The sequence below is a fragment of the Oncorhynchus clarkii genome, chromosome 17 (genome assembly GCF_045791955.1).
Source record: "Oncorhynchus clarkii lewisi isolate Uvic-CL-2024 chromosome 17, UVic_Ocla_1.0, whole genome shotgun sequence".
Lineage (NCBI taxonomy): Eukaryota > Metazoa > Chordata > Actinopteri > Salmoniformes > Salmonidae > Oncorhynchus > Oncorhynchus clarkii.
In genome coordinates this window covers 40,361,960-40,421,234 of record NC_092163.1, presented here as the reverse complement: position 1 = coordinate 40,421,234, position 59,275 = coordinate 40,361,960, and the positions used below count along the sequence as shown (strand labels likewise).

The 59,275-nt window shown below is 42.8% G+C and overlaps 3 protein-coding genes across 9 annotated transcripts; 2 read left to right on the top strand and 1 right to left on the bottom strand.

Annotated features, from left to right (window-relative positions):
• Positions 1-18,607: 18,607 nt before the first annotated feature.
• Positions 18,608-23,598, bottom strand: LOC139370845 (SUZ RNA-binding domain-containing-like). Its single transcript, XM_071110661.1, has 4 exons — positions 23,447-23,598; positions 22,638-22,687; positions 22,272-22,541; positions 18,608-22,179 (listed from the first exon to the last, which is right to left on the bottom strand). The coding sequence occupies exons 1-4, from the start codon at positions 23,495-23,497 to the stop codon at positions 22,068-22,070; spliced, it is 483 nt and encodes a 160-aa protein (XP_070966762.1). The 5' UTR covers positions 23,498-23,598; the 3' UTR covers positions 18,608-22,067.
• A 1,804-nt stretch (positions 23,599-25,402) lies between these two features.
• LOC139370824 (F-box protein 42) lies at positions 25,403-35,532 on the top strand. The gene is made up of 10 exons (XM_071110614.1): positions 25,403-25,546; positions 26,292-26,571; positions 26,857-26,973; positions 27,121-27,255; positions 29,364-29,517; positions 29,786-29,896; positions 30,204-30,300; positions 30,481-30,537; positions 30,691-30,807; positions 33,771-35,532. Exons 2-10 carry the CDS (start codon positions 26,301-26,303, stop codon positions 34,821-34,823), a joined length of 2,112 nt encoding a protein of 703 aa, XP_070966715.1. The 5' UTR covers positions 25,403-25,546; positions 26,292-26,300; the 3' UTR covers positions 34,824-35,532.
• Positions 35,533-35,669: 137 nt separating this feature from the next.
• Positions 35,670-56,540, top strand: LOC139370834 (solute carrier family 25 member 34). Of its 7 annotated transcripts, none has more exons than XM_071110639.1 (8): positions 35,676-35,789; positions 37,667-37,889; positions 41,355-41,540; positions 42,220-43,363; positions 47,137-47,202; positions 52,085-52,237; positions 52,909-53,043; positions 53,201-56,540. In XM_071110639.1, exons 4-8 carry the CDS (start codon positions 42,839-42,841, stop codon positions 53,381-53,383), a joined length of 1,062 nt encoding a protein of 353 aa, XP_070966740.1. In that variant the 5' UTR covers positions 35,676-35,789; positions 37,667-37,889; positions 41,355-41,540; positions 42,220-42,838; the 3' UTR covers positions 53,384-56,540. The 7 variants fall into 7 exon arrangements, with proteins under 7 accessions (XP_070966744.1, XP_070966742.1, XP_070966740.1 ...); XM_071110640.1 differs by having other exon boundaries at positions 35,701-35,789; positions 41,355-41,491; XM_071110643.1 differs by lacking the exon at positions 37,667-37,889 and having other exon boundaries at positions 35,670-35,789; positions 41,355-41,491.
• The last annotated feature ends 2,735 nt before the right edge of the window (positions 56,541-59,275 follow it).

Below are 59,275 nucleotides of genomic sequence, written 5' to 3'. Positions count from 1 at the left end.
CGTATTCCCCAAGGTGTCTACAGCATTGTGACGTAGTTTTACGCATTTATGTTGAAGAATACCCTTATGTGGCTACATTGCGCAACTAGTCACCTGATGGCTCCCAGAGTGATTCGAGTAAAATACAGAGGTAGCCATTATTCCAATCGGTCCTACTGAAAAACCAATTGTCCCGGTGGATATATTATTGACTAGATATTTGAAAAACACCTTGAGGATTGATTATAAACAATGTTTGCCATGTTTCTGTTGATATTATGGTGCTAATTTGGAATATTTTTCTGCGTTTTCGTGACTGCAATTTCCGGGTGATTTCTCAGCCAAACGTGAAGAACAAACGGAGCTATTTCGCCTACAAAAATAATATTTTTGGAAAAAAGGAACATTGGCTATCTAACTGGGAGTCTCGTGAGTGAAAACATCCGAAGCTCATCAAAGGTAAATTATTTAATTTGATTGCTTTTCTGATTTCCGTGACCAAGTTACCTGCTGCTAGCTGGACAAAATGCTATGCTAGGCTATCGATAAACTTACACAAATGCTTGTCTAGCTTTGGCTGTAAAGCATATTTAAAAAATCTGAGATGACAGGGTGATTAACAAAAGGCTAAGCTGTGCCTCAATATATTTCACTTGTGATTTTCATGAATAGGAATATTTTATAGGAATATTTATGTCCGTTGCGTTATGCTAATTCGTGTCAGTCGATGATTACGCTCCCTCATGCGGGATGGGGAGTCAGAGGTTTTTAAAATGTGGGTCTCTGCCCCACCTGCCCTGAATGACGGGTCGCCACAGAGCGTGATCATAATTATTTTAGTGATCCATGGTAGACGTCCTTCCAAACAACAATGCCCCCAACCAGCTGAACCGTATTTGCACTTGACTGTTTATGGATGAGAAAGTGAAATTGACATTTCCAAAAAAGTTTAGCGGGAATGCTGCTTTGCGATCTATTGCCTAGGACAGGGCTCTTCAACCCAGTTCTTGTCGTAGAGCTACCATGCTGTAGGTTTTCACTCCAACCCTGATCTAGCACATTTAATTCAATAATTAGGTGGTTGATAAACAATCGGATTAGTTACAACTGGGGTTGGAGCGAAAAACCACAGGAAGGCAAGTCAACAGGAACAAGGTTGGAGAGCCCCGACATCAACAGCCAGCCAGGGTTTCATTAAATAAACTATAGGCACAATACTTTTATTGCACACTGAGGGCTAATTAAACTGATGCATTTTGGCGATGTTAAACTTAAATTTACTGGCACTATGAAGAATAGAGTAGCCATACTAACTTATGAGGCTTTGCTAAACAAGACATTGCTAGATACACCAATATAAAGCCTATGCGCACGGTTCTGTCTGTCTGCCCCGATCCTCTATCTTAGCTATTAAAAATGTAAAAACCCTAGTGTGTGTTTGGTCTAAGGTCTGTTGCATGAAGAATAGCTCAGCCTAGTCATCAAAAACCCCTACTTTAGTGAACTTGCGCAAGACACTGCATACAACACCCATTCTGCCAACGCACACATCCCTGGGTCGCTCCCCTTTTCAGTTCGCTACAGCTAGCAACTGGAATGAGCTGCAACAAACACTCAAACTGGACAGTTTTAGCTCAATCTCTTCATTCAAAGACTCAATCATGGACACTCTTACAGACATTTTTTGCTGCTTTGTGTGGTGTATTGTTATCTTTACCTTCTTGACCTTTGTGCTGTTGACTGTGCCCAATCATGTTTGTACCATGTTTTGTGCTGCTACCATGTTGTTACCATGTTGTCATGTGTTGCATCTCTCTTTATGTAGTGTTGTCTCTCTTGTTGTTTTGTCCTATATTTATATTGTATTTTATTTATTTTTATCCCAGGTCCCGTCCCCTGCTTAATACTGCATTGGGATAGCCTACATCTTTTGATTAGCGATGCACGATTGTGACTTTCTACCTGGTGGCCGACACACCTATGCCTGGCTGTGCCCCCCTCCCATCGTTCTCTCTTCCTCGCTAGCTCGCTCTTGAAGTAGACTATAGCAAATTGTTTCTTCCGTTGGAAAAATAATGAATCTTAAGAGTCAATTAACCTTGACACCCAGAAATTTAATTTTAATTTTTTTAATTTAACCTTTATTTAACTAGGCAAGTCCGTTAAGAACAAATTCTTATTTTCAATGACAGCCTAGGAACAGTGGGTTAACTGCCTGTTCAGGGGCAGAACGACAGATATGTACAGTTGGGTGGTTTGAACTTGCAACCTTCCGGTTACTAGTCCAACACTCTAACCACTAGGCTACCCTGCCGCCCCAGAAATGGGAGTCGATGGGCAAGGAGAGGTGCCCGAAACTCGTGATAGAGGCTAACAAAAGTTTCGTCGAAGTTACACTATAGTGGCATGGACATATGATGACACTGCCATCATTATCATGTTGTCGCTAACCATAGCTAGCTACCATAGTGATCCCTCGAGAGTAGCTCATTTCTGAGCATCATTCAAGTTTGCTAGCGGCTATGCAAGAAATTATATAATTATGCTAGCTAATTGTGTCAACGCACCATCCCAGTGTGAAATTACAAGACAAAATGTGTTTGTAGATCGACTGTGGTGAATGAAACTACAGCAACCAATGTGATAACGGCTGAGGTCATTTTTGCTGTTCTCCAAATAGCATTTGAGTTTAAAAATTGGTGTCAGGGAAAATGACACCCATTCATATAACCTTTATTTAACTAGACAAGTTAGTTAAGAACAAATTCTTATTTACAATGACAGCCTACCCCGGCCAAACCCAAATTTTGCGCCGCCCTATGGGACTCCCAATCACGGCCAGTTGTGATACAGCCCGGGATTGAACCAGGGTTTGTAGTGACACCTCAAGCACCGAAATGCAGTGCCTTAGACCGCTGCGCCACTCGGGAGCCCAGAGTGGTGTTGTTGTCCCAAACAAAAAATGTGAGCCATTCCACGAATGGCGTGCCTTCTGGTTAGTGTAATTTTGTAAAAAAAATATATTAAAAAAACAACACTTCAGCTAATTGTAGCATTGCCATAAAGAGCACATGTTCAACTTCGTAACAAACATGTTTTCCCCATCTCAAGCTGTTAAATTAAGAAAAATTATTACAAAAGTGACTAAAAGTGCCTGTAACAGGGTTAATGATTTATTCTTAAAATCAACAATAACTCACCCTTGTGACAGTTGAACTGTAACTGATCGATAAACACATATTTCCATATCGTTTGTAGCTAACTCATGTACAGTACTTGTGATAGCCACACATTCAGGGTCTGTTCTACAGCATACTTGAAATGTAGATCAGTAAAGTAATGTCTGTAGTGAAGATCACTTGGGGGCAGGCTCTCTACTGGCCCATTCTCTTCAGCCATCATGCTTGCAGGATGGGAAATCTCCTCTTCATTTGGCTGATGGCCCTCATTACATCTCGCGTTTTCTTAAGTGCCCTGAAAATAACCACCACAACATCTGTATCACTAAGATAGGCCAAATTGATCATAGATACAAGACAGAGAAGGGGATACTGACAATTGGAAAATCGCACTGTTTTATTTCTCCTCGGGTGGTTATGTCCTAAGTATTCCTATTCACAAATTTGCTATGACAACCAACTTACTTCATTTAAAGTTACCCTCAATGAAGAGGTTGATTTTAAACATGTATAATACAACATCTTACCTTTTGTAGTTGAACTGAGGGCCAGGCAGTGGATGGAGGTAAGATGTGAGCAGCCATTGTCTGCAGGGGTATCCACTGTCCCCCAGCAAGTGATATCCAGCAAGCGCAAGAAGCCCCTCAATCTGTTTGAGGCCACCCTCACTCAGTATCTCCTGATCCACGCTCTTCGGCACAACATAGAGAACCTTGCAGTGTGCATCGAACACCACGTGGGTGTCGATTAAAATAATTGGGTCTCCAGGGAAATTCTTGAACTCCTTGTTGTATGTTGTACTTAATACTGAGCTGCTTCTAAAAGTTGTGCCAATGACTCCAGCAACACTGGGGAAGCCAGCTATTGCTTTAAACCTAGCTTGGTTGTGTTGGAGCTGGCTGGCATCTTGCGGGAAGGCAACGAACTGGCCTACTAGTTGAGGATCTGAGAGGGCATTGATAGTTTGTGTTATCACCATTCTGACATGAGCTATAGAACAGCTTGACAGTCCCAAATCGTCACTACTGCACGGTAGCATCTTGCCTGTGGCCAAGTAACCCAGGGTTATTAGTAATTTAACTTCAGGAGAAATGGCTTGACATTTATGTTTTGACGGCATGAGAGTCTCTGACTAATTCCAATACAAACTTAATTCCTGCCTGATCAAGCCTGTATCTTCCCAGCAACTCCTTGTCATCACACATTAATAAAGCACCTTTGTTTGTCACAGTATGATGGGTTTCCTGATTAAAATGTCCTCCTAGAACATGCCCTGGCCAATAATGACGATTCCTCATATGCCTTACCAGGTCTGCCTTTGCACTGTAGCATTTGTCACAGTCTTTGCACTTATATGGCTTTTCCCCCTGTGTGAACAGTCAAATGGATTCTCAGATTAGTATTGTGTGCGAAGCATTTGCCACAGACATGGCAACAATATTTTTTGTCTTCACAACTCCGCTTTAACCCTGACGATGTTTCTCCCTTCTCAACCCAAGCATTTTCTCTTGTTCTAGTCTCATCAGCAGAGCACTCTGAATTTACTGCAGAGAAGGGCTGAGAGCCACTGTAGTTCTCTTCATTCACTTCTGTTTCCATCTGCTCAGTTGTGTTGGTAGGTAGAGAGTCACTCAGTCTGTTCTTTACATTTTGACTTTGGTAAAGGTGTGAGGGTTGAGATGGGTCCTGATCAGTCACTTTTAATATAGGGAGGGTTGAATATGAACTCTTTTATATCAGACTCCAGTCCTTGAAGTTGGTCTCCGCCCTGACTGACCCAGAACTCCTCCTCCTCTTTAATCTGTGTGTGATCTTTCGGACTGGTCCTGAGGTCTTCTTCCTCTTTAATATGTGTTGGCTCAGGGTCCTGTTCATTTTTAATCTGTGTGGGATCTGGGTCTTGGCCCAAACTGGAGCTCCCCTCTTGCTGACTCTGCACAGGAGAAACCACTTCTTGTAGAAAGAATAGAAGAAAACATTCAATGTGTTTTCAAATTCAATCATAGTTTTGTTCAGATAACTTTGCTAAGATTTCTATTCCTCAAAACAGCTAATAATTAACAGCCAACTAACAACATAACTGTTTGTTTAGCAGTGGCTTTGGCTGGCTAAATTTGCCATATTTACAACAAGCGTTGGGCAAACATTCTAGCCAATCTAGATGGCTAGGTAGAGATGTAGGTAAATTAGTTCCCTGCCTAGTTACAAACCTGTTCCATGTAACTTTATCTCGGGTTCCAAAACCAAATCTAGCATCCTTTGTAGACGTTCAATCTCCTCCTTTGAACGGAATAGTTCTTCCTGGTACTCTGCTAACGATTTTTTAAATGCCCCAGATATTTCCACAGCGGCCGCTAATAATCGGTCGGTAAGAAACGTGTTAAATAGTTGTAATTTTAACATTGTGAAGGGAATCCTAGTCCAGTCAATATTCCACCATCCTTTGCAAATTGGGAAGAGGGGAAGATAATGCCCAAGTTCTTCTTCTTCTTCAGTGGTTTTAAAATGGCGGTTGACAACCAACTTTAGTGTTGCATTACCGCCACCAGCTGGACTGGAGTGTGGACCAAAGACGTAAATTCCTCAAAACTGTCTCGCTTTTTTAAATTTATAAAAATAAAAAATAAATATTACCAATGTAGAAAGGTCTGTATACATACAATAAGTACACAAATAGACAATGATAAAATATGCTAGGGGGTACAACAAATTACAGATTATACAAAGACCTGAAAAGAAACACACATATTGCTGTTTTAACAGCTTTCTTATTCGAATATTTTTATTTTTTTATTTTACCTTTATTTAACTAGGCAAGTCAATTAAGAACAAATTCTTATTTTCAATAACAGTGAACTGCCTGTTCAGGGGCAGAACGACAGATGTGTACCTTGTCAGCTCGGGGATTTGAACTTGCAACCAACGCTCTAACCACTAGGCTACCCTGCCGCCCCGTATTAATGTACTGCTCGAATTCCTTATAGAAAACACAGAAGAGTGTTTGTTTATTCGTGAATTTACGAAATGAAATTTTGCCATTAGCACAATTAGATTTATGAGGTAAAATTGTTTTTCTTTATCTTTATTATGGTTAAGGAAACCGAGCAGCACATTCTCCCATAAGAAAAAAAAGTCATCAAGAAAATTAACAATTATAAAACTGTGAATATCTTTCCATAATTGTTTTACATGTTGACAATGCCAAAATAAATGTGAAACCGTTTCATAACCGTACTTATGGATCATTCTGAAAGAGACCTCTTTGACCTTGTCAACAACCAAGTATTTGTGTGGTAATAACCAAATGTATTTCCAACAGATATTAGTGACCAATGTATTCCAGTAACTTGTGACATAAGGAATGGATACAATATCCCTTTGAAATAAAGCACGTATAGATCTGTTGTTTTGAGGGAGCGAGGAGAAACATATTTACCCTATTGGAGAGTCAACTGGATTAATAAGTGAGGGTAGGTCAAGAAGGTGAGGTCTGGTTACACCTCTAAATAACATGAGAGAATACCATCATGGTTGCCATTTTTACGTCTCTGCTTTCACTACGAAGGAAGTTTGCGGTAGTTTCACGAGCCAATCCTAACTAGCATTAGTGCAATGACTGGAAGTCTACAGGAACAGTTAGTACGCTAGCTGTTCCTGTTCATCTGACTGGGGAAGTAGATAAATGGCTACATTGCCAAAATCTCAAACTATCCTTTGAAAATGGAGGAAATTACAGTCATTGGAGCTAATTGCAGGGTTTTTTCTATATAGAAAATTCATAGGCGGGCCATCTAAGTAGAGCTCAGCTACCCGACCCGAGCTCGACAAGCCCAGCATTTTACATTAGGTTAGAGCCGGGTAGGGCCTGTTCTTCCATCAATAACTAGGGTACAGGCAGGGCTCAGGTACCTCTAAATTGATCCCTAACATTTTGAAGGTGAGCCATTTGCTTGTGCTCTGCTGCGCAGTACAGTCATATCTGACTGAGATCATAACATTGTGTTTGAACATTGTGCTTCAACATAATCAAATATAAAACAGGAAGGATTATTTCACAGAATATAATACTGTACCTTAAATTTAGAGCGATGAAAAGTATCTAACAGCTATATGCTCGCTCATGTCCCTTCATTGAGCAGAGCAGCCCAACTGAGCCGTTGCTATTGATGCATGCAGAGGAGCTGCACGCAAGGAGCAAGTGACAGACAGAGAGCTAATAATTTCTGGTTTCAGGCCAGGCCTTAAATTTGGCAGAAGCAATTGGGCCTGTATAGGGTAGGGCCTGACCATAGGGCTTAGCCTTAAAAATTAATTCCCTTGCAGGGCTCTATGTCTAAGTGCTAATGTAATGTAGGGTAGGGCCTGACCATAGGGCTTAGCCTTAAAAATTAATTCCCTTGCAGGGCTCTACGTCTAAGTGCTAATGTAACGGATGTGAAATAGCTAGCTAGTTAGCGGTGGTGCACGCTAAATAGCGTTTCAATCGGTGACGTCACTTGCTCTGAGACCTTGAAGTAGTGGTTCCCCTTGCTCTGCAAGGGTATGGGCGAGGGGACGGTCTAAAGTTATACTGTTACACTAATTTTCAGGATGGAAAACCTGTTTCAGTTCAACCGGAAGCATGGAGAAAAAATATTGAACTACTGTATATACAGTGCCAGTCAAAAGTTTGGACACACCTACACATTCCAGGGTTTTTATTCAAAATATATATATATATTCTACATTGTAGAATAATAGTGAAGACATAAAAACTATGAAATAAAACATATATTTGAGATTTGAGATTCTTCAAAGTAGCCATCCTTTGCCTTGATGACAGCTTTGCACTCTCTTGGTATTCTCTCAATCAGCTTCAAGAAGTAGTCACCTGGAATGGATTTAAATTAACAGGTGTGCGTTGTTAAAAGTTAGTTTGTGGAATTTATTTCCTTCTTAATGCATTTGAGCCATTCAGTTGTGTTGTAACAAGGTAGGGGGGTATACAGACGATAGCCCTATTTGGTAAACGACCAAGTCCATATTATGGCAAGAACAGCTCAAATAAGCAAAGAGAAACAACAGTCCATCATTACTTTAAAACATGAAGGACAGTCAATCCGGAAAATTTCAAAAAGTTTCTTCAAATGCAGTCGCAAAAACCATCAAGCCTATGATGAAACTGGCTCTCATGAGGACCACCACAGGAAAGTTCCAACCGCCGTGTCTTTGTGAGAAACAGAGTAGGTGAACGGAAGATCTCTGCATGTGTGGTTCCCACCATGAAGCATGGAGGAGGAGGTGTGATGGTGGGGAGGTGCTTTGCTGGTGACACTGTCAGTGAATTATTTAGAATTCAAGGCACACTTAACCAGCATGGCTACCACAGCATTCTGCAGCGAAACCCCATCCCATGTGGTTTGTGCTTAGTGGGATTATCATTTGTTTTTCAACAGGACAATGACCCAAAACACACCTCCACATGTAACATGGCTGAAATAGACATTCTTAGTTGTATGAGTTTTGTCATAATTAAGCAGTCATGTTATGTACAGTGCCTTGCGAAAGTATTCGGCCCCCTTGAACTTTGCGACCTTTTGCCACATTTCAGGCTTCAAACATAAAGATATAAAACTGTATTTTTTTGTGAAGAATCAACAACAAGTGGGACACAATCATGAAGTGGAACGACATTTATTGGATATTTCAAACTTTTTTAACATCTCAAAAACTGAAAAATTGGGCGTGCAAAATTATTCAGCCCCCTTAAGTTAATACTTTGTAGCTGTACTTTGCTGCGATTACAGCTGTAAGTCGCTTGGGGTATGTCTCTATCAGTTTTGCACATTGAGAGACTGACATTTTTTCCCATTCCTCCTTGCAAAACAGCTCGAGCTCAGTGAGGTTGGATGGAGAGCATTTGTGAACAGCAGTTTTCAGTTCTTTCCACAGATTCTGGATTGGATTCAGGTCTGGACTTTGACTTGGCCATTCTAACACCTGGATATGTTTATTTTTGAACCATTCCATTGTAGATTTTGCTTTATGTTTTGGATCATTGTCTTGTTGGAAGACAAATCTCCGTCCCAGTCTCAGGTCTTTTGCAGACTCCATCAGATTTTCTTCCAGAATGGTCCTGTATTTGGCTCCATCCATCTTCCCATCAATTTTAACCATCTTCCCTGTCCCTGCTGAAGAAAAGCAGGCCCAAACCATGATGCTGCCACCACCATGTTTGACAGTGGGTATGGTGTGTTCAGCTGTGTTGCTTTTACGCCAAACATAACGTTTTGCATTGTTGCCAAAAAGTTCAATTTTGGTTTCATCTGACCAGAGCACCTTCTTCCACATGTTTGGTGTGTCTCCCAGATGGCTTGTGGCAAACTTTAAATGACACTTTTTATGGATATCTTTAAGAAATGTCTTTCTTCTTGCCACTCTTCCATAAAGGCCAGATTTGTGCAATATACAACTGATTGTTGTCCTATGGACAGAGTCTCCCACCTTCAGCTGTAGATCTCTGCAGTTCATCCAGTGATCATGGGCCTCTTGGCTGCATCTCTGATCAGTCTTCTCCTTGTATGAGCTGAAAGTTTAGAGGGACGGCCAGGTCTTGGTAGATTTGCAGTGGTCTGATACTCCTTCCATTTCTATATTATCGCTTGCACAGTGCTCCTTGGGATGTTTAAAGCTTGGGAAATCTTGTTGTATCCAAATCCGGCTTTAAACTTCTTCACAACAGTATCTCGGACCTGCCTGGTGTGTTCCTTGTTCTTCATGATGCTCTCTGCGCTTTTAACGGACCTCTGAGACTATCACAGTGCAGGTGCATTTATACGGAGACTTGATTACACACAGGTGGATTGTATTTATCATCATTAGTCATTTAGGTCAACATTGGATCATTCAGAGATCCTCACTGAACTTCTGGAGAGAGTTTGCTGCACTGAAAGTAAAGGGGCTGAATAATTTTGCACGCCCAATTTTTCAGTTTTTGAGATGTTAAAAAAGTTTGAAATATCCAATAAATGTCGTTCCACTTCATGATTGTGTCCCACTTGTTGTTGATTCTTCACAAAAAAATACAGTTTTATATCTTTATGTTTGAAGCCTGAAATGTGGCAAAAGGTCGCAAAGTTCAAGGGGGCCGAATACTTTCGCAAGGCACTGTATGTATAGTTGTGAAGCCATCTGCTGTATTATTTGAGTAACTGCATCCCGTGTGTATCTATATATGTGCGCATGATCACGCCACATCCAGCTATAGAGTTGTTAACCTTTGATGGTTGTATGTATCGTGATCCATGCTGCACCCAGAGTTTTCACTTTTAAAGTTATATCTAATGTATGTTAGGCTGAAAACCATAATGTTTTATAATCATTATCGATTTTGACACATTATGTGATAGTGTTACAGAGTTGTGCCATGTATTTATAATTTCAATTCAATTCCTCAATCAATTCCTCATTTGGCCGCCTCTCCTTCCAGTTCTCTGCTGCCAATGACTGGAACGAACTACAAAAATCTCTGAAACTGGAAACACTTATCTCCCTCACTAGCTTTAAGCACCAGCTGTCAGAGCAGCTCACAGATTACTGCACCTGTACATAGCCCATCTATAATTTAGCCCAAACAACTACCTCTTCCCCTACTGTATTTATTTATTCATTTATTTTGCTCGTTTGCACCCCATTATTTCTATTTCTACTTTGCACATTCTTCCACTGCAAATGTACCATTCCAGTGTTTTACTTGCTATATTGTATTTACTTCGCCACCATGGTCTTTTTTTGCCTTTACCTCCCTTCCCACCTCATTTGCTCACATTGAATATATACTTATTTTTCTATTGTATTATTGACTGTATGTTTGTTTTACTCCATGTGTAACTCTGTGTTGTTGTATGTGTCGAACTGCTTTGCTTTATCTTGGCCAGGTTGCAATTGTAAATGAGAACTTGTTCTCAACTTTCCTACCTGTTTAAATAAAGGTGAAATAAAAATAAAATAAAAAAATGTATAATTTTATGGACATTTACTAAATTTGTACGTTGCGTTATGCTAAAGGATAGCTAACGTTCGCATTGTACTTTCTCTGCTAATGAGGCTAGTCACCTCCTGAAGTGTAAATGTGTTTTTTTTCTGTTTCACGTCACTCAGATTGCATGGTGGGTTTGCAGTTGTTCTGAAGTGTACGTGGTGTTGTGTATGTATTTGCAGAATAAACAGCATTGTGTCCTTTGTCGATGAGCCAAATAAAAGCATTTACACAGGCTGGGTAAGAGCTATTTGACCAAGAAGGAGAGTGCTGCATCAGATGATCTGGCCTCAACAATGACCCGATCTCAACCCCATTGAGAAAGTGTGGGATGAGTTAGACCGCAGAGGGACAGAAAAGCAGCCAACAAGTGCTCAGCATATGTGGGAACTCCTTCAAGACTGTTGGATTCCTCGTGAAGCTGGTTGAGAGAATGCCAAGAGTGTGCAAAGCTGTCATCAAGGCAAATGGTGGCTACTTTGAAGAATCTCAAATATAAAATATATTTTGATTTGTTTAACACTTTGTTGGTTACAAAATGATTCCATGTGTGTTATTGTCACGTTCTGACCTTTATTCCTTTGTTTTGTCTTTATTTAGTATGGTCAGGGCGTGAGTTGGGGTGGGCATTCTATGTTAGTTTTTCTATATTTATATAAAAGGACCAAGCAGCGTGGTAACAGGCAGCAGCAGCAGGAGCAGCGCTATAAGGGGGAATGGAACTGGGAGGACATTCTGGACGGCAAGGGTTGCTACACAGGGGAGGAGATCCTGGCTGGAAGGGATCGCCTCCCATGGGAACAGGTGGAGGCAGCCAGGAGTGCGGAGGCAGCAGCTAAAGGGAGCCAGGACTTTGAGGGAACATGTCTGGCAAGGAAGCCCGAGAGGCAGCCCCAAAAATGTATTGGGGGGGCCACATGGGGAGTGTGGCGAGTTCAGGTAGGAGAGCAAGAGGGACCGGGCAGGCACCGTGTTATGCGCCTGGTGCGGTACATTCCAGCTCCTCGTATCGGCCGGGCTAGAGTGGGCATCAAGCCAGGTGCCATGAAGCCTGGCTCTATGCATCTGGTCTCCAGTGCGTCTCCTCGTGCCGGCGTACATGGCACCAGCCTTACGCATGGTGTCCCCGGTTCGCCAGCACAGCCCAGTGCGGGCTATTCCACCTCGCCGCACTGGCCTGGCTACGGGGAGCATTCAACCAGGTAAGGTTGGGCAGGCTCGGTGCTCAAGAGCTCCAGTGCACATGCATGGTCCGGTCTATCCGGTGCCACCTCCACTCACCAGGCTGTCTCTCCATCTTCTCCCTACAGATGCTCCCGCCTGTCCAGTGCTGCCAGAGCCTTCCTCCTGCCCACTGCTGTCAGAGCCTCCCGTCTGTCGTGAGCCGCCAGAGCCTCCCGTCTGTCGTGAGCCGCCAGAGCCTCCCGTCTGTCGTGAGCCGCCTGGGACTCCCGTCTGTCGTGAGCCGCCAGAGCCGGCGGTCAGCCAGGAGCCGCCAGTCAGCCAGGAGCCGCCCTTCACTCCGGCGCTGCCGGAGTCTCCCGCCTGTCCGGTGCTGCCGGAATCTCCTGTCTATTCGGGACCCGTGGCGAGGGTCACCAGTCCGAGGTTGGCGTCGAGGGTCACCGCTCATAAGAGGCCACGGGGGCGGTTGAGGAGACGGACAAAAACTGTGGTGAAGTGGGGTCCACGTCCCGTGCCAGAGCCGCCTCCGCGGACAGACGCCCACCCAGACCCTCCCCTATAGGTTCAGGTTTTGCGGCCGGAGTCCGCACCTTTGAGGCGGGGGGGAGGGGGGTACTGTCATGTTCTGGCCTTTATTCCTTTGTTTTGTCTTTATTTAGTATGGTCAGGGCGTGAGTTGGGGTGGGCAGTCTATGTTAGTTTTTCTATATTTTCTGTGTTTGGCCTGATATGGTTCTCAATCAGAGGCAGCTGTCTATCGTTGTCCCTGATTGAGAACCATATTTAGGTAGCCTGTTTTCCTTTGTGTTTTGTGGGTTGTTATTTTCAGTCTTTGTGTGTCTGCACCAGATAGAACTGTTTCGGTTGTTACTTTGTTGTTTTGTATTTTTGAAGTGTTCAGTTTCTTATGAAAAAAATAAACACTAACCACGCTGCGCTTTGGTCCTCTCCTTCTTCCACCCAAGACAACCGTTACAGTTATTTCATAGTTTTAATGACTTCACTATTATTCTACAATGTATAAAATAGTGCAAATGAAAAATCCTTGAATGAGTAGGTGTGCACAAACTTTTGACTGGTACTGTATATTTTTTAATTATACCATCTTTGAGAACTAACAAAAGCTCGACAAATTCCCAAAACCAGGCATTCAGGGCACATTTACATATATTTTGTTATAACGTTTGAGCAGAGGGACACAATTATTGGTAATGAGATTAAAACAGCTAATTCTCAGCTCAATGGAAAAATGTGTAGAATTGCAGAAAATGTGATATTCAACAGCAACATTTTCTATACTCCGCCAAAATACCTTTCTAGCTAATAGACTATGTTAGAGTTTTACACTTCCTCTTCCAATGAACTGTGGGAAGGTCAAAATTATAAAACTGTCTACCAAATCGATTATTTTTCAAATGCTAATTACTTCTACTTGCCATTATCATTCACCTGACAAGACAATACGTGATTTCTTTTCTGCTAACATATGATGGGGGTCTCTGGGTCGCCGGCTTGCCTGGATGGGGGTCCCTGGGCAAGAGAAATTTAAAAAGCCCTTTTCTAGTCTGCTTAAAGGCTTTGCCTTTTCCTCTGTGGTGAAAGTAAGGAAATGTCTCTGCTGCCAATGAGAGAGTTAGCTAGCTACAACAGAGTTATATAATTACCAGTTTAACCTAAGATTTGTATTCCCCTTTCATCTGTACGGGTTAGCTAGCATATGAACTGAACTGCTCGACATTTACTCAATGAAAATGTCAAATATAGTTATTGAATGTGTTTATTACTGAGAAATGAACAGAGGCGTTGAAATACGCTATACCGTATTTGGGGCAGTGGAAAAAAATATAACGGAGGTAGAGGAAGACATTTTCTGAACAGAGAGTAAATGTCAACAAAGGCGACTGGACTTGTATTTCAAACCCGTGATAAAATTACATAAAACAGGTTTGTTGCAATCTCTCATGCGTTTGTGTGCGTGGTGTGTGTGTGTTTGTGAGAGAGAGAGACTTTATTGGGTATAGCTCTCTCCCTAATGGATATGATTGTTATTGAGCATAAGTCTTAGCCTCGGACCACAAGATCAACCCAGTATCTAAATATTGTATCATTTGAGTACATCGTATCGTATCGTACAGCCTATTTCCCTGATATTATTCTCTACATCACCCCAGACCCACATAAATTAACTCTCCACATCCCTGAAGCAGTTTCCCCCTGAGCAGACATACTGTGCACACCACATAATTTCAACATGGATAATTGGGTCATATTTAGTTGAGACGTTGATCAATGAGATTACAACCTATATTCACCCACTCAAAAAGAAAGCCAAAAGTTAGTTGAATTTCCAATGTGTTATCACTATGCTTTCAACCATCTAAAAGCACAACCAAATTCCAATGGAAAAACAATGACAGATTTTTGGGTTAAGTGTCACCCAAATGTCTATCACTGAGCTTTCAACCATTTAAAAGCATAACAAAGTTCAAATGGGAATACAATGTCAGAAATGTTGTTTATTTATACAACAGATTAATGTGTAATCATTGTGCTTCATCTAATAGCAGAACCAAATGACTTGGATTGCAGTTGAGATTACAGTAAAGTACATGGTGCAAGTGATCAACATCACTTCTGCGCAGATTATGGGGAAAGGGGAAGAAATTCTATGTGTAACGCATTTAACTTTAGACTATTTACTGTATTACAAAAGTAATATTGAATTGTGTTCGGTTGACAATGCAACCAAATATCAACATTAAAAGGAAATGTATCTACTGATTGGATAGCTCCATCTGAGCCACTGACTAATTCCAGTTTGTCTACAAATTAACAATTGATATTCACGTCTCCATCTCAACCAAAAATGCACTTTAAATAAAGTTTGATTTAGTCCTATACTTTAACTTTGATTTATGGTTGAAATGGACACATGAATCCAACATAATATGTTGACTTTATATGATGACTTTATATGAGGACTTTTCAAATGCATTCGGAAAGTATTCAGACCCCTTGACTTTTTCCACATTTTGTTACGTTACAGCTTTATTCTAAAATAGATGAAATATGTTTTTTTCCTCATCAATCTACACCAAAAAATATGTAACAAAAATATCTTATTTACATTTACAGTATTCAGACCCTTTGCTATGAGTCTCAAAATTGAGCTCGGGTGAATCTTGTTTGCATTTAACCTTTATTTAACTAGGTATGTCAGTTAAGAACAAATTCTTATTTTATAATGACAGCCTACCGCGGCCAAACCCTACCCTAATAACCTAAATGACCCCATAGTACTCCCGATCACAGCCGGTTGTGATACAGCCTAGGATCAAACCAGGGTCTGTAGTGACTCTAGTACTGAGATGCAGTGCCTTAGACCGGTGCGCCACTCGGGAGCCTAAAGATGCTTCTACAACTTGATTGGAGTCCAACTGAGGTAAATTCAATTGATTTGACATGATTTGGAAAGGCACACACCTGTCTATGTAAGGTCCCACAGTTGACAGCACATGTCAGAGCAAAAACCAAGCCATGAGGTTGAAGAAATTGTGCGTAGAGCTCAAAGACAGGATTGTGTTGAGGCACAGATCTGGGGAAGGGTACCGCACGGCAAGCGATACCAGAGCGCCAAGTCTAGGTCGAAGAGGCTTCTAAACAGCTTCTACCCCCAAGCCATAAGGCTCCTGAACATTTAATCACATGGCTACCCAGACTATGTGCTTTGCCCACCACCCCCCACTCCCTCTTTTTACACTGCAGCTACTCCTGTTATTATCTATGCATAGTCACTTTAATAACTCTACCAACATGTACATATTACCTCGACTAACTGGTGCCCCCGCACATTAACTCTGTACCGGAACCCCCTGTATATAGTCTCGCTATTGATATTTTACTGCTGCTCTTTAATTACCTGCTCCTTTTATTTCTTATTCTTATTTGTATTTTTTTAAACTTCACTTTTGGTTTGTAAGTAAGCATTTCACTGTAAGTTCTGTTGTATTTGGCCCATGTGACTAATAAAAGGCACATGACAGCCCGCCAGAATGCCAGAGAAACAAGATTCTCTAGTCTGATGAAATCAAGATTGAACTCTTTGGCCTGAATGCCAAGCGTCACGTCTGGAGGAAACCTGGCACCATCCCTACGGTGAAGCATGGTGGTGGCAGCATCATGCTGTGGGGATGTTTTTCAGTGGCACTGGGACTGGGACTGGGAGACTAGTCAGGATTGAGGCAAAGATGAACAGAGCAAAGTAGAGAGATCCTTGATGAAAACCTGCTCCAGAGCGCTCAAGACCTCAGACTGGGACGAAGGTTTACTTTTCCAACAGGACAACGACCCTAAGCGCACAGCCAAGACAACGCAGGAGTGGATTCGGGACAAGTCTCTGAAAGTCCTTGAGTGGCCCAGCCAGAGCCCGAACTTGAACCCGATCCAACATCTCTGGAGAGATCTGAAAATAGCTGTGCAGGGACGCCCCGGATGGACAGTGGAGGACTAATGTCAGCGTTACAGCCACTATCAAAATAAAGCCACACACTCCATGTATAATCTCCCAGCGATTTAATGGGTATTTACCAACGTTTCGGAATCACTGTGCCTTCCTCAGGGTAATGTCATGAATACTTGAACCAGGTTATGTAGACACACAGTGCAATTAGTGTAACCAATGACAGTAGTGAGGGGTGTGTCATAATGATTAACTTAATTTATAAGACTTGTTCATGAAGGAACATTTGTTCATAAGAAGGGCCTGAGATCAAAGTCAATATTCAGACCACTAGGGGTCAATGTTTTTAGATAGGATATCTAGTAAGCCTCCCTTTGTAGTAGTAGGATCTCGATGTTACCTCCTCTCCTTGGTAGAGCAACATGCTCAATGCCTGTGTATTTGAGGGAGGAGATGGGATGGTTAGCTTCAACAGAATGAGCTGCTACTGGATAGTCAATGTTTTTACACCTGATTGAGCTGCGGTGTTCAGCTATGTGTTGTTTTAATTGTCTTTTCGTTTGTCCTACGTAGGCTTTTCCACACGAACAGGTGATGAGATAGATTACTCCCTTGGTCTTGCATGAGATGATACCCCTAACAGGGATCTTTCGACCTGCATGTGGGTGTCTGAAGAAATATGTTTTTATAGTGCTATTGCACTGTGTGCGCATGAGCTACATTTGTAGTTCCAATTTGGGATAGGTGTCAAGAGTGTCTGAGTGGGCTCAGGGGGCATGTCAGATCTCACCAAACTATCTCCAATATTGCGGCCACGCTTATCAAAGAGAACACGGGCAAAGAAAGAACCGAAGCAGGGAAGTCAGTAAGCTGAAAGTTCCATTGAGTGATCAGGTAAGAACCCACACAGGGTCCTGATTGATGAGGGGGGAAACGATTTGATCAATTTTAGAATAAGGCTGAAACATAAAATGTGGAAAAGGTGAAGGTGTCTGAATACTTTCCGAATGCACTGTAAGTGCCTCGTGTGAAATGCTTCAGGACAGCAAGTCTTCTAAAGCAGCACCAGGGAAATCACAGAGGAGAACCACATTGTTGACTTTTTGGTGGAAAATGCTTCACTTGTAAGAACTACTGGTTGGGGCAAAATCTAACTCTCACTCAGTGGTGGAACGAGTACCCAATTGTCATAAAAAAAGTAAAGATACCTTAATAGAAAATACTATTTGAGTAAGTGTAAAAAATTTGGTTTTAAATATCCTTAAGTGTCAAAAGTAAAATAATAATTTAAAATTCTTTAAGCAAACCAGACGGCACGATTTTCTTCTTTTTATTTATGGATAGCCATGGGCACACTAAATAATCATAGCCAGATCAGAGGCAGTAGGGATGACCAGGGATGTTCTCTTGATAAGGGTGTGAATTGGACACTTTCAAAATGTAACAAGTACTTTTGAGTGTCAGGGAAAATGCACTGAGTAAAAAATACATTATTTTCTTAAGAAATGTAGTGGAGTAAAAGTTATCAAAAATATAAATAGTAAAGTACAGATACCCCCAAAAAACTACTTAAGTTGTACTTTAAAGTATTTTTACAAGTACTTTACCCCTTTGCGCTTACTTGTAGGAGGACATTTTTCCACAGTAAAACGCTAACCTTTCTGCACATAGCACACAAATGGATATGGCCTATAACTTAAATGTTGACATTTGCATCTCAAAATTTTACTTTTTTGCCAAAATAAAAATGTTTGTCCATGTCTAAACAGGCCAATGGCTTTTAGAATATGTTCTCTAATTACTGCAGTTTATTCATACAAAATAGACTGAACAACACATCCTGGACACACATTGTAGAGCAGTGGTATCCAAAGTCCCGGTCGTGACTCCTAGTTGGGTCGTAAAATGTATTAATAAAAGTACAGATTCTTGTATTGGACAATATACAAACGGTTTTAAGAAAGATAATTGAAAAACACTTTTGAGTTCATGTATTTTTTGGTTTTATTTTGAAAATGGTACGACGTGAAGGCTATTTGTTGATGTAAAAATAGAAATGTACCGATTTGAACGTTGTGTCATTTGATTTGGTGTGGGGTCGTGAGAAAAATCAGTGAAAAAAAATGGGGTCCCGAAAAATTTTGAATACCACTGTTGTAGTGTGTTGGGCTAGACAAACAAAGGACACAAGTGTTCAGTGATATGACAGTTCCAAGGAGATATACATTAGGACGACACTTCACACATTTTTAGATCAGGTTAGTAAGAACACAAGATGCATGTCAATGGTGCTTACTGCGGGGTTTAAGACATAGTTTTTTTTTTTAACAGGACAGACTATTAAATATCTCCACAACATCAAGGGGAAATCTGAAATGTCTGGCACCATACTCATTTTAAAGCTACAACAGCTCAATAAAATATATGAGAGAAAGTTAGCCATATATGGAGTTCTTACTGCTATGGTTTAGGTTAGAATAATAATTTCAAGCATTAGCCTAACTGAAAGTTAAATTTAAATAATTGTACATTAGGTATAACTTCAAAAGCACACAAAGAGCTCATTGGGCATTGACCAAAATTGACAATGGTTGCATTAAGCATTTCTGAAATGCAATTTATGTTGGTTGTGCAGAATATCATATTCACATGATTGCTCAAAAAATTCTGTCATATTAATGCATTTGAAATTCTTCCTGTAGTCATTGAGGGCCATTTAAGGTTATGGTTTCAGCTATGCTTGGTATCTGTAAAACCACTAATATTTGACTAAAAGTACATGCACATTTTCCATTTCACAAAATAGAAAAATAAAACTCTACACCAAACAAAAATATTTGCAATTGCGTTTAACTTTACTTTTCAATATTATTTTATTAAAGGGAATTTAAAAAAAACTTTACAGGCTGATTTGTTTGTTGTGTTCGCATGACAGAAGAGAAAAGCGTAATCTCTTCATTGTCGCCCCGCCCCATATCCGATGGCTGAGTTACTGGAATTGCGCAGGCTCATCAAGCGCATCGTTGGGGTCAATTCGGTTTCAATTTAAATTCATTTCACAAACGGAATAAATCCTCAGAAATAAAAAAGCTATTTTCTATTCAAGCATTACATTTCAATTCGCTTCCTGAATTAAACTGAATTGAGCCTAACCCTGTTCAGGAGGATCATACTAATCCAGGGTTAGACTCTAGTCTCCTCCTCCCTCCCTTCCCCAAGCTGATCTCTGATCCATGTAGACAAGACAGGTATGGAAACCGCACCCAGGGGTTTCTACAATCCACCTGGGTTTCTCCACCGTATTGCTTTCACCTGTCCAGCCCTCTCTGCTCAGTGATCCCTAGAAAGGATGAGGTTGAGTACTCTTCAATGGCCCAGACGTAACATACTCTAGGTATAGTCCAAATAAGAACCAAATCACACCCAAATAAGGTTACTGGGTGTGATTTTCTTTACATATTAGGCTGTGCAACAATTCCAGCCAGTCACTGCATCACTGGGATTACATGTGAGCAGACCAAAGACTTTGCTTGGCCACTCCAGCATTAAAACCTGCCTGAGGGGCCAACAAAACCACCTTTCCTGAGGTTCTAAGGCGGGCCAATTGACATAAATTAGAGAAAGGGAGGTTACAGGGAGGAGATTTTTTTTTTTTTAAGGAGGGGGGGTTTAAATCTCAGCATCCAAGAGCATTAACCTGAGGTGCCTCAGTTACTGTGGGGTCCAATATGAAACCAAAGATAATTTAAGGCGTTTGAGTCAACACATTTACTATGGTTTAAAACAGCCAAGATGTAGTTTCTTGTCATTTCATTTACAAAACTACATAGATTGGATAGACAGAGCTATGACATGTTCCTCCACTGGGGATAAAAGGGCTTCCTTTCAACTTTGGCACTCTCTTTAACAATAACATTGCCTTCTAACCAAGCAAAAATTGAAACTTTAAGTCAATCTCCATCTAACTCAGTTTGTTATTCTGTCATTCTCCTTGATCCAGCATGTCTTTAACGTAAAAGAACAAGTGCTCCTCTCTCCAAGTAAGGCAACCCTGGAGAGACAGAACGAAAGACAGAACAGAGGTGCTGCTTAAAACACTCCCAGCCAATGGCTTCCTCTTCAAACAACCCTGAATCAAAAGAAAGCGATGGCCTTCTTCATGCTCCTTGTCATCGGTGGCCCCTCTCTTCGCAAATGAAGCAACAAGGCCACGCAGTGTGGACATTTTTACAGGATTACTTTTTGGCCATCCATAAACTATTTTCTCCTAATCTCAACATATACTTACAGTATCGTTTCAAAAATGGCTACTACTTTCAATGACTACCTGTATAATATGCTATAAAACATTCAGCTTCACTAACATTTTCTGTCATTTTTTTTCTTTTCTTCTATATCATTCCCACTTTGAAAACAGACATGAATTTAAAAAAAACTAGATGCAATAACATAAGAGACACCATTAATCTAACAACCTTCCCAAATTCGCCATTCAGTTACTGCCCAGATGTTAAACAAAAAAACAAAGAAAAATAAAATTACAGTAAAATGTTTTTTGTTTGTTGTTGAAATAACTTAAAAACAAAACAGACGAATATTAACAGATAGAGCACAGGCAGTCTAACTAAAGAAGGCAGGGCTTACATGTTGATTTCGGAATTATTGCTTGAACATGCTAACACGAAGTGGCACCTTGTCACTCCCCTGCTCTATCCATGGCCCTACACTCACACCCGGAGCAAGGTTCCTTCCTCACTTCCCCCTGGCCACCTTTCAGTCCCACAGAACCAGTCTGTCATTTCCCTGGAGGGCAGGTATGCCCGGGACCTAGGAGGACCCTGGTCCTTAGCAGGAGAGGGACAGTGGAGAGGGGCATGGGGCAGCTCAGGGTGCATCATGGGAGATATCACAGTGTGTGGAATCCTGAGGGACTGCCCTTGTCACAGTGTGGGACAGAGAGGAGATCTGACTTGACACTCAGCTCCTCTCTGCCATCTCCCTGCAACCCTCTGCGCAGGCTGGAGACAGGGCAGAGGGCGAAAGGCAATGAGCGTACCAACAGTCAGCAGAAAGGGGTGGGAGGGATACTTCATCTCATTCTGTGGGCCAATATATTCTGTTTGTCCTAATCTAAATTTTTCAATTTCATCCCACCACTCTGCTCTTCATGCACTATGCTACCTCCCCCTTTATCCCCTGCACACCATGCCCCCATGGAGACGATGGATCCCCCTCTCCCTTCTGCACTCTATCTGCAGTGACGGAAGCCTGTGGTGCCGTCTGGGCCAGTGGGTTGGCGGATCAGGTGATTGTTTGGACGAACCGGTTCTGGCTGTGGCTGGGCACTCACTCGCACTGGTCTAATGGGGAAAGACAACGAAATGTAAATGGATGAGAAACAGCACAATAAGACTGTTTACATAACCCATACCATTGAGTGTAGGTGTCTAACCTGTCTTGGCTAGGTTTGTCCTGAGGTGTTTCTTCAGAACTAGCACTACCCAAAATCCTCCTGCGGGCCTCAGCATACTCTGCCTCCCGCTGGGCCAGTGACTTCGGCTGCTGGGTGGGGCGGTTAGATGAACTAGTTGACCCTAGGGAACCGTTACTTGAGGGGCGCTTCAGAATTCGGATTTGAGGTGGGGGGGCTGCAGGTTGAGATTCATCCTGGATAACCATGGCAGTTCGTATAGGGGAGCTACCTGGGCCGATGGAGGATTTCCTGAGGGAGGGGGCAGAGTTTGTATTAAACAAGAAATACGTTGTGCTGTATAATATCTTTACTTGGATATTTTCAGTTGGATTTTATTTCGCTCACTTTGTTTTCTGGCTTATCTTCAACTTTGCTTCGAGTCTTCTCTCAATTTCCTTGGAAACAGGCAAATAAACATAAAAACCTTTTCATTCTTAATTCAATTATTCAAAGTAGGAATACGTTACATCTATAGATAATCAGAATTAATACATTTTCGTTATAAGTCACTGGTGAGAAAATGTGTTAAAAGAAAGGAGACTCGGCATAACATGATTCGACTTAGCACACTAGCTAGCCGATCTACTAACGTTTGGTAGTTATCTACATTTAATTCCAGTGCTGAAATTTGAGTTGAGTGTTAAGCATTTTCACAACAGTTGCAAAATGGTGTAGTTATTAAGATAACTACCTAACTGGCTTAAACATAGCCAATCCAGTTTGTCGAAATGTTTCGTTAATAATTATTTCGTTGTCTAGCTAACGTTAGCTGCTAGCCGAATGACAACTGCTAGCTAACTAGTGACACTTTCCACAACCTGGCTAGCCAACTAACGTTAGTTACATAACAATAACTTGCCGCTAGTTAACGACGTTACCAGATCGTTGTTGACTCTCTTTTTACACTTCCGCCTGATACAAAAATAAACCATATCTTTATCTGTAGTCCTGGCCAGGCCTTTTCAACTTACGATACCCTGGAATGGGTCAACTTGGGCCTGTATCTAAGCTAGCGGAGGCTCCGACATGGCGACAGGCTGTTCGCTTCAGTTCCTTCATAAGGCATTGAATGTTTGACAGGCCAACCACACACACTGACTATTGAACACAGTTCATGTCCTAAAAACAAAAGTTCCATCGCATTTCTTCCTCACCCCGCTGTCTGCAGCTTCCTCCCAGCTTTCGCAAACCTCTTCATCTTCCATATTACAGCGTCCAAGACCCACACACGAGCTCAGTGTTCAAGATACAAACACACGCTGTAGCTAGCTGGATGTCTGCGCCGATGCGAAATCGAAAACCAAGCAGTCAAAAACAAAAAAAGACAGAATCAACAGCGACCTCTACTGTATCGACATTGCACATGTTCATCGGGAACGCGCATTGATTCCTGACCTGGAAGTGTGGTCTACTTCAATGTTGAATGATTTGAGTATTGGATGACCTATATGTTGTACAGGTTATTGTAGCTATACGTTTACAGGTCGTATCTCTCCATATGACTTAGTTTGTCCCAACTTTGTTATTGTAAGTGACCTTTAGTTTAGGTATGCCAACTTGGTCTAAACTTTATCCAGGTGCAGAAATAGACATAGCCCGTGTCCGTTCTCTTCTGTGTTCAGCTACATCAAATCAAATAAAAGTTGATTTTTCACTTGAACCGGATGGAACAAGTGTAAACAGTACAGCGAAATGCTTACTTACAAGCTATTCTTCCTCAACAATGCAGTGTTCCATATTAAAGGTAAAGAAATAGAAACATCCATAATATAATCTTCAAACGAGCACGTAATCAATACAAGGTCAGATAAAATAAAAACACAATAAGTAAAACAAGATTTTACACTATATACAAGGTCAGTACTTAAGTACCATAGCAATGTGCCAGGGATATGGTGGTAGTTGAGATAGCTATGTAAATATAGGCAGGGGTAAAAGTGACTGGGCAGCAGGATAAAAGTGACTGGGCAGCAGGATAAAAGTGACTGGGCAGCAGGATAAAAGTGACTGGGCAGCAGGATAAAAGTGACTGGGCAGCAGGATAAAAGTGACTGAGCAGCAGGATAAAAGTGACTAGGCAGCAGGATAAAAATGACTGGGCAGCAGGATAAAAGTGACTGGGCAGCAGGATAAAAGTGACTGGGCAGCAGGATAAAAGTGACTGGGCAGCAGGATAAAAGTGACTGGGCAGCAGGATAAAAGTGACTGGGCAGCAGGATAAAAGTGACTGGGCAGCAGGATAAAAGTGACTAGGCAGCAGGATAAAAGTGACTGGGCAGCAGGATAAAAGTGACTAGGCAGCAGGATAAAAGTGACTAGGCAGCAGGAAAGTAATAAATAGTAGCAGCAGTGTATATGGTGAATTTGTGTGTGCATGTGTGATAGTGTGTGTGTGGGGGGGGGGGGGGTGTCAATATCTGTGTATGCGTAGGAGAGTGTCAATGTAAGTGTGTGTGAGTATGTGGATAGAGAACTGTGAGTGTGCATAGAGTTAGTGTAGATAGTCCGTTGGTGAGGGTGGGCAGCCATGGAAATAGCTGTTCAGCAGTCTTACTGCTTGGAGATAGAAACTGTCTCGGAGCCTGTTGGTCTGAGACCTGATGTTCTGGTACCGCTTGCCAGACGGTAGTGGAGAGAACAGTCCATGTCTGGGGTGGCATGGTCTTTGGCAATTTTCCGGGCCTTCCTCAGACACCACTCTCAATGGTGCATCTGTAGAAGTTCTTGAGGATCTGAGGGGCTATGCCAAATCTCTTCAGCCTCCTGAGGGAGAAAGGGCGCTGTTGAGCCCTTTTTGCAAACTGTGCTGGTGTGTTGTTAAGTCCTTAGTGATGTGGACACAGAGGAACTTGAAGATCTCGACCCTCTCCACTGCAGCCCTGTCGATGGGATACCGGCTGCCCCCCGTTTCCTGTAGTCCACAATCAGATTGTTGTATAATAGCTTGGTGTAGATTAATAAATTGGTATCAATACAATAAAGGCATTTGAATTCATATGTTTTGTTTGGTTGTCATGGTATTTTAGTACAATGGGCCTATACCTATTTTTTAACTATTCTCTTCACCACCGCTTTTGTTTCTACTTCCTCCATTCACGATTTACGTGCGCGCTCCCGCGTTGCGAAGGACGCTGCCACTGAGGAAGATGGCGAATGCTTGGAGTATGGCGATTTACTGCAGAAGCTGATAAAGGGAATGAGAAGAGAGACGTCAAAAGATAGAAAACCAGCAAAATAATTCGTGCAGAATTACGGTGAATATAGCTGTTGGGGTTATGGTTGAAAGGGAAATATTGCCCCTGAAAACCTGACCGAAATAGGGCAGAAAACACTAGTTTCTGACTGCAAACATTAGCTAGCTATATAGCTAGCTAGTAACGTAACCCACTAGCTAGCCAACTATCTCGAGATTCAGGAAATGTGTAACTATCATAGTTTCCCACGGATTGGTAGCAAAATGTCCATGATTTGCCACATAGTTTTAACAGATGTGATGCCCTACCATAGACTGGAATTCTAATTATCAAGGGCGGGCCAGGATGGATGCGCACATCGGTGAACGCTAACATAATGCAGCTAACTGTATTGTGCCACCTACCTTACCACTTTGGTGAACTAGTTATCAGGCAAACAAGTTACATGAATTTAGCATAGCACTACCTGGCAATGAAATGTGTTTAATTTTCTACGACCAGCTAAACTCTTAGCTAGAAATTAGCTATCAATTATCCTAGAACGTTTGTTAGCCACCGTTAGCTATCTAGACAAGTTACCGTTACGTTCGCTGCTCAAAACATTATATAGTTAGTTAGATAGTTAACTTACTCTGTTTTGCCTTGTATAGTGGCTAGCTAAATTAGCCATGTGTATTTCCACCTTGTTGTCATTGATTAATGCTACCCTGAAAACACGTGACATGTTGGAATTGATGGAAGTTACAATTCTTGTTTGAGTCTTTGGGCTCACCTTTTTAGTGACTTCTCCCATCTTTGTCTACAGAAAGAAAGAATGTCCCGTACCTCAGACAGTGAGGATGGATACTTTGTTGCCATGGATACAGAGGAAGATGGAGCAGGTCCTGTTGGATTGGCACAGGAGGAAGAAGAGAAGATGGGGACCAACAGAAGAGAGAGGGACCTAGAGGGCTTAGTTGAGGGTGAGAGGACAATGGTGGAGCTACCAGAGGAAGTCCTAGAATACATCCTGTCCTTTCTTTCACCTTACCAGGAGCACAAGACCGCTGCACTGGTGTGTAAACAGTGGTACCGCCTCATCAAAGGTATGTCTCTCTTCTGACGACACCACAACCACACTAAACCAAAGTAGGCAATTACATGCCATGATGCTACATTTTGAGACACCCTAGTGGTTATTTCCTTACAAAAGGGCAAGTAACCTTTATCCCATTTTCAGTAACCTTTGACCCATTTTCAGTTGGGAGTCAACCCAAAACAACAAGTTACAAGATACTGACGTGTTACCTATTATGTTGCTTTTATTGTGGTTATGAGTTCACAGAAAACCGTAGAAGTCACTCACTTCATCTCCAATTCCCCCCCCCCAGGTGTTGCATATCAGTGTTACCATGGTTTTCTGCGGGCCGTCCAGGATGGCTACATCCAATGGGAGAGTCGTACATACCCATATCCTGGAACACCCATCACTCAACGCTTCTCACACAGTCAGTATACAATATGTATATATCACGGCTTTGTGGAATTTAGTTGAATGGCCATGGTATAAGCTGGATAATCAAAAATAAGTATCAGGGACATGGTGTTGAAGGTGTAACTAGTTCTTACTCAAACCATGTATGTGTGTGTTGCAGGTGCATGCTACTATGACTCCAACCAGTCCATGTATGTGTTTGGGGGCTGCACTCAGAGTAGCTGTAATGCTGCCTTCAATGACCTGTGGAGACTTGACCTCAACAGTAAGGAGTGGATCCGCCCTTTAGCCTCAGGTACACACTCAACGTCCTTTTCAGCTCACTGTGTCTGTTGCTGTATCTGTTGGTATTTATGCTTTATGCCTCTCCCTGACCCAGGGAATACCTACACGTTTTTTTTTTTTTTTTTTACCTTTATTTAACTAGGCAAGTCAGTTAAGAACAAATTCTTATTTTCAATGACGGCCTAGGAACAGTGGGTTAACTGCCTGTTCAGGGGCAGAACAACAGATATGTACAGTTGGGTGGTTTGAACTTGCAACCTTCCGGTTACTAGTCCAACACTCTAACCACTAGGCTACCCTGCCGCCCCAAGTGAAGTTTCAAGTGGAGAACCTTCCAGAAGGACAACCGTTTCTGCAGCACTCCACCAATCAGGCCTTTATGGTAGCATAGCCAGACGGAAGCCACTCCTCAGTAAAAGGCACATGACAGCCCGCTTGGAGTTTGCCAAAAGGCACCTAAAGGACTCTGACAATGAGAAACAAGATTCTCTGGTCTGATGAAAGCACGATTGAACTCTTTGGCCTGAATGCCAAGCGTCACGTCTGGGGGAAACCTGGCACCATCCCTACGGTGAAGCATGGTGGTGGCAGCATCATGCTGTGGGGATGTTTTTCAGCAACAGGGACTGGGAGAATTGAGGGAAAGATAAATGGAGAAAAGTACAGATATTCTTGATGAAAACCTGCTCAGGACCTCAGACAGGGACGAAGGTTCACCTTCCAATAGGACAACAACCCTCAGCACACAGCCAAGGCAATGCAGGAGTGGCTTCGGGACAAGTCTCGGAATGTCTTTAAGTGGCCCAGCCAGAGCCCGGACTTGAACCCGATCGAACATCTCTGGAGAGACCTGAAAATAGCTGTGCAGCAACGCTCCCCATCCAACCTGACAGAGCTTGAGAGGATCTGCAGAGAAGGTCCCCAAATACATCTGCCAAGCTTGTAGCATCATACCTAAGACTCAAAGCTGTAATCTCTGCCAAAGGTGCTTCAACAAAGTACTGAGTAAAGGGTCTGAATACTTAAGTAAATGTGATATTTGAGGGGGGGGGTGAAATGTTTTTGCTTTGTCATTATGGGGTATTGTGTTTAGATTGATTTAATCCATTTTAGAATAAGGCTGTAACATAACAAAATGTGGAAAAAGTCAAGGGGTCTGAATACTTACCAAATACACTATATATACAGTGGGGCAAAAAAGTATTTAGTCAGCCACCAATTGTGCAAGTTCTCCCACTTAAAACCCCATAGAAAATCTTTGGAGGGAGTTGAAAGTCTGTGTTGCCCAGCAACAGCCCCAAAACATCACTGCTCTAGAGGAGATCTGCATGGAGGAATGGGCCAAAATACCAGCAACAGTGTGTGAACCTTGTGAAGACTTACAGAAAACGTTTGACCTCTGTCATTGCCAACAAAGGATATATAACAAAGTATTGAGACAAACATTTGTTATTGACCAAATACTTATTGTCCACCATAATTTGCAAATAAATTCATTAAAAATCCTACAATGTGATTTTCTGGATTTTTCCCCCTCATTTTGTCTGTCATAGTTGAAGTGTACCTATGATGAAAATTACAGGCCTCTCGTCTTTTTAAGTGGGAGAACTTGCACAATTGGTGGCTGACTAAATACTTTTTTGCCCCACTGTACATATCAACCTCAATAACCTCGTTCCCCTGCACATCGACTCGGTACGGACAAACTGTATATAGCCAAGTTATCGTGAGTCATTGTGTATTTATTCCTCATGTTATTATTTGTCAGTATTTTCCTCTCTTAATTGTTGGGGTAAGGACCCGTAAGTAAGCATTTCACTGTTAGTCTAAACCTGTTGTTTACGAAGCATGTGTCAAATAAAATGTGGTTTGATTTGACCTCAGGTAAGCAATCCTAAGCCCCTGGGGTGGATGCTGCCTGCCGTATCTATTTATTACCAGGGAAGTGAAGGAGGGGAAAAAATGTTTTTTGATGTCAGTGTGCTTTCGAACAAACTAATCTAAAATGTTTTTTTTTTCTTTCTCCCCTCATTTTTAACTTGACTTCTAACCCATGTATGTATGACATAGAAAATGTATGAATGTATGGCTCTTTCATTTCTCCTTTTGCCCACACAGGCTCCTATCCGTCTCCTAAAGCGGGGGCTACCCTGGTGATGTACAAAGACCTGCTGGTGCTGTTTGGTGGATGGACTCGCCCCAGCCCCTACCCACTGCATCAGCCAGAGAGATTCTTTGACGAGATCCACACATACTCCCCTTCCAAAAACTGGTGAGAGGAAGAGGCGAACCTAGACTCGGTAGATGAATTAGCCCTTTTGAAGCCAATGAGTGGCTTTATCACGTTGTCTACAATTCACTCTCTCAATACAGGTGGATAGTCAGTGTGTTATTACGCATGAGAAGTCTCTGTGTAGAAGCTCTTAAGGCCCATTATCCCCATATCTATATCTGTAGCCTTACCTAGCCATCAGTGCTTGGTGTTTTACCACTTTCCCCCTCCTATCTAACTAACCCCGTACTCTTCTATGCCCTCTCAGGTGGAACTGCATCGTGACGACCCACGGTCCCCCGCCCATGGCCGGTCACTCTTCCTCTGTCATAGGGAGCACCATGGTGGTGTTTGGAGGGTCACTAGGGGCACGCCAAATGTATGTCACTACTTTGAGGAGCTTTTACCTTGAGTTTTCTGCTTATTTTTACCATACTGTGCCAAACCGGACGCTACAATTGCACAACCTGACACACATCAGTTCAAACACTTGGAATTAAAACCGTTGTGGTGTTAGGAAACAATGTAGGAAGGTTGTAGTGTGAATGTCTTGAAAGGAAATCATTTCAAAAACTGTCTGGTTTAGTTGTTTTGCAGTGTTGAAAGTTGTGTGTGTGTGTGTGAATCTGTCACTGTGTGTGTTTTGTCTCACCGTGTCCCCCTGCTCTCCACTGGTCCCTGATCAGGAGTAACGAGGTGTGGGTTCTGGATCTGGAGCAGTGGTCCTGGTCCAAGCCAACCATCTCTGGCCCATCCCCCCACCCACGAGGAGGCCAGTCTCAGGTCAGGATGACACTTTCACCGCCCACCTTCTCCCTTCTGTACCTCCATCATGCAGTATTTCGGATTCTTTTGTAAATGTCTGTATCTGTATATTTTTTTTTTGAGAGAATACCAGTCACATTTTTTTGTGGCTTGTGTCAGTGCTTGTCTGTTTTAAATGTATATTCTCCTCTCTCACAGATTGTGGTTGGCAACGAGACTCTACTTATTCTGGGAGGCTGTGGAGGCCCTAATGCGGTGAGTGCCTGTGTTCTCGAATGGGAGTCTGCACTGTTTTCCGTGGACGGGCAACTCTGCCTGCCAGTGTTATGCTAGTTGAACTGTTTCTGCGGATGTTTTGCTGGTTGTGACTCTGCTCCCCCCCCCCCCCCTCTCTCATGTCCCTGCTAGCTGCTGAAGGATGCCTGGCTCCTCCACATGGGTGCCCCACCCTGGACGTGGCAGCAGTTGAGGGTTGAGAACGATGACCATGGAGCCCCAGAGCTGTGGTGCCACCCCGCCTGCAGGGTATGTGTGGCTCTCAATACGTTCCCTACCCCTTTTTATACACACATTTATGGAGTGCTATATGCTTGTCGCTGTCAAGATTGATGAGGGTAAACCTTATCCCAGATCCTTGCCTGCACCTGTTGAATGATGACTCATCTTTGACACTTAAGGCAAATGCTTAGTTTTTTGCAGTTATGTTGGAATCAGGGCTGGCTCTTGAATTTTACTGGATGAATGTTTTCCAGAATATTGTTAATTTGGGATCCACAACAGTAAAATGTAATAGGGCGAGGCCATCCACAATGCAGGCTTTGGCAGGGAATCTTAAGCCGTAAGGGACCAACTGGTGGGGTGACCTTACTTCTCTCTTTCCTTCACCCTTTGGTGTTTCTTTTTGAGAAGTTGGCTACGGACTGTTGGTGAGAGATGGGTGGGAGGCTTGACCAAATCTTAACATTACCTGTATTTTTATTTGGGAATTTAGTTTTTATGGGCTGGAGCTGCATGTATAACATTGTATGGTGTTTTCTGTTTTGTTTGTTGATGTTCTTTAAAAAACAAAATGTTGGTCAGAAATGTACTGGCCCGAATAGAATTTATACTGTCCCAGATATGGGGTAGTTTATAAATATATTATGGTACTGCAGGGCCTGGGTTGACATGCTTTCTTTCTATATTTTCAGCTAATAAAATGCTACATTATGGTATATATTAAAAAGCTGTGTAATATAATTTAGCAATGTAGGACATTATTCTCTTTGAAATGCCAAAATGTTTTGCATGCTAGTAATCAAGTTTTCAAGATATAAAACATTCAAAATACAGTTCTTCAAAACTTGATTGCTGACATGCAAAACATTTTGGGATTATATCAACAGTGGACAAATGAAACAAATACCAAAAGATAGGTTTTGAGTTGTATTTTCCTTTTAAATCTGCAATTTGTAACTATGGGCTACCAACCAAATTCACATAGAAATGTGTGGTTATAGGTCTGTCGTTGAAAGCAAGTCTAAGTTTAATTTTGCGTCTTTTACTTTCGGGTTTTGTACACCAGCTTCTGACAGCTGAAAATACAATATTTTTGGTTATGGTAAATGTATTTTACAGCGGTTTTGATGGTACAATGATTTTCTACACCAGTGGTCACCAACCTTTAATTTTTGAGTCAAAAATGTAAGCCGAGATCAACCGTAAAAATATTTTGGGACATGACTTAAAAAACATAAGCTTATACAACAGTCACCTATTAAAAACAGTACTGTAGTAATGAGATCTGTGCGTAGGTTATAAGCCCAAATCATTATCACCCCTCCAATGCATTGTTGTTCTTCTCAGACCATTTAATTTTTATTTATTTTTATATTTCAACATTTGAGCTAGGCTATATGATCACACCGGTAATAGATCAGTTGTTGTATTACTTGTGAGGTACAGCTGAGTGAGCATACATTTAAATCATTTGCTTAGTTTTTTTTTTTACCAGGCTGAGGAAGCCTGCATCTGATGGTCAGTCTCAGCGGAGGGAGAGGGCAGCAGACTGGGTCCGCCTCTCAACGTCCCCCAGCTCTCCCTTTCCTCCACTGACACTGACCAAAAAGGGACACCGGTTGATGGTGAAACTCGCATTGCATTATTTCTGCCTCGTGCACAAATTCATGTTGTTACACCTATGACCAGAGAAAGTGAAATATTCCTCAATATTTAAAAAAAACATCCAAGCCGCTAATAATAACAATGCAAGCCTATCAATACACTTTCCTACTAATTCATTGCAGCTGCAGTGCTGGTTGTAGTGTGGGTGGAAGTCGGGAGAACATGCATTTTATGGCTTATAAAAGTGTTGAATAGAAAGTGTTGACAGTGCTGAGTTAAAAACTTAAACATGAACTCACTCATAAAAACAGCAGCTCTTTGCTGTATTCGTTGACACTCTAGTCATGGTTTTAAAAGATCTGAAATCTCACAGTATCAACTTTCTTTTACGCCTGCTACGTTACTACAGCACTAATCTGAGCCATCCGATTGGCCAGTGGTAGGCCTATAGTGCACTTGATTTGCTTCCCCCGTGCCCGTCTGGAAGGCAGAGGTTGTGACTACCCGGCGCGCAGGGCAGTTAAATCAGGTGCACCTACCGCCAACAGCGCGAGCCAAATAAAAAAAATGAGGAACCCAAGGCTTTATCGTTGTTTTTTTACAGAAATATTTGGCGACCGACTAGGAATGCCTAGGAGATCGACCAGTCGGTCACGATCAACTGGTTGGTGACCACTGCTTTCCACTGTACTTGCTTGTTTTGTCACATAAACTGAAATTAAGCAAACTATTAGAATTTTAACAACCAGGAAATGGCGGTGCGACTTCTGCATAGTGCATTTTCTTCCTAAAGTATTAAGAGTTTTGCATCTGAAAATGGAAGGTTACCCATTAGACAACTGCTTTTCAATAGAGGCATTGCTCTAGGCTAGCCAAGAGGAATGATACTTGTCTTTTTGTAGCAGACTGTCAACAGTAGCCACTAGCCAGCCTGTTGCTGGTTTGTAAATCACTTTCCCTGAAAGAAATAAGCTCAGCGAGTGGATTGACGAGTGCTTCTTTTCACTCTGGACTGCTCAACTCTGCAGTGTGAATGCATCAACTCTTGTACTGCACAGGAAGTTGTGGCTCTCGGAGTGTGGTTGAATGAACGGGCTATCATATTGCTCATACAAATAGATTTACTTTTTCACATGTGGTCTTCAATGGAAGACTGCGACGTAGCAGGTAAATGTCAAAATGGAACACCAAAATGCGCTGAGAAATTACTGACCCGGTCCAGCCAATGACTGATGAGATCCACTGGCCTGACACATACTGGCCCCGGGCCATCGTGAATGTCGGATCCTGCCTTGGTCTCACAGCAGTGAACACTGTTGGGATGTTGTGTATGGGATTTCTTCTTTCAACTCAACCTCCTTTCATTGTTTTCTATCTCTCTCCAGGTTGGGCAGTGTGTGGTGGTGTTCTCCCAGGCTCCGTCTGGCCGTGCGCCCCTCAGCCCCAGCCTGAACTCTCGGCCCTCACCCATCAGTGCCTCTCCCGCTCCCTTGGGCACGGAGCCCCCTTCCCTGCGCTCCTATTCCCCTGTGAGGAGCGGAGCCGCCGGGGTCGTACTGGGGGCCGCTGAGGAAGCCCCCTGTGTGAACGGCCGCTGGGGCACACTGAGACCCCGTCCCTCGGCCAGAGGGGGTGCCAGAGAGGGTAGCCCCGGCTCCTCCTCTCAGCAGCCATCCCCCTCCCAGGGTCCTGACAGCCCGCCTCTTCCATCCCTCCATCCACTACTCGACGGCTCGTCCCCCTCTCCCAGGACCAGCCCTGCCCAGGCTGCCTCCCCGCCCTCTCACCCCCCTGTCTCGTCGGACTACGGCTGGGAATCTACTCTTTCTGCCACCCACCCCCTTTCTGCTGAGGTACTCAGCACTAATGGAGTGCACACACCTCCCCCTGCTCCTGGCTCCCCACTCACTCCACCGGGGGCGGTGTCCCCTGCTGCCCTGAGACGGGGCCTGGAGGCTGTCAAAAACCCGTCCTCTTCATCCATGCCATCGTCCTCAAATCCATTGTCTCAAGGGGCTGCTACAGGAGTAAGTGGAAGCGGGGGAGGCGGGGCTTCAGCGGGAACCTCCCCCTCATCTTCCAGCCCACCACAGGTTGCCGCTGACGGACACACCATCCCGCCCATCGCACGGCGACTTGGCCATCACCCGCCCCAGAGCCTGAACGTGGGCAAGCCCCTGTACCAGTCGCTCAACTGCAAGCCCATGCAGATGTATGTACTGGATGTGTCCCGAGCCAAAGGGGACGGTCTTGTCTCCTGGAGGGTTTACGGTAACGGAACCCCCGCCGCCGTCACGGGTCCCCCCGAGACGAGCCTCCACACAGTGGTCCAAGGGAGGGGTGAGCTCATCATTTTCGGGGGCTTGATGGACAAGAAGCAGAACGTGAAGTACTACCCTAAAACCAACGCCTTGTACTTTGTACGCGCTAAGAGGTAATGTAACGACGGACAGGGTCGTGAATGATGCCAGAAAGTGTTGCTAAGTAACGGACGATCAATTTTCCATCCTGACCCATACAAGGGAAGTGAAACAAGGTCTTATTCCTCTACCGCAGAGGATCATGGGAAAATAACATGTCACACTAATTCTTGGCGTTTCTTTCTTCTCTCACACTAACTTCTCTCCCTCTACTTCTCTCTCTACCCCCTCTTCCTATCGCATAACTTCAAAGAATATAACATTTCAGACAGTACATTTTAAGGACGTTGAGGGTGTTGTTGCTATGACAGTGAGGATTGGATGAATGGGTATCCTGACCTCCCAACACCTGCAGTGTGTGTGAGATGGTTGGTCAAATGGCCCGACAGGACAGCAGTTTTTCCATTGATCCCTAAAGATTTACAGTTTCTGTTCCTCTTCGGTCTCCCCGCTGTGCACTGAGAGGGAGAGAAAAGAAAATGGTTGACCGAGCCCTGTGCTGAAGAGGGAGGAACAGTGGATGGCTGACTACTTTGCTTTTTTAATCACTCTCTCAGCCTGCATTGTTTACATTGAAGAGTGTAAGTGCGTGTGAAAGCGTGTATGTTGCTGTTGGGTGTGAGTGCGTGTGGGTGTAAATGCTATTGTATGTTGATTTGTTTTTTTTGGGGGGGGGGTTGCAGTGTACTGTAAGCATAGTAAAACAATAAAAGCCTAATTGTCAAAACTCATGTTTCATTAGGTGTTAATACATTCCCTTTAAGTTGTTGATTCATTGTGTCCTGGAAGTATTTTGTTATTGGGTCATCACCAGGCTATGCTGCATCTTACAAAATAACGGTTATAAATAAACACATCCAGTAAAGACCTGCTTGGCATAACCTTGTTGCAGTAGTAAACATCACACAACTGACGGGAACGTCGAGACTCCGGAGTAAATTTTCTGATATGCGGGCCCAAGACAACGGATGGAATGTTCTGATGGTAGGTTATTGACACGCTAAGCATGTGATTGTGAGCTGCTAGATAAGGCCACCGATGGAGTTCAGCTACTGCAAATATTGTGGGCCGTAAAATGTTTGGGGGAACCTAAAGTTGAGTTCCTAAACCCTTCACTACAGTACGTTCCCAAAGGGGATGCCAAGTATGGCCATGACTACATAGGACACCTAGGTTTAAAAAATGTGGAAAATATATTTTGCACACAATGAAAATAAATTACGAGTCAACATCGAAATATTGCTCCCAGCGTTGATCAAAGCTCAGAACGCGTGTATTCTTGATCTGCCTCTACGAACGTGTGGAATCTTGAAACTGGGGTGCTGCAGCTCAATATGGCGACCGGAGTACAGAATGTGGAAAAAGTCTAAGGGTGTGAATACTTTCTGAAGGCACTATCCGTCAAGTTACTATCTGCCGGCAGAGACTTCTATTGCAGTAACTTTGAAGGACTCTGGCTAGTATTAGCCAGTTAGAAGGATGAAGTAAGAAGCTAAGGTTAAACGGAGCCGACCTCAGCAGGTGCAAAATTACGCTCTAACTTTGCTTTACTGAGAGCGACAGTAGTGACGCAGAGGCAGGCTGCAATGCACGCAGAGGAGACAGAGAAGTTCGGACAGTGGTTCCCAAACTTGGGACAGGGGCCCATTTGAGGTCCCCTGACAAAATTTGTACTAATCATATCAAACAAGTTAGGAACTTAAAACTCAATATGAACATTTCCACATGGCCTGTTTTATCTATTGGCCTACATTAAAATGCATACAAATGCTACCAATACAGTTCTAAAAAATATAATACGTTTTCATTTCAACGCTGATGCTAAATGTCAGTGTGAATCATTTTTCATATTTTCGTTTTTGTTTGTAGATCTACTGAGGTGAATGAACCTGCAGCAGCCAAAGTGATAATAGCTAATTTTTTTTACGTAATCCAAATGGCATTTAAACATTTTTTTTATTGCATAGAAATGCATTAAATGAGCTTAAACTTTCAAAACAATGGTCCATTTGTTTACGTGCATTTTTTTTTTTACGTAAAAAAATAGAAAATTAAGTATCTTCTGATGAAGGGAAGCTGTGGCAGGATTATCTTTTTCTGATTTACAAATCATTTGTAATATAGAGATAAAGATTACATTCTGTCACACAGATCTTAACACACTTTTGATAAAATCCTATTTCATACGTGCCAATGGTATAAAGGACTCCAAGGTTAAATCATGAATAAGATTAGCAACTGAACATTTCATTATGTACCTCAAATTTAGAGATGGCAAAAATAGTGAAAAGAAATTCAAGAGATTTAGTAGTGAGTCAGTGCGGTAGTGGCAACTTTCTCAAATTGGACAATGTGGGCCTCGCATGGCCCCTGTGGTTATAGCAAGCATTAAATGAATGGGGGATTGGAAACAAGAAAAACTTCGCTCTTGGCGAAGGCAGTAATTTTGAAACAAAACGCTATGTTCTAAAAAAGACAGTTTGAGTACAGGAATTAACTTCCTCCATCACAATCGCTACTTAACCATCCATCGAAGAAAAACAAATGTAAAACATTTTCCACACCCACTGAAGCTGTCCCCACTTTTCAAGGCCAGTGTTGGGATTTGTTCATGAAGAAGTAATTGTCTTATCCGATTTTTACCTACCATAATAACCTACCACTGTGAATATGATGATAATACCAGCCTTTTTTAAAAAGGGACAGACAGAAAGTTTGTCACTTTCTTTGTTGTGGATCCCAGACTAACCTCTTTTTCCTTAGCACATGATTAGTCCTTCTATTTGAAAGCAGTGCTTTTCCCCTATGTTACACCCTTATACACTCCACCTCTGTTCTCAAAACTATAACCTTTTACCCAGAGACAATCCATAGGACCAAAGCAGGGGGCAGAACTTTCCGTTGGAACAGAGTAGGGGATGTGTTGAGGTGGCGGACAGGCCCCGGTCTTGATTGGCTCTGGCCTAAGGCAGTAGGAGGAGACTTCCACAATGGATGGGACTGCTGGGGACAAATGTTTACTAATGCTGTCTGGCTGTGCAGGGAGGGGAAGCAGAGAGGAAAAGACCACAACACACAACAAGAGTAAGTTTAGTTTAATTTGTTATCAGACATTCAGACCATTGTGGGAGTGTGCAGATTATGCTGAGTCACTCTGGGATTCAGACTTCAGTCTGATTACAGCGGTGCAAAGTTCTTGATTTGTAACAAGTGATCCCTGCTTATGCCTGTCATTGTAGAGTAAGTATGTGTATCTGTGTGCTCTTATTAGTAGTTGATGTGTATTTGTCTGCATAAATTGTAAAGTGATCAAACTGCATGGGTGGTTGTTTTATGAGTGTTATGGCTATTTCCATGTAAAAGGACCCATGAGCACCAACATGTGACATTCATAAAAGCATGTCAAATTGGGTGTCAATTGAAAGCTAAGTCTCTATATATATATATATATTTGTTTTTTTAAATTAAGGAGTATGTAAAGTGCATTCGGAAATTATTCAGACCCCTTGACTTTTTCCACATTTTTTTACTTAGTTTTTTTTCCCCCTCATCAATTTACACACAATTCCCCATAATGACAAAGCAAAAACGTTTTTTATACATATTTGCAAATTAATTTAAAAAAAATCTACAACTGAAATATCACATTTACATAAGTATTCAGACCCTTTACTCAGTACTCTGTTTAAGCACTTTTGGCAGTGATTACAGCCTTGAGTCTTCTTGGGTATGACGCTACAAGCTTGGCACACCTGTATTTGGTGAGTTTCACCCATTCTTCTCTGCAGATCCTCTCAAACTCTGTCAGGTTGGATGGGGAGCGTCAGTGCACAGCTATTTTAAGGTCTCTCCAGAGATGTTCAAGTCTGGGCTCTGGCTGGGCCACTCAACGACATTCAGGAACTTGTCCCGAAGCCACTCCTGTGTTGTCTTGGCGTCTTTCCCTCAATCCTGAGTAGTCTCCCAGTCCCTGTTGCTTAAAACATCCCCACATCATGATGCTACCACCACCATGCTTCACCGAAGGGCTTGTGCCAGGTTTCCTCCAGACGTGACGCTTGGCATTCAGGCCAAAGAGGTCAATCTTGGTTTCATCAAACCAGAGAATCATGTTTTGCATGGTCTGAGAGATCCTTTGGGTGCCTTTTGGCAAACTCCAAATGGGCTGTCATGTGCCTTTTACTGAGGAGTGGCTTCCGTTTGCCTACTCTATCAATCAATCAATCAATCAATCAAATGTATTTATAAAGCCCTTTTTACATCAGCCGATGTCACAAAGTGCAATACAGAAACCCAGCCTAAAACCCCAAACAGCAAGCAATGCAGATGTAGAAGCACGGTGGCTAGGAAAAACTCCCTAGAAAGGCAGGAACCTAAGAAAAAACCTATAGAGGAACCAGGCTCTGAGGTGTGGTCAGTCCTCTTCTGGCTGTGCCGGGTGGAGATTTATAACAATAACAGTACATGGCCAAGATGTTCAAAAGTTCATAGATGACCAGCAGGGTCAAATAATCTAAATAATCACAGTGGTTGTAGAGGGTGCAACAGGTCAGCACCTCAGGAGTAAATGTCAGTTGGTTTTTCTTAGCCGAGCATTCAGAGTTAGAGACAGCAGGTGCGGTAGAGAGAGTGTCGAAAACAGCAGGTCCGGGACAAGGTAGTATGTCCGGTGAACAGGTCAGGGTTCCATAGCCGCAGGCAGAACAGTTGAAACTGGAGCAGCAGCAATGCCAAGTAGACCGGGGACAGCAAGGAGTCATCAGGTCAGGTAGTCCTGAGGCATGGTCCTAGGGCTCAGGTTCTCTGAGAGAAAGAAAGAAAGAAAGAAAGAAAGAAAGAAAGAAAGAAAGAAAGAAAGAAAGAGAGAGAGAGAGAGAGAAAAAGAGAAAATTAGAGGGAGCATATTTAAATTCACACAGGACACTGGATAAGACAGGAGAAATACTCCAGACATAACAGACTGACCCTAGCCCCCCGACACATAAACTACTGCAGCACAAATACTGGAGGCTGAGACAGGAGGGGTCGGAAGACACTGTGGCCCCGTCCGACAATACCACCGGACAGGGCCAACCAGGCAGGATATAACCCCACCCACTTTGCCAAACACAGCCCCCACACCACTAGAGGTATATCTTCAAATCACCAACTTACTACCATAAGACAAGGCTACTCTACCATAAAGGCCCGATTGGTGTAGTGCTGCAGAGGTGGTTGTCCTTCTGGAAGGTTTTCCCATCTCCATAGAGGAAATCTGGAGCTCTGTCAGAGTGACCATTGTGTTCTTGGTCACCTCCATGACCAACGCCCTTCTCACCCGATTGCTCAGTTTGGTCGGGTGGCCATCTCTAGGAAGAGTCTCGTTGATTCCAAACTTATTCCATTTAGGTATGATGGAGGCCACTGTGTTCTTGAGGACCTTCAATGCTGCAGAAATGTTTTGGTACCCTTCCCCTGAGTCGACACAATTCTGTCTCGGGGCTCTACTGACAATTCCTTCAACCTCATGGCTTGGTTTTTGCATGCACTGTCAACTGTGGGACCTTATATAGACAGGTGTGTGCCTTTCCAAATTATGTCCAATCAATTGAATTTACCACAGGTGGACTCCAATCAAGTTGTAGAAACATCTAAAGGATGATCAATGGAAACAGGATGTACCTGTCCTGAAACAGGATGTACCTGAGCTCAATTTTGAGTCTCATAACAAAGGGTCTAAATACTTACTGTATGTAAATAAGGTATTTCTGTATTTATTTTTAACACATTTGGGAAAAAAAATATCTAAAAACTGTTTTTGCTTGGGTATTGTGTGTAGATTGATGAGGAGCATTTTTATTTAATCCATTTTAGAATAAGGCTGTAATGTAACAAAATGTGGAGAAGGGGTCTGAATACTTTCCAAATGCATGTTATATCCTAAATATTAGGAATAAGCAAAGGGTTGGATTTAAGGTCAAACAGATGGAAAAGGAGTCTTAAAAAAACATCTACCAGAAAGTCTTTAAAAGGTATTAGAAATACATCAAAACGCAATAATGTTGAAGTAAAGATCCCTGCCAACTAATATCAACACTTATATTTTGATAAATTATTTGCCTTGTGTGAGTTTTGGAAACATTGCCCTGTGCCTTCATATTCCGTTACCAAAAAACCACATATCCTTCAAATATTTTCACATTTCTCTCCCTCGTAAGGAGGGACGATAATGAAAGTTCAATTATTAATTGATTAAAACTCAAAATTCTGTTACCAAATAATCTGCCATAGAATTACTGCAATTGATGACACAGAATTACTGCAATTGATGACACAGAATTACTGCAATTGATGACACAGAATTACTGCAATTGATGACCCAGAGGGTTAACAATAGGAAATCATAGTAGTCACAAACCACAGTTGGGTCACCTGCTACTGTCATAACGGTTTTCTTTCTCTTCCTGTAGTCTGGTGGTCAATGCTAGTGTGAAAATAGTCTGGACAAACTCTCCCTATCTCTCTCCCTCTTTGTTTCACTTCCTCTCTCTCCTTCTCTTCTCTCTCCAGTTAATATCAACTCTCCAGGATCCTACTGACCTACCCATGAGCCCCCTCTTTTTCCTTTTACTCTAACCAACATCCTTACCCACTGAGCACCGACCGACACAGGACGTCCATGGATGTTGACAAGTTGTTGAAATTTGGTCAGTCCGCCCTGGCCTTGATTTCAACATCTACAAACTTAGATTTTTGGTACGGTCTTTGATTTGGCTTAAACATAGACGTCCATGATTGATTCAGATTTGGACCAGACCAAATTTGAACCAATCATAGATGTCTATGTTTCACAATTTTGGAGAGCACAGTACAGCACAGCACAGTATATTAAAGTTAAAACACATTTGAGTATAGTTCAGTACAGTCCTCTATTGTACTGTACAGTAGAGTTCAGTGCAGTACACAGTAGAGCACACTAGAATTGAGTTTTCTAATGTATTGTAAGGTACTCAACTGTACTGAACTATACTTTACTGTACTCTACTGAGCTCTACTGTACGGCGATTTTACCAAAGTTCTTCCAGTAAATGTGTTTTGTAAATTTTGCCGTGCAAATTGTTAAAATTAGTCATTGTGCATATAGTTGGATGGTTTGTTAAACTTTGAAATCAATGTTTTTTGTTTGGCATACATCTTTAAGTGAAAAACCTGAGTCAGCGCAATTCTGCTACTGTGGAATTGCCCTTATGTGACTGAGTTCTGTTGGGAAGAAATGTAGTGTCAGCTGTCCTCCTTAATCTCCTGTTACATATTCTCTAAAGAAATGGAACCAAAAGAAGCAACCAAAGCAGGACATGTAGTCCATCTTCTTAAAAAAATGTCATAGGAATTGCAACAGAAATCTAGAATCTAAGATTTCCTTATTCTTTTACAGAATCCTGCAGGTACTTGGCTCTCGGGTTGGGCTAGATCTCTTGGCTGGACTTCCTCAGTGATAATTTCACATTTCGACACATTAGCTCAGTGAACAAAATACAACTCTTTAACCCTACTCATGATTTGCTTTCAAGGACATTGAGGACCTCAACCTGTAGCTACTTATGAAGAGACTAGCATAAGACATCTCAGGACAACATCCCAGAAACACTGAGCACCAATGTCAGAGGAGCACTGTGACAGGAGCACAGGTCACGTGACATCATAGCAGCATAACAGCATAGCAGGAAGTAATCGCTGAATTCTTATCGTACCACTCTGTACAGTCAGCTGTACAGGTTTATATTTCAGTCATTTAGCAGACACTCTTAGGGTTAAGAGCCTTGCCCAGGGGCACATTGACCGATTTTTCAACTATTCGACAAACCCAACACTCTTAACCGCAAGGCTACCTGCCACACAGTTCTGACCTCACTGTTTCCTACCACGCTTTCGTGATCACATGCACCATACCCACACTCCGTCACACTTGATACCCTCTCACCCACCTGGGAGCCCTTCCTTAGCCTGGGTAGACTCATCACCAAGGGCACCATTGGACACTGCACCCTTCAGAAATGACCGGTACCCAGCTAATGAACTATCCCACCACAAACTCTCCATTCAGCTCTCCCAGCTCCAACTCCATTCTGCTCCAATCAGCTGCCATGACATCCCCAGTCCCCCCTTTTTCCCGGACCACCTCAGTCCCCTCGCCTCAACTGCCTCCGGCCCTGTGGCCCCCGCTGGACTTTGCCTTAGGAGCGTTGTCGTGCTGCGGGGCCTGTGTGTTCACTAACCCCCTGGAGGTGGTAAAGACACGGTTGCAGCTGCAGGGAGAGCTGCGGGCGCGGGGGTCCTACCGGCAGCACTACCGCGGGGTGCTGCAGGCCCTGTGGGTGGTGGGGAGGACGGATGGGCTCCGCGGGCTACAGAAGGGGCTCTCGGCTGGGCTGATGTACCAGGGTCTGATGAACGGCGTGAGGCTGGGCTTCTACTCCTACTGTGACACCGTGGGGTTCACTGCAGCCCCTGGAGGGAGTCTGATGTCAGGGGCCGTGGCCGGGGCTCTGGGGGCCTTCATTGCCTCTCCTGCCTATCTGGTGAGTGGCACACATCTTTGTTGTATTGTTGTCGCTCTCATAGTGCATAGCTTTGGATGAGGTAAGGAGATATGGAGGGTACTTAGGGTGTCATATTGCCATGCACAGACCTTACAATATTAACAGTGTTCACCCTGGAGTATGTGCCCCAATTTTCACAGTATGCACCCCCCTCCCCAACATGAAAAATATTAACCCCTCTTATAGAATTAAGAGGGGTTAACTGCCTTGTTCAGGGGCAGATGTGGGAACTCTAGATCGTCATTGTAAATAAGAATTTGTTCTTAACTGACTTGCCTAGTTAAATAAAGGTTGGTTTTAAGGCGACTTTCGTGAAATAATAATTGTCCACCTCATGGTTCAGCTCTCAGATATTTTAGTACTAAATGTATCAGGGCATTGCATGCATAGGCCTATAGGCTTAGGTGTCCACTGTACTGTACTTTTTATACTATTTTCTACATTGTAGAATAATAGTGAAGACATCAAAACTATGAAATAGCACAAATGGAATCATGTAGTAATCGAAAGGTGTTAAACAAAAAAATATATACATTTTAGATTCTTCAAAGTAGCCACCCTTTGCCTTGATGACAGCTTTGCACACTCTTGGCATTCTCTCAACCATTTTCACCTGGAATGCTTTTCCAACAGTCTTGAAAGAGTTCCCACATATGCTGAGCACTTGTTGGCTGCTTTTCCTTCTCTCTGCGGTCCAACTCATCCAAAACCATCTCAACTGGGTTGAGGTCGGGTGATTGTGGAGGCCAGGTCATCTGATGCAGCACTCCATCACTCTACTTCTTGGTCGAATAGCCCTTACACAGCCTGGAGGTGTGTTGGGTAATTGTCCTCTTGAAAGACAAAAGATAACCCCACTAAGCCCAAAACAGAATGGATGGCGTATCGCTGCAGAATGCTGTGGTTGCCATGCTGGTTAAGTGCGCCTTGAATTCTAAATAAATCACTGACAGTGTCAACAGCAAAGCACCCCCACACCATTATACATCCTCCTCCATGCTTCACGGTGGGAACCACACATGCGGAGATCATCCGTTCACCTACTCTGCGTCTCACAAAGACACAGCGATTGGAACCAAAAATCTCAAATTTGGACTCATCAGACTAAATGACAGATTTCCACCGGTTTAATGTCCATTGCTCGTGTTTCTTGGTCCAAACAAGTCTCTTCTTATTATTGTTGTCCTTTAGTAGTGGTTTCTTTGTAGAAATTCGACCACAGAGGCCCGATTCACGCAGTCTCTTCTGAACAGTTGATGTTGATATGTGTCTGTTACTTGAACTCTCTGAAGCATTTATTTGGGCTGCAATTTCTGAGGCTGGTAACTATAATGAACTTATCCTCTGCAGCAGAGGTAACTCTGGGTCTTCTTTTCCTGTGGCGGTCCTCATGAGAGCCAGTTTCATCATAGTGCTTGATGGTTTTTGCAACTGCACTTGAAGCAACTTTCAAAGTTCTTGAAATTTTTCAGATTGACTGACCTAAAGTAATGATGGACTGTCGTGTCTCTTTGATTATTTGAGCTGTTCTTGCCATAATTGCCATAATATGGACTTGGTCTTTTACCAAATAGGGCTATCTTCTGTATACCACCCCTACTGTGGTTCTTCCTTTAAAGGATATGAGCTTATGCCATGACCGTTTGTGGTAGATGGTGGCAGATTGTGGTAAATTGCATCATTCTGGCAACAATGGCTGACACTTAAATAATAATGCCATAGAATTCTGCAGCACCCCGCAGGCTGCGCTGCAGTACGCTGCAACTTCTAAAGGAAGAACCTTGTCACAACACAACTGATTGGCTCAAACGCATTAAGGAAAGAAATTCCACAGATGAACTTTTAACAAGGCACACCTGTTCATTGATATGCATTCCAGGTGACTACCCCATGAAGCTGGTTGAGAGAATGCCAAGTGTGTGCAAAGCTTTCATCAAGGCAAAGGGTGGCTACTTTGAATAATCTCATATATAAAATATATTTTGATTTGTTTAACACTTTTATGGTTGCTACATGATTCCATATGTGTTACAGTATTTCATAGTTTTGATGTCCTCACTATTATTCTACAATGTAGAAAATAGTACAAATAAAGAGGAAGCCTGGAATGAGTAGGTGTGTCCAAACGTTTGACTGGTACAGTATATATATAAATAAAGGAAGATAAGCTTAGTCCTAACCCCACTAACCCCACATGCATTTCTTTATGTCAGGTGGCTACATCTACATCTGCTATACTGATATAGATGTACAGACGGAGGGTAATTGGTACATTTCCAATCTGAATATTTTGTATAAAGATAAGTGTTATATTGTTATATTATAGGCGTAACTCTGGCAGGCCTGAAACATTCTTCCTCACCTCAAGTTCAACTGTCAGAGTCAGTTGGAGCGCCGGGGTGCACTGCCTTCATATAATAAGCCCGCAGTAGCTAATGCTTAATAATAGCCACACCATACCAAACCTTCACAGACGTTTCTTAACTTTATTACAGTTAACATCAAAAGCAATCAAGCCATTAGGGACAATATGAACAGAAGAGCAAATGTAAACCATAGAAAAACTCACTTCCCTCCCCCGTGCCCAATAAAAAAAACACACAACCCCCCCCCCCCAAAAAAAACAACCTTTGACAATGTTGGACCACCCCTCCCCCCTAGTAAATGTAGATCTGTCCCTAAGTGTGACGGTGTTTATTTGTATCATTCATTTATTGTGTGTGCGGGTAGTAATATTGCCCCAGCCATTTTCCCTGTTATGAGAACTTGACGTGTTTGTGTTGGTACTATAAATACAAATCTGTTGTGTTTCTACTGTGCGAAGGGCAGTGACTTCTACAGTGGCTGTGTATTTCCCCATGAGTTAAGGCAGTTGTATAACTTGTGTACCCCAAGGTGGCTCTCATATACTCTGGCTGCTGTTGTTGTCTAGGCTGCATCTGTTGCTCAATGTACCTCAGTGTAGCCATCTGACCTCTGCAGCATCGTGGAAACACTATATAATCTGCATGGTGATATGTTTGTGAGAATCTGGGTCACTAAATATACCCGGCACGTACCTACTTCCAACCACTACCCAAAATACTCCCCAGCACTCCCTCCTATGTTTTTTGGCAGAATATGAAGTAAAGGGAGAGCGAGAGAGATTAAAAGAGAAAGAGATGGGAGGCTATTTTTGGTTGTAGAAGAAGCAGGGAGGGGTCCGACTCGGGTGTCTCTGCATGTGTACTGTGAGAGCCCAACTCAGGTTTCTAGACCCAGTCAGTGTGCAGTGTCATCTCAGTAAGCTGAATAATGGTCGTTCAGAGAGGAGAGATGTGAAATGGAGGTCATGGGCATCCTGAAGGGATGTGTGTGCCTGTGAGTGCTCAAAAAACATGCACATGTTACATAACTCATACCAGGTGTACCCACTGAACAGTGTGTCTCTATTTAGTGATGGGGTTGTGCCTCTGTTATTATGGGGAGGCGTAATGCAAAGTTTCTCTTTGCAATGCTGTGTATGTAAAATGGGTATACAACAGCGGAGGCTGGTGGGAGGAGCTATTGGAGGACGGGCTCACTGTTATGGCTGGAATGGAATGAATGGAACGGAGTCAAACATGTGGTTTCCATATGTTTTATGTGTTTGATACCGTTCCATGTATTCCATTCCAGCTCTCTTCCAATGAGTATGTCCTCCTATAGCTCCTCCCATCAGCCGCCTCTGGTATAAAATACATTGAAGCAAGTGTCTTATGTTTCCTCCACAGGTGAAGACACATCTGCAGGCCCAGACAGTCGAGGCCATCGCAGTGGGTCACCAGCACAACCATCAGGTGAGGAGTGTGTGCGCTGTGCGTGAAACAGTTGGACCCAGTGTTCTCTAGTTGTTCGGGCTCTACACCAGTCCTTCATGTTGTGTAAGTATGTCACTTTGTTTCCAATCCCACTCCTCTATCATTTTGGCTCACATCCCTCTCTCTCTCCCCCCTACTTCCTCAGCCAACCCCCAGCATAACTAACCATATCCTTGTGAACCCTAGTGACACGTTTCACAACCACCAGCCAATCAGTAACATGCAAACAGAGGCGTGGAGTGGTGTCAACGAAACAAAAACACACAACCTTTGTGACTGATACTGTAATCATCAAGATAAAGACAAGCACAGGGATTTATTTTTAAAACCCTGTTAAGGGATGTAGTGTGGCCCTTTTGATCTAAGAGATACATTTTTTCAATTTGTCATGGCACTGTTCACTTTTTTCATGGCACTGTTCATTTGCCTGGCTACCCAAACACCTTGCTTCCGGCCAAACACCTTGCTTCCGGCCAAACACCATGCTTCCGGCCAAACACCTTGCTTCCGGCCAAACACCTTGCTTCCGGCCAAACACCTTGCTTCTGGCCAAACACCTTGCTTCCGGCCAAACACCTTGCTTCCGGCCAAACACCTTGCTTCCGGCCAAACGCTACGCCACGCCCATGGACGTTAGTTTCTTCGCCGCTATGAGTCTGGATCTGAGCACCTCCCCGATGATTTCTAGAACACAAATGCATTCTTACCGTATTGATTTGTCCCAGAAACCGATGGGTTGGGCCAGAGCCAGAACCCTTGTGGATAAAGTGTCTTCTTAAAAATTCTTCATTCTCTTTGATACTTGGTTTGAGATGATCCAAGCTGACTTTGTTTTGATGTCGCTAAAAACGACTTCAACGATGGCAGTCTCAGACTGAAGTACAATATGAAGTGAACAAAAACCAGCAGAATAATTAAGTTTTGGTCATCAGGCAAACTGTTCACACCCTTACAATAAAGTTCAAAGTCAATGTGTAGACCTAAGGTACAGTTGAAGTCAGAAGTTTACATACACCTTAGCCAAATACATTTAAACTCAGTTTTTCACAATTCCTGACATTTTATCCTAGTAAAAATTCCCTGTCTTAGGTCAGTTAGGATCACCACTTTATTTTAAGAATGTGAAATGTCAGAATAATAGTAGAGAGAATTATTTATTTCAGCTTTCATTTCTTTCATCACATTCCCAGTGGGTCAGAAATTTACATACACTCAATTAGTATTTGGTAGCATTGCCTTTAAATTGTTTAACTTGGGTCAAACGTTTCGAGTAGCCATCCACAAGCTTCCCACAGTAAGTTGGGGGATTTTTAGCCCATTCCTCCTGACAGAGCTGGAGTCAGGTTTATAGGCCTCCTTGCTCGCACTCACTTTTTCAGTTCTGCCACAAATCTTCAATAGGATTGAGGTCAGGGCTTTGTGATGGCCACTCCAATACCTTAACTTCGTTGTCCTTAAACCATTTTTCCACAACTTTGGAAGTATGCTTGGAGTCATTGTCCATTTGGAGGACCCATTTGCGACCAAGCTTTAACTTCCTGACTGACGTCTTGAGATGTTGCTTCAATATATCCACATAATTTTCCTCCCTCATGATGCCATCTATTTTTTTTATTTTTTTATTTTTTATATATTTTTTTTATTTTACCCCTTTTTCTCCCCAATTTCGTAGTATCCAATTGTTGTAGTAGCTACTATCTTGTCTCATCGCTACAACTCCCGTACGGGCTCGGGAGAGACGAAGGTTGAAAGTCATGCGTCCTCCGATACACAACCAACCAAGCCGCTGCTTCTTTAACACAGCGCACGTCCAACCCGGAAGCCAGCCGCACCAATGCGCCGGAGGAAACACCGTGCACCTGGCCACCTTGGCTAGCGTACACTGCGCCCAGCCCGCCACAGGAGTCGCTGGTGCGCGATGAGACAAGGACACCCCTACCGACCAAGCCCTCCCTAACCCGGGCGACGCTAGGCCAATTGTGCGTCGCCCCACGAACCTCCCGGTCGCGGCCGGTTACGACAGAGCCTGGGCGCGAACCCAGGACTCTGATGGCACAGCTAGCGCTGCAGTACAGCGCCCTTAACCACTGCGCCACCCTGGAGGCCATGATGCCATCTATTTTGTGAAGTGCACCAGCCCCTCCTGCAGCAAAGCACCCCCACGACATGATGCTGCCAACCCGTGCTTCATGGTTGGGAAGGTGTTCTTTGGCTTGCAAGCCTCTCCCTTTTTTCTCCAAACATAACGATGGTCATTATGGTCAAACAGTTCTATTTTTTGTTTCATCAGACCAGAGAACATTTCTCCAAAAAGTACGATCTTTGTCCCCATGTGCAGTTGCAAACCGTAGTCTGGCTTTTTTTATGGCAGTTTTGGAGCAGTGGCTTCTTCCTTGTTGAGAGGCCTTTCAGGTTATGTCGATATAGGACTTGTTTTACTGTGGATATAGATACTTTTGTACCTGTTTCCTCCAGCATCTTCACAAAGTCCTTTGCTGTTGTTCTGGGATTGATTTGCACTTTTTGCACCAAAGTATGTTCATCTCAAGGAGACAGAACACGTCTCCTTCCTGAGCGGTATGACGGCTGCGTGGTCCCATGGTGTTTATACTTGTGTACTATTATTTGTACAGATGAACGTGGTACCTTCAGGCGTTTGGAAATTGCTCCCAAGGAAGAACCAGACTTGTGGAGATCTACAAATTATTTTTCTGAGGTCTTGGCTGATTTCTATTGATTTTCCCCTGATGTCAAGCAAAGAGACACTGAGTTTGAAGGTAGGCCTTGAAATACATCCACAGGTACACCTCCAATTGACTCAAATTATGTCAATTAGCCTATCATAAGCTTCTAAAGCCATGACATAATTTTCTGGAATTTTCCAAGCTGTTTAAAGGCACAGTCAACTTAGTGTATGTAAACTTCTGACCCACTGGAATTGTGATACAGTGAATTATAAATTAAACAATCTGTCTGTAAAAAATTGTTGGAAAAATTACTTGTGTCATGCACAAAGTAGATGTCCTAACTGACTTGCCAAAACTATAGTTTGTTAACAAGACATTTGTGGAGTGGTTGAAAAATGAGTTTTAATGACGCCAACCTAAGTATATGTAAACTTCCGACTTCAACTGTATGTAGGTTTGCTATTGTAAAGCTGTCACAATATCCCTTTGTGTTCCATAGGCTGATGCTGTCCAATACCCTGACACACTGCCATTTGTGGGCAAAGTATCCACAAGTGATGTCAGCGCAGAGTTGATAACTTAATAGTAGAAAAATGTCCATACTTCAGGGAGGGATTTCGATAAGAAAACATTTTCACATTCAACAGCGAGAAGCACTATATATGGTAGTAGTAGTAGTTTATTTTAAAGGGACCATGTGCAATTAAAGATTTCAGACAGTGAAATATGATGTTCGCACCAGAGTTAGCTATGCACAGATCATTTCCATCTGCAGTCCCTAACCAAACATAACTGAATACATAAACATAGCTAAATGCACATCAGTCATACAGTAGTATAGTAGGATAACAGATTAAAAGAAATACAGGAAACATAAAATACAACAAATTATACAACAAATTCAGCAGACTTGAGTGCATTAAGAATTAGTCAATGTGTGCAGCAGGATTGATACGTCTTGATCCATGATTTGACCTGCACGGAGAAGGATTTAGTCACTCGTGTTTCTTAAAGTAGAGGGGATGGAATTCCGTTTACTGATGCCTGAGGTGGAGAACGCTGACTGCCCAAAGGTGTTTTCTTTTAGGAATGACACAGACTCCTCTTGTGGATGTCTGGGTGATTCTGTTGTTTTGTTCAGAGCTTAATATGCCAAAATCTTTCAGAGGTGGGGGTGCAACATTGTTGATAATCTTACAAACTAGACAAACAACTGAGAAATGGAACCGATTGTACTTGGGGAGAATATTGCAGTGATGGTAATGATGCGATTTCCTGTCCAGGATCTTCAGTGCTTGTTTATTTAGAGATCGAAGGGGTTTCAGTCATGTTTCATTGGCTTGAAACCAGCTGATGATACAATAGGACAGGTGGGAGAAGATCATTGCATGTAAATAGATTTTGGTTCCTGATGTATCGGAAATTTGAAAGACTATCTGATTTTGCTGGACATCTTAATGTTTTTTCAAGTTCAAAGTATAATGCCCAGACATTTAAACTAGGTGACTGTTTACATTTTTTGTCCTTGAATAAGTATGTCCGAGTAAGCCTGTTTGTTTATTTTTGTGAAGAAGTACATGGCTACCGTTTTTAAAACATTGAGGGTGAGACAGGAGAGGTTGAGCCATTCAGCTACTTTTTACAATGATACTGCTTGCCACTTCATCAGCATAGAAATGCGTATAAAGAACTGTATCATCCACGTACATATCCACACCCTGGCATACAGACGGAAGGTCATTAATATAGAGGCTGAGTAACAAAGGGCCCAGGATTGACCCCTGTGGCACTCCCACAGTGCAATCCCTTGGTGAGGATAGTTCACCGTTAATCCAAACACATTGCATCTGGTCTGCCAGATAAGACACAATCCATAAGAAAGTACTTGACAAAATGTTGAAGTTGGATAGCTTGGAAAGGAAGACATTGTGGTAAATAGTGTCAAAGGCTTTTCTGAGGTTGAGGAAAACTGCACCTACAACACCCCCTTTGTCCAGCTTTGCCTTGATCTATAGGATATGGCAACATGCTGTTTCTGTAGAGTGGTTGACCCTAAACCAAAACTGCATGGAGTGAAGAGGAAAGCTACATTTATCCAGGTGGACTGGCTCGAGACTTCCAACTTTTCTCCCTCGTAAAATGTTTTGTTTTTTGTCTGAATTTGCCTCCGTCAGGGTGTGTCGAGTGCCTTCGCCAATATCTACCGGCGGGAGGGCGTGGTGGGGCTGTGGAGGGGTGTGAACGGGGCTGTGCCTCGAGTGATGGTGGGATCAGCCGCCCAACTGGCCACCTTCAGCTCCGCTAAGGAATGGGTGGCACGCCTACAGGTAACTATAGAAACCATCCATCACACTCGCAGGCTGTCGTGTGTATTGCGTTAAGCCAGGTGTCACACATGCAGAATGACCTGTACATACGGTATCAGCATATAAGGATGGTGTGTATATAGAACTATTGAAAGTTTTTGAGTGTGTTTAAAACCATTTTCGAAGGTACATTTCATACAAGTATCCATCAAGCGGTACCGGAGTGCCAAGTCTATGACCAAAAGGACCCTTAACAGCTTCTACCCCCAAGCCAGAAGACTGCTGAACAGTTAATCAAATGGTCACCTGGACCATTTATATTGACCCCACTCTCCATTTGTTTTTACACTGCTGCTACTTACTGTTTATCTGTGCATAGTCACTTTACCCCTACCTACATGTACAAGTTACCTAGACTAACCCCGCACATTGACCCGGTACCGGTACCCTCCATATATAGCCTCGTTATTGTCATTTTATTGTGTTACTTTTTACTTTAGTTTATTTGGTAAATAGTTTCTTAACTCTTTCTTGAACTGCATTGTTGGTTAAGGGCTTGTAAGTAAGCATTTCACGGTAAGGTCTACACCTGTTGTATTTGGCGCATGTGACAAATAAAGTTTGATTTGATCAAGATATGAATAATCTTTCACCTCTACAGTTGGTTGATTTCTCTCTCTGTGTCCTTGTAGTGGTACAGTCCAAACAGCTGGCTGGTTGCCTTGACAGCTGCCTGTATCAGTGGAGTCGCCGTGACGATCACCATGACGCCGTTTGACGTCATCAGCACACGCCTCTACAACCAGCCAGTGGATGAGCGTCATAGGGTGAGCCTCTTTTCAATATCTCACCTTGCCTTCTCCATATACTGTATACCTCTGGCTCTTAGCTGTTGAACACACAGATTTATAAAGATCTATACTGTAACTGTCTTTAGACGTTGAACTCACAGTTTCATTTTCTGCCTCTCTGCCTGTCTGTTAGGGTCGTCTGTACCTGGGCTTCTCAGACTGTCTGGTGAAGGTGTGCCGGACAGAGGGTTTTCTGGGGCTGTATAAAGGTATGGGCCCTGTGTTCTTCCGCCTGTGCCCTCACACCGTTCTTAGCATGCTCTTCTGGGACCTGATGAGACAACGGGCCTTTCAGGACGTTCAGAACGAGAGCTGAAGAGAAGAGGATATTCAACCAATCTTGGAGGACAATGGAAGTTGATTTAAAAAATAAAACATGTTTTGGCCTGCTGTCTTCATCAGAGCCGGAGCTAAGAAAGAAGGCCTCATATGGTGGACAGAGTTGAATGAATGACTGGTTCGTTGGTAGAGACGATCAGTAGACACTCTTTGTGATGCCAGTGTGGAAAGTTGGTTGAGAGAAGGAGAGACGAGGAGGAGGAGATGCTCTCAATTCCACAGAATAGACTTGCACTCCCTTACTGGTTAACTGGAAGGATACATAATGGCTTGATATACACTGAGTGTACAAAACATTATTGAGTTGCACCCCCTTTTGCCCTCAAAACAGCCTCAATTCATCTGGGCATGGACTCCACAAGGCGTTGAAAATGTTCCACCGGGATGCTGGTCCATGTTGACACCAATGCTTCCCACAGTTGTGTCAAGTTGGCTGGATGCCCTTTAGGTGGTGGACCATTCTTGATACACATTGGAAACTGTTGAGCGTGAAAAACCCAGCAGCGATGGAGTTCTTGACACACTCTCAAACCGGTGCGCCTGGCACCTACTACCAATCCCCAGTCAAAGGCATTTAAATGTTTTATCTTGTCCAATCACCCTCTGAATGGCATACAGTGCTTTGTAAAATGATTCAACCCCTTGGAGTTTTTCCTATTTTGTTGCATTACAACCTGTCATTTAAATAGATTTTTATTTGGATTTTATGTAATGGACATACACAAAATAGTTCAAATTGGTGAGGTCAAAAAATAACTTGTTTCAATAAATACATTTCAATTAAAAATGTAAAGTGGTGCGTGCATATGTATTCACTCCCTTCGCCATGAAGCCCCAAAATAAGATCTGGTGCAACCAATTACCTTCAGAAGTCACATAATTGGTTAAATAACGCCCACCTGTGTGCAATCTAAGTGTCACATGATCTGTCACATGCACTCAGTATATATACACCTGTTCTGACAGGCCCCAGAGTCTGCAACACCACTAAGCAAGGGGCACCACCAAGCAAGTGGCACTATGAAGACCAAGGAGCTCTCCAAACAGGTCAGGGACAAAGTTGTGGAGAAGTACAGATCAGGGTTGGGTTATAAAAAAATATCAGAAACTTTGAACATCCCATAGAGCACCATTAAATCCTTTATTAAAATATGGAAAGAATATGGCACCACAACAAACCTGCCAAGAGAGGACCGCCCACCAAAACTCATGGACCAGGCAATGAGGGCATTAATCAGAGAGGCAACAAAGATACCAAAGATAAACCTGAAGGATCTACAAAGCTCCACAGCGGAGATTGGAGTATCTGTCCATAGGACCACTTTAAGCCATGCACTCCACAGAGCTGGACTAGAAAAAATAAGTAAACACGTTTGGTGTTCGCCAAAAGGCATGTGGGAGACTCCCCAAACGTATGGAAGAAGGTACTCTGGTCAGATGAGACTCAAATTTAGCTTTTTGGCCATCAAGGAAAACGCTATGTCTGGCACAAACTCAACACATCTCATCACACCGGGAACACCATCCCCACAGTGAAGCATGGTGGTGGCAGCATCATGCTGTGGGGATGTTTTTCATTGGCAGGGACTGGGAAACTGGTCAGAATTGAAGGAATGATGGATGGGGCTAAATACAGGAAAATTCTTGAGGGAAACCTGTTTGTCTTCCAGAGATTTGAGACTGGGACGGAGGTTCACCTTCCAGCAGGACAATGACCATAAGCATACTGTTAAAGCAACACTCGAGTGGTTTAAGGGGAAACATTTCAATGTCTTGTAATGGCCTAGTCAAAGCCCAGGCCTCAATCCAATTCAGAATCTGTGGTATGACTTAAAGATTGCTGTACACCAGCGGAACCCATCCAACTATAAGGGCACAAGGCGAGACCCAAATGCAGACACAGGAGGCAGATGGTTAGATTCCAAGCTGTTTATTTACAATCCAAAAGGGCTAAGCAAGAGAATGGTCATGGATAGGCAAAAGGTCAAAACCAGTTCAGAGTTCCTGAGGTACAGAATGGCAGGCAAGCTTGAGGTCAGGGCAGGCAGACTGGTCAGGCAGGCAGGAATGGAGTCCAGAAAAGCAGGCAAAGGTCAAAACCGGGAGGACGAGTAAAAGATAATGGAAAAGCAGGTGCAAGGGAAAAACATGCTGTTTGACTTGAACATACAAGACAAACTGGCACAGAGAAACAGGAAACACACGGATAAATGCACCAGGGAAAATAAGCGACACCTGGAGGGGGTGGAGACAATCACAACTTGTGACACCAACTTGGAGCTGGAGCAGTTTTGTCTTGAAGAATGGACAAAAATCCCAGTGGCTAGATGTGCAAAGCTTATAGAGACATACCCCAAGAGACTTGCAGCTGTAATTGCTGCAAAAGGTGGCTCTTCAAAGTATTGACTTTAAGGGGGTGAATAGTTATGCACGCTCAAGTTTTAATTTTTTTTTGTCTTATTTCTTGATTGTTCACAATACAAAAATATTTTGCATCTTCAAAGTGGTAGGCATGTTGTGTAAATCAAATGATACAAACCCCACAAAAATCTATTTTAATTCCAGGTTGTAAGGCAACAAAATAGGAAAAATGCCAAGGGGTGTGAATACTTTCGCAAGCCACTGTACATGCACAATCCATGTCTCACTTGTCTCAAGGCTTAAAAATCCTTCTTTATTAACCTGTCTCCTCCCCTTCATCTAGACTGATTGAAATTGATTTAACAAGTAACATCAAAAATGGATCATTGCTTTCCCCTAGATTCACCTGGTCAGTCTATGTCATGGAAAAAGCATGAAATGTTCCTAATGTTTTGTACATTCAGTGTATTTTACTTGACTTGAAAAAAATGATCTATCGCAGCTTGATTTTATAGACATTGTTGGACAATGATGTTGAAGGTTGATATGTAAGATGAGGCTCACTCCATGACTAAGCCTAAAGGTCAAAAGTCAAACTGTGCACAAGAAGGCCCATTCTTGATGAAACAAGATTAAGTTTGGTCAGATCACCAAGTCCATGTAATATGTGTTTTTTAGTCTGGGTTAGTGACCTGGATAACATTGAGCCTACAGTTTTACTGATATGTTTGTCTTTTCCATGCAATGTGTGAAAATAAAAATGCCTTGACTTATGTGTGACTTAAGATTCAATGAGAGAAATGAAAAATAACTTGAACTAACTGAAGTATATATGTATAATTGTTGTATTAAGCCTTTTGAATTGCTATTCTAGATCGTTCTACTTTTTAAAATTGTTACAGACCCCATTGAAGGCACAGGTGAGTAGCCCAGCCTAATTTCTGATCGTTCATTTCTGAAAAGCATTACACTCCAATGAAATCAGTCAGATTCCCTTGATGCAATTTCAAGCAATCATCTCTATATTTAGGTACGGTGATTTTGATAATTGTTGAATAGTTAAGCCTATCTATAACAGTTATTTATTTGCAACCCTTTTTGATCATTTAACGCATAGGCCAACTTAGACAGACGGGGACACACATTGTCAGACCACTATCATACGACCATTGAAACGCCAACATGGAGAGGACACACAAGTGATCAATACGGTGAAAATGAAGGCAACATGACAATTATCAGAAGGGTGTCGTGTTGAATAGGAAAGGATATTAATTCACCCTACCTGGTCTTCTCACTGCCTATTTAATCAATGACAATATCACTCTACATTTTGGGATAGAAATTTCTAGCATGAGATAATAAACAAATACTTGTGGTGATAGTGTGAGTCAGAAAAAAACAGGAAAAAGTCTCCCTCAAACTGGATACTGCACAAGCTGTGCATGTCAGTTTGTGGTAGACAAACAAATAGAATGCCATTCTTTACCATGAAATGCTTACTTATGAGCCCTTTCCCAACAATGCAGAGTTAAAAAGTAAGAACGTTTGCACAAAAAAATGACTCTGGGATTAAACACTTCCCTCTGCAACTGGATCCTGGACATCCTGTCGGGCCGCCCCAGGTGTTGAGGGAAGGCAACAACACATCCATTACGCTGACCCTCCACACGGGGGCCCCTCAGGGGTGCATGCTTAGTCCCCTCCTGTACTCCCTGTTCACCCAGGATTGCATGGCCACACACGACTCCAACACCATTATTAAGTGTGCCGACAACACGACGGTAGAATGCCTGATTATTGACGACGATGAGACAGCCTATAGGGAGAAGGTCAGAGACCTGGCAATATGGTGTCAGGACAACAACCTCTCCCTCAACGTCAGTAAGACAAAGGAGCTGATCGTGGATTACAGGAAAAGGAGGGCAGGGCACGCCCCCATTCACATCGACGGAGCTATCATGGTCCAAGAACCTATCACATTAGCGTTAGCCACCTAGCTAACGTTAGCCACAAAAAAAATATTGCTTTAATTGCTTGATATCAAAGTCATTAAATTATGGTGGTATTGATACAATAATGGTGAGGAACTTTATTGATTATGGTGAAGAGGACAGTAACTTGTGAGCATGTGTGTTCCTCAGGTCTAGTTGGTATACAGTGCCTTGCGAAAGTATTCGGCCCCCTTGAACTTTGCGACCTTTTGCCACATTTCAGACTTCAAACATAAAGATATAAAACTGTATTTTTTTGTGAAGAATCAACAACAAGTGGGACATAATCATGAAGTGGAACGACATTTATTGGATATTTCAAACTTTTTTAACAAATCAAAACCTGAAAAATTGGGCGTGCAAAATTATTCAGCCCCTTTACTTTCAGTGCAGCAAACTCTCTCCAGAAGTTCAGTGAGGATCTCTGAATGATCCAATGTTGACCTAAATGACTAATGATGATAAATACAATCCACCTGTGTGTAATCAAGTCTCCGTATAAATGCACCTGCACTGTGATAGTCTCAGAGGTCCGTTAAAAGTGCAGGGAGCATCATGAAGAACAAGGAAGACACCAGGCAGGTCCGAGATACTGTTGTGAAGAAGTTTAAAGCCGGATTTGGATACAAAAAGATTTCCCAAGCTTTAAACATCCCAAGGAGCACTGTGCAAGCGATAATATTGAAATGGAAGGAGTATCAGACCACTGCAAATCTACCAAGACCTGGCCGTCCCTCTAAACTTTCAGCTCATACAAGGAGAAGACTGATCAGAGATGCAGCCAAGAGGCCCATGATCACTCTGGATGAACTGCAGAGATCTACAGCTGAGGTGGGAGACTCTGTCCATAGGACAACAATCAGTCGTATATTGCACAAATCTGGCCTTTATGGAAGAATGGCAAGAAGAAAGCCATTTCTTAAATATATCCATAAAAAGTGTTGTTTAAAGTTTCCCACAAGCCACCTGGGAGACACACCAAACATGTGGAAGAAGGTGCTCTGGTCAGATGAAACCAAAATTGAACTTTTTGGCAACAATGCAAGACGTTATGTTTGGCGTAAAAGCAACACAGCTCATCACCCTGAACACACCATCCCCACTGTCAAACATGGTGGTGGCAGCATCATGGTTTGGGCCTGCTTTTCTTCAGCAGGGACAGGGAAGATGGTTAAAATTGATGGGAAGATGGATGGAGCCAAATACAGGACCATTCTGGAAGAAAACCTGATGGAGTCTGCAAAAGACCTGAGACTGGGACGGAGATTTGTCTTCCAACAAGACAATGATCCAAAACATAAAGCAAAGTCTACAATGGAATGGTTCAAAAATAAACATATCCAGGTGTTAGAATGGCCAAGTCAAAGTCCAGACCTGAATCCAATCGAGAATCTGTGGAAAGAACTGAAAACTGCTGTTCACAAATGCTCTCCATCCAACCTCACTGAGCTCGAGCTGTTTTGCAAGGAGGAATGGGAAAAAATGTCAGTCTCTCGATGTGCAAAACTGATAGA

Bases quoted from the DNA above. Each gene is read 5' to 3' on its own strand.
- LOC139370845 (XM_071110661.1), bottom strand. From the start codon at position 23,497: ATGGAAGATGAAGAGGTTTGCGAAAGCTGGGAGGAAGCTGCAGACAGC. The intron at 22,688-23,446 runs GTGAGGAAGAAA...CCTGTTTCCAAG, and splicing joins AGGAAGCTGCAGACAGCGGG to GAAATTGAGAGAAGACTCGA. The intron at 22,542-22,637 runs GTGAGCGAAATA...CCCCTCCCTCAG, and splicing joins AAGATAAGCCAGAAAACAAA to GAAATCCTCCATCGGCCCAG.
- LOC139370824 (XM_071110614.1), top strand. From the start codon at position 26,301: ATGTCCCGTACCTCAGACAGTGAGGATGGATACTTTGTTGCCATGGAT. The intron at 27,256-29,363 runs GTACACACTCAA...TTGCCCACACAG, and splicing joins GATCCGCCCTTTAGCCTCAG to GCTCCTATCCGTCTCCTAAA. The intron at 30,538-30,690 runs GTGAGTGCCTGT...TGTCCCTGCTAG, and splicing joins GCTGTGGAGGCCCTAATGCG to CTGCTGAAGGATGCCTGGCT.
- LOC139370834 (XM_071110643.1), top strand. From the start codon at position 42,839: ATGACCGGTACCCAGCTAATGAACTATCCCACCACAAACTCTCCATTC. The intron at 52,238-52,908 runs GTAACTATAGAA...GTGTCCTTGTAG, and splicing joins AATGGGTGGCACGCCTACAG to TGGTACAGTCCAAACAGCTG. The intron at 53,044-53,200 runs GTGAGCCTCTTT...CCTGTCTGTTAG, and splicing joins CAGTGGATGAGCGTCATAGG to GGTCGTCTGTACCTGGGCTT.